This window comes from Pogona vitticeps, chromosome 5 (genome assembly GCF_051106095.1).
Source record: "Pogona vitticeps strain Pit_001003342236 chromosome 5, PviZW2.1, whole genome shotgun sequence".
Lineage (NCBI taxonomy): Eukaryota > Metazoa > Chordata > Lepidosauria > Squamata > Agamidae > Pogona > Pogona vitticeps.
The window spans coordinates 122,455,133-122,527,221 of NC_135787.1; the positions used below are offsets into that span (position 1 = coordinate 122,455,133).

Genomic DNA, 72,089 nt, shown 5'->3' on the forward strand with positions numbered 1-72,089 from the left:
GGTCCAATTATTTAATTAAAAAGTCATATCTTATGCACAGAAAAATACGGTAGGTCCAAAGCAAGCTTGGATTGGTCTGAATCAACTTGCATCAATTCTGTGATTTGGACACTAAAAGAAAGCCAGATAGTGCATTTCCAAAATGTTAAACCATGGTTAGTACCACAGTACAGAAAAGCAGGACAAATATTAGCACATTTAAACTTATTCGTGCCAAGAACAATCAATATGTGAGGGAGTAGAAAATCCCTAAATTTCATCTACTTATGTGAAAAACTAATAGCTAAAGTCATTTTAAAGGATAACTTTAGAAGTCTCTAGCATAAAAACCTTTGGGCTTATTTGTTTGGAATTCAGCAGGAATAACCCTGTGTGCTTCCACATTATTTCCAAATGTCATACACCTCCATGAAAAACAAAAACAAAAGAAAAAAAAGTAATGTCTGTTTTAATTTCCTTGCACAAATCAATGGGAGGTATGAGGATTCAGATTTCCCAGTTTTGACAGTGCCACAAATGGAGCGCTCATGCTGGAACTTATGGGGTTTCCTGCTGCGCTCTCTGTGTTCACCAAACTCACAACATAGGAGGCAGGATCGAATCACCTGACCTTCCAGCTTGCAGGGATCATTTGACTGACCTGGCTTCTGCACTAAAAAGCCCACTGTTGAACCTCTCTCACAACAAAAACCAGGCTGGTATCATGAGCTGGAGCCACAAGTGTGGCTGCTGCTCATCTCACCTCATGGTGGGGTGAATGGCCACTCTCATCCTGAAGGCATCATCATAAAGAAGCCAAATATACCCTGGGAAATCTACATAAGCCTTGTGGATCAAGTCCATATATTGGATCAGTGAAAGTCATGCATTCTGGGTCCCAGGTTCCATCTCAGACCCTTCTTGGTGTGACTAAGTCTCCATTGCCACCTTGTACATCTGGGTCTCTGCCACAACATGGCATTTCTGGGTCCCCACCATTGTCTTCATTTGGACTTTCATTACTAACATCTGTGACTGTACCTCTGCTGTTGCTACCCTGGAAGTCCCTGGATGCTCACCTTTTCTAATGTATTAGATCATCCTCCAGCTGCCCTGAATGCCTTAGAAGCCCTCTCTGACCATTGCAGTTGGGGCAGGGGAGCCAGAACTGCTCCTGTACCATTGCAATCCCTCTCCATAGCACTCAGCTGGCTAATCATAGTGTTAAAATCAGGCCAGAAGGGTAAATCCAGACTCAGAATTATCAACCCAAAAAGCTCTCCCATCACCTGTATGAATGGACAATTGGGGTGGTTTAGGTGCAAAACGTATTGGCACCCACTTCCCAAGGGGTAAGGAGGGGAAATGGTCAAGTGAGTCACAACACTGACTCCCAGCTAGATACCTAACGCTCTGTGGAAGCAACGCGCAGGACAAATCCTGTGTGCCAAGGATACTTTCCTGATTCCCACCAGGCCAACTTATCCCCACCCTACCAGGGAGCCCCAGTTTGACTCCAGAAACTGTTGTCAGAGAAGCCACAGGATGCTGCTGTACCTGAAACCAACACTGCCACACACATGGCCAGCTGGTCAGATACGTATTGGAAGCCACCCTCCTCCTGTGTGACTCATGGACAGAGAGGCCAGGATGAGGGTGAGGCTACCTTATCTATGGCATGATATCCCCACCCATAGCCCTGCCCCATGGACAAAACACCAGTGTTCCCCATCACTGGGGATGGGTGAGGAGGACGAGTCCCTGCTCATGCAGTTCTGCAAGTTTGCTCAGCAAGACATTTTTTTTAAATGGCTTGACGGTCTAGTGCTAGGCCAGCTAGCCAACAAAGAGTGGGGGAGATGGCAGGAGGCACGAGGACAAAGCAATTAATATATACGTCTAGGGAGGCTGGACTTTTTTTTAAAGCCAAAATCTATACATAATAGCCAAGCGTGTGAGCACATAATTGAAATGTCTTTCTATCTCCCTTCGAGGTACAAGAAGCCATTCATTTTCCTAGTTATGCTTTATCTAACACCTAAAGCCTCAAGAGACACTTTTCATAAGCAAAATCTAGACAGCAACACTGTTTTGATGGTGATCTTCCACACCTCCCTCACTTTGTAAATGTCTTTTATTTCCCATTAAACTAGTCATCACACGTGAGGAAAGATTCATCACTCTCCTGTCCCCTGACTAGCTGTTGTCCTCCTTTGCCATCCCAAGGTTTTTTCTCCTCATGCTTCATGAGCTGCTGCTCCTCAGTGACATGCACAAATATGGAAGAGACGAATCGCTTGCCGGCGAATGTTCATCACGTCAGTGATTCATGACTTCTCTGTTTCAGGCACTCCCTTTGACTGAGCACTAAATAGATGACTTCCTCTATAATGGAGTTCTACTGTTTTAGAATTCTTTCCCTGGACTCCAAGTTGTAGCTTTGAAGGGCATCTAGTGTGCATCCAGGATATATAGTTCTGTTACTTCATAAATTATGCTATCTGTAATGTCTGTAGGGGTCTACACCACAGATGAGTGATTTATTTTAAAAAAACACCAAAAACATATAAACCAACATTCACTTCCTCCAGAGGAACTCAAGGCAGTCGACAATTTTCGAACAAAATAATTACACAATGGCTGAAATGCAGTAGAAAGTCACAACTGGAGTAAGCCCATTGAATCAATAGGATTTGGTAAGTCAAGTCTTCTATAAATTCAGTTGATCCAGTGAGCTCACTTTAGTTGTCAATTACTACTGGGTGACAGCCAAGGTTTGAAAACATGTATCACACATACTCAACCTTACTTTCTTTTTCCAGAATGCAAGTCATATGGACATGTGTGGCTTCCTTGCAAAGCTAATAATGTACCAAGAAGCCTCCCAGAAGTGCTAACACCCTTGTAAACAAGGTACACAGGACATCCATCAACCCTGTGCTTTGCTTCTGGTATATTTTCTGGGAGAGCTGATCGCCTTGAACATAGTGGCACATGTTGCACTAGCTTGTATTTTTGGTGAAGGAAAGCTAGGAAATAGAGTTGGTTTTCACTGCCGTTGCTCCTGAAGTCTCAGTGATCAGTGAGATCCTCTGGTGACAGCAGAACAGATGATAAAATGAAATTACAAATGCTTTGTCCCAAAACAGTGCTAACATATTTACTGTACATAGCAATTTCATTTACTATTTGTGAGGTAGGGACAACAAGAAACAGAAACACACAGTATGGAAAATTTGGAGAGCAATGAACAAGATGCTTCTATTTCAGACATGTTTCTAAGCTCTTCATGCTGTTTGAGATCCACATCAAAGTAGGTTGCAGCAGCTAGCCCCAAGGATTGCTTGCGTTTATATGAATCTTATGTATACAGTCTCTTCCTGGAGTGCTGCAAAATAAATAACACCTGTCATTAAGTAACCAGGATGCATTGCTAATCAAGTGTTTTTTGTATCATAAACAACATTATCCTTCCACAAGACAAGTTAATTATTTTTCCGAGAGAGTACATCTTTCTATACAAGCAATATTAAGATGGAATTATATGAGAAAGAAAAGGATAAATTACAAAATAGGATAATCAAACAAGATCAATATTGATAAATTGCAGCTCAATTGCACACTCGAGGCAGCACATTTTTAGAGAAGGCGGCAAAATTACATCTATAATAAATTACATTATTTTAATCACTTGGTAAATAATTGCAAAGTTTGTGTGGGATTTATAGTGTTTTCAGAGGTGCATTTCTAGAAAAATTGCTCATTAAAACTGCAGTGTGGCACTATTGGAAAGATGTGAAATTCACTGTCTGTTTCAGAAAGTATCTTTTAAAAAAATTAATAGCTCATTATTTTCTTTATAGACCTATCTTTGCAATTACTTTCGTGATTTTAAGAGATCACTTACTGCTTACTCTTTTGTTCTTTAAGAGTGATATGAAAAAGGAATCATGAAATTGTATGAATCACATCTACACCCACTCTGTGCCTTAGGCAAAGTTTTCCAGCTTCAAATACTAATATGCTTGATAGATGTCTAATCTAGCTCTATGGTATTGTATAGAAATGCTTGTCAGAGTGTGAATTTTTGGCTAAAACCTCTCTCTAGCTATGCATCTGATAGTGCAGGGACTTTCAGAACAGAATTAGTTTTAAGTCCCGTCACAGTAGACTACTCCCTTATAGTTTTCATCAGCTGGCACTTAAAGTCTCAATAACTCACTTTGAGACATTGGTAAGAGAAAGAATAAAAGGTTCCATTTACTCACAGATCTAAACAGATCAAAAACAGCATATTGTAGAAAATAATTGACTGGTTACAGGAACAAGCTTTAACTAATTCAGTCTGCTTACTGACTATACATACTATATACTACACAATTAACTCTAACACTAACTGAATACTGACAGAATACAAACTATACAGTTAACTGTAAAAAAGCAGGAAAAAGACTCTTAAGCAGAGAGGTGTGGTTCTCTTCAAAATTTGGTGCAGAGAGGGAACAATTGGTTACTGCTGGATTGACTGACAGTAAACTCAGCCTATAAAAGTCCCTCACAGCAAAACCTCTTAAAGGTACCACAGGGAGGTTGCTAATACTCCAACAGAAACATCACCAAAGTGGACCAAGGTTGACATAATCTATGTGGTGGCACTGTGGGCTAAACTGCAGAAGCCTGTGCTGCAGGGTCAGAAGACCAGCACTCAAGATTGAATCCACGAGACGAAGTGAGCTCCCCTCACTTTGTCCCAGCTCTTCGCCAACCTAGCAGTTCAAAAGCATGTGAAAATGTGAGCAGATAAATAGGTACCATCTCGGTGGGAAGGTAAAATGATGTTCCCTAGTAACGCTGGCCAATGACAACAGAAACTGTCTTCAGACAAGCGCTGGCTCTATGACTTGAAAAATGGGATGAGCACCGCCCCCTAGAGTCGGACACGACTGGACTAAAAATGTCAAGGGGAAACTTTACTATTCTGTATAGAGAAATTTGTCTATGTTTACCAATAGAAAACAAAATGAATAACCTGCTTACATATTAAAGTATGTCCTTTAATTGAATTCAGCTCTTGATCATCCCAAAAAATCACACTGACTGTATTTGCAGTATGTCTTTCCCCTCTCCAATGAAAACTGGTACGAATTCAAGAGAAATCCAATCTTCATAATATATGTCAGGGATGGGCAGCTTTGGTGGCGTCATAGGCCAATTCTCTGCTCCTAGAATCCACTGGGAGCCACACAGATAACAAAAACTGGAAGAAGAATACCCTTGGAACAGAAGGAACCCAAAAGTTGACTTCCAATTCTGAAAAATGGGTATTTCGGGTGTTAAATCATGGGCAGTGTATACATATGACCAAATGGCTACTCCTGGATGTCTCCAGGTGCAGCAATTTGCTTTTCTTTACTGAATATATACTTTACTTTTCTTTACCCAAATATATAATGCATAATTGGCTCCATAGTTGAAGTCTCCATGTTGAGAATTCATGCATATGGGTTTCCACACTAGCTGTAACTCTACGCTGAAAGGGCTCCTAAGCCCATGGAAACCTTCTTAAATGTTCTAATTATTCCAAATGAGTTCTTCTGAATTCTAAAAGAAATGCCAGATCTTCAAGCTGAAATCAGAAGATTCAGACTTTGGAGGGCAGCTATGAAGAAACTTAAAAATATTTTTAAGAGTAAGGATGTCAATGAAGACAAACACCAAGGTTATCTATACAGTCATGCCCCGCTTTAGGATTACCCCATTTAACGATGAATCCGCTTGACGACAATGTTTTTGCGATCGCAAAACGATTGTTTGAATTGGTTTTTTTCCGCTTTGTGATGATCGGTTTCCTGCTTCAGGAATCGATTTTCGCTTTACGACAATCAAAAACAGCTGGTCATTGGTTTTCAAAATGGCCACCGGGTGTACAAAATGGCTCCCCGCTGTGTTTAGGAGCCATTTTTCGCTTTACAGGCACCTGAAAATGGCCACCCCTATGGATGATCTTCACTGGACGGTGAGTTTTCAGCCCATTGGAATGCATTGAACGGTTTTCAATGGGCTTTTTTATTTCGCTTTACGACGTTTTCGCTCTACAGTGATTTTGCTGGAACGAATTAACATCGTTAAGCGAGGCACCACTGTACTTCAGGATTCCTAGTTGCTATGTATGGGTGTGGATGCTGGAAAATTAAGGGGGGGAAAGAGAGGGAAAAAGTCAGTTCATTTGGAATGTGGTGTTGAAGGACATCTTAACAGATACCAAGGACAATATGTGGGTTCTAGATCAACTCATACCAGAATTCTCTAGAAGCAAACGTGATTAAGCTGAGGCAATAAAACTCTGAGCACATCATGAGAATACAGGACTCCTTGGAAAAGACAATACTGCTGGTAGAAGTTGAAGACAGCAGGAAAAAGCAAGGTTGAATATGAGAGGGATTAATAAATAAAGGAAGCTGCTGCCTTGAGTTTGCAAAACTTGTTCAGGTCTGTTAATGATAGGGTCTTTTGAAGATCACTAATTGATAGGATCACCATAAGTTGGAAGCAGCTTGACAACACATAACAACAACTGTCTTTTACTTTCTCTGGATTGCAGTCAGTAAAACAGCAACTCAAAGTGTAAAATTGTTCACTTTCCTGTCTGCACATTTACACGCAACTGCAACGTCTCCATCCATGTTGGTGTTTAGACTTACCACCAGCAACACTGCGGTAGCTGTATTTGGCTTTGCTGTGCTGATCGTACTCCTCCTACGTCTTTTGCTCCACTGTACAAAGACACCGACATTCTCATGGTGAAGCTGGTGGGATGAGGTTTATTTCTTCTCCAAAATGAAGAGCTTTTCTGAATCTTTTTAGCTGGAACTTGTGAAAATTCATGGAGGATAGGTTGGAGAAAGAGTTGTGGTGTCCATATGACTTATGACTCATAAGGCATACATCATTCCCAAGCCCTGTTTCCTTTCCTCAAGCATCCTATAATACGTGGAGTCAAGAGAGATCCCTGTGTTTTCCTGCATTCTGCCCCTGCTTTAGGCTGAGAAATTCAATCCATGAATTGATCTATTGGACTGAAGTGTCAGATGCAGCGCAGAACCAGAAGTTACAGCTTCTCTGCTGCTTCTGACCCCAGGGGATGCTGCTGAAAATGGCCACGCTATATTTTTCTCTCTTCTCTCCTGTATCTTTTGTATATAGCAATATTTAATATTGGAGCTGAATTTTTCTTTGCTCTTCGAGTTTCCCTGCCCAGCTCCATGCCTTTAGATGCTACCTGAAGGGTCAGAGAAACTCTCTGTAAGGACATAATGCCAAAGTTGGAGCATCCTTTGACATTAAGAGAGAGAAAGGCTGCATCTTTTAGCATCGGAACCAATTCTTTAAATCCAATATCTCACATATATGAACCTGCATGATATTGGGCATTGTGGCCAAGTGGCCAGCTGATGTAATTCCTTTTAGTTATGCAGACATGTGGGCATAGGGGGAAAGTTAAAACAAGGAAGCCAAGTTTAAAACTACATTCTAGTTAGCTGTCTTTAGGCTAGTTTTCAGTTTTATGGTGCAGTAGTGAATGCTCACGGAAATCTAATTAAGCTTTCTTGCTTGGGGATATATCAACAAGTTGCAGCCCTTGGGTTTCAGCCTTCTAATGTCAGCGAAGAAGGCCATCAGCAATCATTTATTACTGCAGTTGCCTGGAAAAGCCTGCACAAAATGCCCCCAGACATTTTCCCTTCGGCCTGCAAAGAACACTTGAGAGTCCCTGAGAATAATTGGACCCAATGACAGAGGAAGAGATTATTTCAGTTGGCAGAGCGACCTGAGATACTGGGTTGGTGCCATGCAATAATTTAGTTTCCTCGAGAGAAGGGTGGCAGTTGGCTCCTCTGTCTAGAGCAGAGCCTGCAGCAAGTCGCATCCTCAGTTGTGAAATATGTGCTAATGGTTCGTCTTGAATAAACAGCCCACTCTCACTGATCTGAAATGAAGAGTGCTTGTAGCAAGGGTCAAGGTCTATGTATAATTCAAGGACCCACAGATGCACCTGAACCACTGATAACTCCCATTCATACTTTACACCACCTACAAGCTTCGTGTCTGCATGAGATTTATTCAGCACACTTGAAGCACTCTGAGCAGCCCCAGCATGACAGAGCTAAGTGCTTTCAAATGTCAGTAAGCAAACCCAGCTCATTCACAAATGACAAGCACCGGGCACAGTGGTCTGCTCTGTTAAACTCCAGATAGGCTGTTTTGGCAACGTCAGTTGAAAACTCGTCAATAACAAGTCTCTAGTCACAGATTCTAAGAATCCTCTTTGAAGCGGAGCCCCGTGTGGCTTCCCAGCACACATTTATATTCTTTCCAGATAATATTGACTCTATTTGTTTTGCTGCTAATCTCCACTGACATTTCTATGTAGTGTTAAAGGTGGATAAAGTCTGTCTGCAGTTCTGAATTGCTTGCAGTGAAGATCCCAGCAAAAGAGGATATAAGCAGTAGCCTAACCTGCTTTCCCCCTCCTCCTATTGAGAGGAGCTTCAATGGATTGAAAATACACAAAAGTACTCATTATGGTGAGAACAATACAGCTCTTAGTCATGCTTTTTAAGGCAGTTTCAAGAAGTCGCACACACTTACTGTCCTATTGTTCTAGAATGTATACAATCTTTTTTCTAAGAAGTCATGCATGGTTAATGTGTGATCTTATTTGAGTCTGAGAAACAAAAGCAAGAAAGGTTGATTTGCACAGCCACTTGCAGTTGAAACTCCTCTGGAATATTTGCATAAGCAGTGTTGTTCTGTTATTCTTTTATATTTTTAATTATTAGGTTTGTTCTATGTTGTGTCTTACTGCAGCAATTTTCCTCCAGATGTAATTCCTTCCCTTGAGATATTGTTGTTCTTTTCCTTTGGCTGACTTAAAAAAAAACTTCAAAAAAGCAGGTGTCCATTGTTGATCTGCCTTACATTTCAGGAGTGGCATGTATGTATATATGTGCAAATGTCTGTATGTGCACAAGTGAAAAGAACAGGGGAAAAGAAGCAGAGGGAAACCAAAGAATTTCATGCCACCCTAAAGACTAAGACAACAAATAAATTGCATTACCTCAAGGATTAATGAGTTTTATTTAACATAAATAAACCCATTATCATAGTAGCATAAATTGTGGACTTTAACCCAATTCATTAGATATATGAATATCTAATGAATAACTGTAGCTTCAGCTGACAGTTATACATAGATACAAGTGTGAAGGAGAAGAATGTAGAGGAATAGAACAGGAAAAAAGTACTAGCAAGTACTTTATGGTAGTCTTTCACCAGTTACCTAAAAGTGACAAGATTTCAGTTGAATATCAGGAAAAATTTCCTAACTGTTAGAGCAGTACGACAATGGAACTAATTACTTTGAGGGGTGATGAGTGGTCCAACATTGGAGGTATTCAAGACAAATTTGAACAACTACCTGGTAGATATCCTTTGATTATATTCCTGCATTGAGCAGAGGGTTGGATTTGATGGTCTTATAAGCCCCCTCCAACTTCATTATTCTATGATTTTATGATTTTTATGACAGACTTGTGGACTGGGATGGTTTATGGGCTGGGATTAAGGGGTATGTCTCACACCAACATTTAAAAGGAAGCTGTCCCCCAATCACCAGCTGTTCTCAATTATAGTCGTGGAAAGAAGTGGCAAGAAGTGGTAATACAGAGATGCCGTTAATGGTAATACAAACAAGCCTGCATAGATGAGCTAATTCACATATGTAGTGAGATAAGAAGACTTTGTTCTTACTCAAGCTGTGGACCAAGGAGTTTATCTTCTTGATTAATTCTGTTCAAGTATTTCCCATTGCAGCCTGTCTTTGGAATCGTTCTGTTAAAGGATGGCAGTCACAAGGTCCGAAAGGGATTGTCTTTCAAGACTGGAATATTCCCCCTGTGGACTTTGATCTTGTCATTTCTGATGGCACAGCTGTGTCCATCTATTCTTTGTCCCATGTGTATCTGTGAACAAGGGCAGACACCTCAATGTCCTCTGTACAATCCAGCAAAGTAATCTAATTTTTCTCCCTCCCATTACTTGTAAGTCTTAAGAAGTGGGAGAAGCTGTACTTAATTAGGGTCAGACCACCATTTTCAGAACAATTCTTTCTGGAGCTTTCTTCAGAAAGGTGTTAAAATTTCACCCAGTGTACAATTCCAGAATTATTCCGCATATTATTTATGTGAGTCATTGTTTGCACTTCATTGGGTCCAATGTTTAGAAAGAAAACATTGCATTTAAGATAATAAATTAATTTTTAATATTTGGTCAAAAGCAATGTTTATTGGTAATGAGTTTTTGTCGGTGGTATGATTCTAATTTCTAATGAGAAAAATATTGCATAAACTGGTTAGATTAAAAATTTAAATGCCACCTGCAAATTAGCTATTAGGAATACAGAATTATTTAAGAATATATATATATATATATATATATATATATATATATATATATATATATATATATATATATATATATATATATATATATATATATATATATATATATATATATATATACTCAAGTACAGCAGCTCAGTAAGTTAGGTACCTGACTGCAGAGCTACAGATCAGGAGTTTTTGATTCTGTATTGTGCCTCCAGAAAAAAAGGAATGATAAACTACTTCTGAGTACTTTATATCTAGAAAGCTCAAGAAAGAGTTGCTATCAAATGAATTGACTTGATGGCAGAGAGAAAGGCTTGCTTTGGATTGGTTCCAGTGATCACATGCACTGGAACCAGTTCAAACTAGAGCATTCCTACTTGTAGAATTAAAGTAGAACCCTTGATAGGAAAAACACAGAAAAACATGGGTAGGAATGCTCTGGGGGTGGGATAGTGCACTCTAGCAATGATGTCATTTGATCACCATCTTTAAGAGCTCACCGGTCTCCGCAGTGCCTCAAACAGCCAACTAAACAGACCGTATAGTCAGCCTCTTTGTCAAACTTCAATGCCCTTTGTGCTTTGAAAAGCCAGTAGAAGCCATGGATGAATGATAACACTTTTGACTGAAGGTGCTCTAGGCTTAATTCTCATAGTGCAAAAGTTATCTATTTTCTATCTGTTTGTCATGGAAAGTTTGAGAGAGATGTGCATAACTTTCCTCATGCTGGAGTTCATTGTGATAAAAGGGTCCTATTATTTAAAGGCCAAAACTTTCTTTTGAAAAAAGTTTTCATTTCGGACTGCTAAGCAGCAATGAAAGAAGACTGTTAGAGGGGCATATAAGATAAATGATGCAATACCCCTTAATGGTGGCAGTGTAAAAGGAAGAAATATGCTCACCTCTGCTCCATATAACGGTAATAAATCACTTAGTTTTTACAGCCAAATCTCCCACCATTTTATACATAGGTATATAAGAATTATTATTTTTGAAGGAGATTCTTTGAGTTGCCTTCTCCTCATATTCCCAGGCTTCCTGATCCAATAGTCCTGCACACTAAAATAGATGCTTCTGTTAGGAAGAATAATGGGGCATGCGCTGGATCCTTTGTAATAATCCGTGCTTCAGAAACAGCACCTGACCTTGTCAGCTTATAATGTGCCTCTTTTCAGATATACCAGACTGAGACAGCTTATTACTAGAACCTGCCATTGACAGACATTCAGTCTCAAATACTGTCAGATCAGAGGACATCAATGACCTATGTTTTACACAGTCACTCACTCACGCATATACCCAAGGTTGATGATTTATATATTTAAGATAGTATGTTTTTTGTCATTGAGATATCTTCTTATTGTTCTTTAACTGTAGCATTCCTTCAAGTCATTTTAATTACCACTGTGAGTCAACAAGGGGGTGATTATGCTGGCTGTTTTCCTTGCGATTTATGTTGGATTGGGCACTAATGAATTTGAATTAAAACTCGGTGACTACATTATCTAAAGCTCAATGTGGGAAAGCCCATAGTGGGATTGCTTTTTTGTGTGTGGAGGGGGGCAAGGGATGATTTAAATTTGTTGTGATTTGTTTGGCATCACATTTTCTTGCTTTCTACCAGTGGAATAGCCTGCTCAGAAGCAAAGGTGCACTTACATGGGTGTTCCTTCCCCTTAACTGAGTGCTCCTTTTCTCCAAATCATGTCTTATTAAAAAAAAAGCTTCTATTTAACACTTGAACAGTTTTACTAGAACACTTAAGAGAACAATTTTTTAAAATAAAATAAGAGAGAGAGAGAGAGAGAGAGAGAGAGAGAGAGAGAAATTGCCAATCAGCACTTCTTAGTGCCTTAAGGCAGTTTCTGCTGTTGTAGCTGAGTTTGCCCTCTGCCCACGCTGACTCCCACAAATCTGGATGGTTGCAGTGATTTTAACGGAGGAAACCCGGATTTCCACAAATGTGAATCACATCAGATCAACCTCTGTTTTTCTTACATTGTGGCCTCAGGGACAGATTTTTTTCCATAGATTTTTTTAATTGGATGTATATTTTGGTGGATGTGTTATTATTTCTTTTATCACTGTTAGCCACCCAGAGTAGTGCTCTGTCACTAGATGGGCAGGGTAAAAATGCAATAAATAAAAAAAATAAGTAAATAAAATGAGAATGAAAATGAGTCAGCATGGAGGAATCTTAAATAAGCAGGCAAATACAACATAGACTGGTATGCTAAAGGTCTGTAGCCATAGAATAGTACAGTTAGTTGAAAATTGACTCCTCCTGCACTCCCGCTCCCAGTAATTCTTTCAATATTGCTAGATTACAACACTGTAGTGACTGCAGAAAGTGGAAAGTCAAGCTAGTCAAAATGGCAGCGTTCTTGTACCAAGTTCTAGAGTTGTTGCTGTTGTTATGTGCTGTCAAGTTGGGTTTTCAAGGTAAGTGAGACATTTAAAGACCAGTTTCACATCCCAAGTGCATTTCTTCAGCTGAGCAAACCTCCTGAGTCCTAGTTCATCATTCTGTCTGCTACACCACACTGGGTGTCCCATAGGTTTAGAGTACTTATGCCTTTTTAAATCCTCTCTAGCATTCACATATCATAATGTGTAGCCTCTTGTAACTGTACATGCTGTGATTAGAGATGGGGGCTTTGTATTTGTATATGAGTATAAAGCCCCCCCCGGCACAGGTGGCCAGCCTGATCACCTCTCATGCCCAGGCCCCATTGAACCACTTACCACACAGCATGTGTGGCCGGCACAATCTTCTGTGCCACAATTGTGGTAGTAGCTTGGCTGCCACAGCCCCATGCACTGTGCAGCGTGTGGTAAGTGGTCTCATGGGGCCTGGAGGTGGGAAGTAATCAGGCTGTCCACCTGTGCCGGGGGGGCTTTATACTCGTATACAAATACAAAGCCCCCATCCTTAGCTATAAGCATTTTTCAGTGCCCAATATCTGATAGCTCCAGTTTTATCTAATTTCTTGAGGTCCAATTCCTGTCTTCTCTACCCATTTCTTCAAGACACCTTCTCTTCTTTCATCCTTCCATTTCAATCTGTTCTACTATATAAGCCTTAGTAAAGAAAGACTCTTTTTTCAGTCTATCTTTCTCAGCTGAGAATCTCAGTTAATTACTCTACTAAAAAACACTCAGTAGAAACTGACCTCTTTTTTTTCATTTAGCTACCTTCCCATTCTTTCAGCCTTATTTTCTTGTATCTCTCTGTTCCCTTCTTTCCCTGAATCTCACCATCTCTTCCAAGCCATCAGCTTCTCTTCTGTGAAATTTTCTTCCCAGCCAAACTGACAACTTTACTTTCTCTCACAGAATGCAGGCTTGGTAGTGTTTCACTCTCTGAGCAGTGGAATCTTATATACCAGCAAAGTGGTTCAGTCAGTGTGAGGAAGTATATAGTAACAAGCACAACAGGACAATGTTGGTGAAGGTATTTAGCACAAATTTGATAAATGAAAAATAATGACAGAACGGAACATTAGTAGAGGCTGTATGCAGTGGTGGGTTTAATAAATAATAATTAGTTGGTGTAGTTTCAGAAATAATTTCATTTTAGAATTCTCAGATTTTCATGAAAAGTTCTATCTTTTTGTAGCTGCCCATTTCTCTTTCTTAGGTAAGGATGCAAATCCTTGCTTGTCTTGTTCTCTAATACAACAAGAAACCACAAAAACGTTTGCCTTATTGTGATCTTATCAATAATATCATTTTTCCCAGACCTTGTAAGAATTTTTGCACGTGCAAGAATGATTTTTGAGAAAACTATGCATATGACACAAATTGTGTAACTGAACAGTGTTAACTTCTGCCTTGTGGAGTTTTAAAAATCAGAAACACTGAATGCTTGTATCTTTTTGACCTATCAGCCAGTCCTTCTGTGTTTGCTCTATACTATGTGCTTTGCCTCACAAAGGGAAAAAGATCACTAGCTTTTTGTAGAGACACTTTACACCAATCACAGAAACCTTTCTGGGAAATGAGTCTTGTTCTTTTGTTCTTCCACCTAAGGAAAGAAGTTATGTGAGGGTAAACAAACCCCTGACAGGCTGTCTCAATGTATGAAGGCAGTCTGATTCACTGAAAACAAATACAGTGGTGCCTCACATAACGATGTTAATTGGTTCCAAACAAAACATCGTTATGTGAAAACATCGTTATGTGAAGCACCATTTCCCATAGGAATGCATTGGAAACCGGTTAATCCGTTCCAATAGGAATGGATTATCCGGTTTTTTCCCTCCCCCCGTGGCTTGGATCTGACCCACGGCGGCTAACTCAGCCATGGCTTGACTCCCTAGAGTCCGGCCATGGCTGGGGTAGCCGCCGTGGCTCGGATCCAAGCCGCGGGGGGAAGGGTGGTGGGATTGCAATGCCTTTCAGGCATCCCGGGCTTGGATCCCACCCGCCGCCGGTTAGGGTAACCGGCGGCGGGTGGGATCCAAACCCAGGATGCCTGAAAGGCATCCCAATCCCACCACCCTCTCAGCCTGCCCCCACAGCTTGGATCCAAGCCGTGGGGGGTCGCTGGGAGCGGACACCCCCCCACCCTGCAGCCGCCGCTTGAAGCCTCCCCGCGCTGCTTTCCCCAGCCATTCTCGGACGTCCAGGCGTCCGAGAACAGCTCGGGTAGGCGGCCCGGGCAGGCTTCAAGCGGCGGCTGCAGGGTGGGGGGGTGTCCGGAAGGTTTCCAGGCTTTCACCTGGAAACCTTCCCGGTACCCCCCCCCTCTGTCCCCGCTGCTGGTAGCCTGCCCGGGCCGCCTACCCCAGCCGTTCTCGGACGTCCAGGCGTCCGAGAACAGCTCGGGTAGGCGGCCCGGGCAGGCTTCAAGCGGCGGCTGCAGGGTGGGGGGGTGTCCGGAAGGTTTCCAGGCTTTCACCTGGAAACCTTCCCGGTACCCCCCCCCTCTGTCCCCGCTGCTGGTAGCCTGCCCGGGCCGCCTACCCCAGCCGTTCTCGGACGTCCAGGCGTCCGAGAACAGCTCGGGTAGGCGGCCCGGGCAGGCTTCAAGCGGCGGCTGCAGGGTGGGGGGGTGTCCGGAAGGTTTCCAGGCTTTCACCTGGAAACCTTCCGGGTACCCCCCCCCCTCTGTCCCCGCTGCTGGTAGCCTGCCCGGGCCGCCTACCCCAGCCGTTCTCGGACGTCCAGGCGTCCGAGAACAGCTCGGGTAGGCGGCCTGGGCAGGCTTCAAGCGGCGGCTGCAGGGTGGGGGGGTGTCCGGAAGGTTTCCAGGCTTTCACCTGGAAACCTTCCCGGTACCCCCCCCTCTGTCCCCGCTGCTGGTAGCCTGCCCGGGCCGCCTACCCCAGCCGTTCTCGGACGTCCAGGCGTCCGAGAACAGCTCGGGTAGGCGGCCCGGGCAGGCTTCAAGCGGCGGCTGCAGGGTGGGGGGGTGTCCGGAAGGTTTCCAGGCTTTCACCTGGAAACCTTCCGGGTACCCCCCCTTCTGTCCCCGCTGCTGGTAGCCTGCCCGGGCCGCCTACCCCAGCCGTTCTCGGACGTCCAGGCATCCGAGAACAGCTCGGGTAGGCAGCCTGGGCAGGCTTCAAGCGGCGGCTGCAGGGTGGGGGGGTGTCCGGAAGGTTTCCAGGCTTTCACCTGGAAACCTTCCCGGTACCCCCCCCCCCCCTCTGTCCCCGCTGCTGGTAGCCTGCCCGGGCCGCCTACCCCAGCCGTTCTCGGACGTCCAGGCGTCCGAGAACGGCTCGGGTAGGCGGCCCGGGCAGGCTACCAGCTGGGGCTGGCTGACGCTTCGGAGGAGCCGCGGGGAGAGGCCTCCCCGCGGCCCCTCCGAAGCGCCGGCCAGCCGGCCGGCATTCTCGGGGCAGGCGCTTCGGAGCAGCCGCGGGAGAGGTCTCCCCGCAGCCGCTCCGAATCGCCCGCCCGGAGAATGCCTGCAGGCTGGCCGGCGATTCAGAGCGGCTGCGGGGAGACCTCTCCCGCGGCTGCTCCGAAGCGCCGGCCAGCCGGCCGGCATTCTCGGGGCAGGGGCTTTGGAGCAGCCGTGGGAGAGGTCTCCCCGCAGCCGCTCCGAATCGCCCGCCCGGAGAATGCCTGCAGGCTGGCCGGCGATTCAGAGCGGCTGCGGGGAGACCTCTCCCGCGGCTGCTCCGAAGCGCCGGCCAGCCGGCCGGCATTCTCGGGGCAGGGGCTTTGGAGCAGCCGTGGGAGAGGTCTCCCCGCAGCCGCTCCGAATCGCCCGCCCGGAGAATGCCTGCAGGCTGGCCGGCGATTCAGAGCGGCTGCGGGGAGACCTCTCCCACGGCTGCTCCAAAGCGCCGGCCAGCCGGCCGGCATTCTCGGGGCAGGCGCTTCGGAGCAGCCGCGGGAGAGGTCTCCCCGCGGCCGCTCCAAAGCGCCCGCCCGGAGAATGCCTGCAGGCTGGCCGGCGATTCAGAGTGGCTGCGGGGAGACCTCTCCCGCGGCTGCTCCGAAGCGCCGGCCAGCCAGCCGGCATTCTCGGGGCAGGCGCTTTGGAGCAGCCGTGGGAGAGGTCTCCCCGCAGCCGCTCCAAAGCGCCCGCCCGGAGAATGCCTGCAGGCTGGCCGGCGATTCAGAGCGGCTGCGGGGAGACCTCTCCCGCGGCTGCTCCGAAGCGCCGGCCAGCCAGCCGGCATTCTCGGGGCAGGCGCTTTGGAGCAGCCGTGGGAGAGGTCTCCCCGCAGCCGCTCCAAAGCGCCCGCCCGGAGAATGCCTGCAGGCTGGCCGGCGATTCAGAGCGGCTGCGGGGAGACCTCTCCCGCGGCTGCTCCGAAGCGCCGGCCAGCCGGCCGGCATTCTCGGTGCAGGCGCTTCGGAGCAGCCGCGGGAGAGGTCTCCCCGCGGCCGCTCCAAAGCGCCCGCCCGGAGAATGCCTGCAGGCTGGCCGGCGATTCAGAGCGGCTGCGGGGAGACCTCTCCCGCGGCTGCTCCAAAGCGCCGGCCAGCCGGCCGGCATTCTCAGGGCAGGCGCTTTGGAGCGGCCGCGGGAGAGGTCTCCCCGCGGCCGCTCCAAAGCGCCCGCCGGGGGCCTATGGGGGAAACATCGCTATGCGAGTTTCCTCCATAGACTGCCTCGCTATACGAGGCAGTAGTTTCCCCCAGAAACCCCCTCGCTATGCGAATTCATCGTTAAACGAAGCATTCGCTAAGCGAGGCACCACTGTAATTCAGGAGGATTTCTTCTGCTCCCTAGTTCATGGTTCCTTCCATGGGCCAATGTCTTTTCCTCCATTTTCTTTGTTGGTAGATGTTGTATTGTCATCACTGAAGTTGTAGCAGGCTGAGCAATTAGTGCAATAGGCAGAGAATCCCAACTAGATTATGGCTGCTATGATTTCCATGATACCTGCAGTTTTCCTCACTGTCTGCCTAGGGCTTGCTTGCAATAGCTGAGGGGAACAAATCGCCACATATGGACAATATTGGCCATGCTGACTTGGACATTCTGGGAGTTATACTTTAAAAAACAAACATTGCCCATACCTTTGTAGATCCTTATTTGTCTATTATTATCCAGTGAACACTAGGTAATAACAGACAATTATATGAAAGATATATGTGGTTTGATGAAGGTCTTGACACATGGCATTGTACAACCTATGAGAGGCTGTGGCTAGCCAATTTTCCAGATGTTAGGGGAAAAGCTACATAGCAGCATAATTCATATGCTTTGTGTCTGCATCTTCAGCATAGTGTGTCTGCACGTGTTTAAAGAATAAATTCAATTTAAAAAACAAAACAAAACAAAAAAACCAAACCACATCTATCCAGTTTATGAATGTGGAATATTGTGCTTCTGTACTCATGATTCAAAAATCCAGGAAATGGCCAAATATTGCTGCACAAGATCATGCCCATGTTGCCACCAGGGAAAAGATGGCCAGGCTTTACATAGCAAAAGGCACCCTGAATGCTGACAACACCAATGGCAGCAGTCAAGATTGTCTAGAGCCGTGGTCCCCAACCTTGGGCCTCCAGATGTTCTTGGACTACAACTCCCAGAAGCCTCCATCAACACCTCTGCCGGCCAGGATTTGTGGGAGTTGAAGTCCAAGAACATCTGGAGGCCCAAGGTTGGGGACCACTGGTCTAGAGGATACCCCTCTTCTGCTCACTACCATTCATCAAACACACACACACACACACACACACACACACACACACACAAGGGAAAATCCCAGAAGCTGACTCATTTTTTCATCAGTGTACTACTTCTCACCCAAACTCAAAGCAATTGTCAGGGCTGCTTTTCAACAAGAATGCATAAGACAAAAGGACAAAAAAGCAACTCATTTGAAATATGATGTTATAGGAGAGCCATACAGATAGGAAAGATAGCCAGAAAAGAGAGTGTTCAATCAAGTCAAACCTGAACTCTTAGAGCAATAGTGAGTCAACTGAGCTTATCCTACTATGCACATATAATGGAAATATAGAAATGACCAGAATAGATTATATTGCTGGGAAAAGTGGAGTGGAGCAGTAGAAAAAGAGGAAGACCTAACATGCAATGGGTTGACTCAACAGAGGAAGCCACAACTGTTAGTTTGCAAGATTTGAGCAGAACTTATTTGCAAAGACAATACTGCTGGCAGGGGCAATAGGAAGAGAGAACAACCTAAAATGAGATGTTGGTTTGAAAGATCTGAGCACAGCTGTTAATGACAGGACATTTTGGAAGTCAGTAAATCATCAGAAGTGAATTGATGGCATATAGCATTTTTGGAGGGTTTTTTTCTTAATTACCAAACAGTGGTATAGTAATAAGATCAGTGCAGCAGGAACCAGACTCTGCTAACATTGTATAAGACCATCGCCACCAAGAAAGCAAAACCCAGTAATTTTGAGCTTTTGAATTGTTGTTGTAGGTTTTTTTGGGGGGGGGCAGTCTGGCCACATTCTCGAGGTTTTTCTTCCTAACATTTTGCCAGTCTCTGTGGCTGGCATCTTCAGAGGACAGGAGTCAGAACTCTGTCTGTGCCTTTGAGAATACATTGAGCTTCTGAATGTTTTATTCTCAATTTTAAAAAAAAATTATTTTAAAATATTTTACATCAGAAATAGAAACTCTTTTTAAAAAATGGCCATTTTGGTCAAGAAGGAGTTAAAAAGTTATTTCCCTGAGAGACATTTAATTTGGTCCCGACCTGGCAGGATCAAAAGTTCAGATCTCCCTTTGCAGCTCTTAAGCTGAAACAATGTTTATGTTTAGAATGTCTGAGCTGATAACCAGTTTATAAGAAAGACAGAATGACAGAGTATTTTTCTCCTTTGAAATGGATTTTTTCAAAATTAGTATTACAGGCTCTGATGCCTGGATTCATTTCATTTTTTTTAAAAAAACAGCTGGGACTTACCATTTTTCTTTTCTTTTTTCTTTTTCTTTTTTGCAAGATAAGGAAGTTTGGTCTGTTCAATGTATTTGATCTGCACTCTTGTGCAGCATTAATATACTTCAGCTTCTGGAAAAGCAACCCCCCCCCCCGCTCTCTCCATGGACACCTGTCTCTGTGTGTTAAGAGAGGAAAGTGTGCAAGGCAGAGGTAAAAGAAGCCCATATAGAAAATGACTTCAAAGATGGAATAAGGTGGCCAGATACCAAAGAGGACAATGCTTCTGCACCTCTAGTAATAGTGTGGGACAGAGAATTTTAGTGAGCGTACCTTTCTATGAGAAGAAACAACCTTTGACTTTGTCCATTCTGCATACCTGTTAAATATACAGTCTGGTTTTGCATCTGGTCACTCTGTTATCCATGCAGAAGAGAATGTCATCAGTTGTTTGCCTAGCTATTATGCGGTTTCAAGGTCACAGCAGATTGTCTTGGATGGAAAGATGGGCAATTCCACACAAAGGAACTGAACTGTTTCAGATGGTGCTAGTAGAGATGCGTGTCCTTCTCATGCTCTGTATGGGACAAGGTGATTCCTTCCTAGGGATTTCATTGTTTTGGATTATTTCAGGGCATGCCTCATTTGTTTTCAGGTCTTTTGGGTACTGGCCCTTTTGCTAAACAGGGAAAGGACTGGATCTTTCAGGTTCTTTTGTCTTGGATTTCCCCATTTGGATTCAATTGGCACTCATGCAAAAGCCCTAAAGTACCCTTAACAACTACTTCAATAAAGCAAGGGAGAGGTGGGCAATCCACATTAAATTTTAAAAAACTGACACTATATAGAAAACAATTCTATCTAACAAGAAAACAACATGCTCTCCCCTGGAAAAAAAAGAAAAATTAAACACACACACACACACACACACACACACAAACAGAACCCTCTCTCCCAAAAACCAGGAAAAGCAAGGGAGTGCATAAAGGCTAAAAATATAGGCAACTTTCTCCTAAACCAAAACCAACTAGAATATGGAGATATTTCTTTCACTACCTTGATCTCTTCTTTTCTCTTCTTTGAGTCCACCACCAGCACACAGCAGCAGGTAGCAAAACTAATTCAGGAATAGAAAAGGGGGAAATAAGGTGGAATCCCCAAAGAATCCAGGAAAAAAGGATCCAGAGGCACAGACAGAGAGCAGAAACAAGATGGAGGACACCACAGAGCTCAGCAACAGTCAGACTCTACCCACAAGGAAGGATTGAATTAAAATAATGTTGTCTACTAGATTCCACAACCAAGCCAGGTCCTTTTACAACTCAAAACTCCCTCTCTCTCCTTCCTAGACATTCTGATTGGCTGTTGACAGCAGCCCTTGCAATACTATGTGATTAAACATTTCCCAGTGTTGTGACAGACAAGAGGTGGAGGAAAGGGCAAATGAAAGAGGGAAGCACAAAAGAATCCAAAAGTGTTGTCTCCCTCCCTTTCATTAAAATGAACCACTGAGGTTTAAAATACTATCTTGTAGAATTAAGTGAAAGTGAGAACCTCTTTTATGTATTTGACTCATAGGTCCCATTCCTATTCATTCCCATCAACTGCACCTTGTAGAAACCTATAAAAGGAGACACTCAGAAAAAGAAAAATAATAATTAATTTCCAGTGTAATGCATTACTTCTGGGACATTTCTTCCCTCTCTCTTGGATAACTTCTTTGGTTCCTGCTTGTAGATAGAATATTTGGTTACAGAGAAAGAAGGTACATTGAAATGAGAGGTGATATTGTATTTTTCTGTTTTCAAAAGCTTCTTTTCTAACAAAATTTCAAGTGAAGTAGCTGCAAAGAGTTTTTTCCCCTAGTGTGAGCAGGAAGCCTGGGTATGTCTCTGGTTTTGTGACATCATCTGCCAATCAATGACCTGCGGTTGCATGGTGACATTCTAAACATAATGAAGGTAATTCTGCTGTTTCTCACTCTGACACCATGACATAATATCAATAGTGTTATTCCTGACTGGAAAAGAAAGCAAATACAAATAGTTGACTGGAAAGAAAGCAAATACAGCCCTGAGCCTAGCAGATTTACAGAGTCATTCACCTTAGATGATAATGTGCATCGCCTCACCGAACCAGTGCATCGTAACAAAGCTTCAGTTGTATTTAGAAGCCCTCCTGCCCATTTTTTTTCTCAGTGGCCTGGTGGCACCACTGCACCAACTGATTAAGTAGTCAATTAAAACAAAACAGGGGCATTAAAAAAAAAGATTGAAAAGGCGAACAGAATGCCAGCAAAACCTGCTGACTAGAAACAGCAGAAGCGACAAATAGGTATTAACCAGAGGTAAGGACTTAGAATTGTTTGATCCCCAAGAATCAAATGCTGCAGGGCTTCTTCTTCTTCTTTTTAAGCATGCAGCTGGATACAAAATTGTGCACTTGGACACTAATAGGTGTGCAGTTGGGGAAAAAGAGAAATTACTGTCGGTTAATACATATTTGCTTATTTATGAAGATCTTAATGCACAGTGTCATGTAACACAAGTGCTTGGTTTCCATACCTAAAACCGCTCAGTCCATATGAAAACAATGTATTCTTTTTAGCCAGAGCTTCCTCTTTCTCACCTTCATCAGTACCAAGAGTCTGCAGGCCTTATTGAATGTAATGTAGGAGACACTCAAGCAACCACTAGGTCTGAAGATTGGTCTTTGTTTTTGGGGGGGGGGAGGGGTCTAACAGGGTGTTTGTGCAGTTGGAAAATAAGCTGAGAAAAAAAACTGGAAAAAAGACAGAAAGATTACTCCATCAAGCCCAATATAATTGATTAGCAGCTGCTCTCTGCAGCTTTTAGGCAGATGTTTTCTAAACTTTTATAGAGATGATGGAAATTGAACCTAGAATCTTTTGTGTTTAAAGTGTGCCTTCTACCACAAAGACTAACTCTTTTGTCTGAAATGTTGAAACACAAGTGTTCGATCTTCATTACATTGTATTCTCACACAATATAAATACATTTCATATATATTGTACAATGCCTAAGTATTTATTGATATGTAAGGGAGCCGTGAGGTCAGTACAAAATGCAAATGCAATAGTAGGTGATACTGTTATAGATCACTAAAAATATAATCACACAATATGTGAGCTTTTGTGGATCAAGACCTCTATGTCAGTCTTGCACAAGTGTGAAGAACTAAGTCCAAACATTCATGGCAAGATAGATTTCACCAGGCACATTTTTCAGAGATGTAAGTCAGGAAAAAGCATTAGAGTTGTTGTTTTAAAGTCACAGCTAAGGCAAACAAAGAGGCACAAGCCATGTGTACACACACCTTCCATCTGGCCTTTCTTTGAAATGGACATCAATAACATTTACATTCACTATAAACGGCTTGGCTTTGTTCTGAGTCTTCATTAATTTTTGGTGAATTCCCCCCCCATTGGAATGCATTGAACTGTAGGTTTGACAGCTGTCAATGCATTCCAATGGGGGAAAAAATTCACCAAAAATTAATGAAGACTCAGAACAAAGCCAAATTAAATTTGCAAAAGTTTTACAGGATGCACTAACAATTCCAAGCATTTTAAACAGTTTTTGAACATTTTAAGACACTTTTAAAATAGCAAAAACAGACATGCTAAGCGAAACAGGGGGACCCAAACTGTCATCGCTATGCGAGGCATGGTCCCGAACATCGCTATGCAAAATTCCCCCATTGGAAACATTGCTAAACGAGTGCAAGATCGCTCCTAAAACCTCATCGCTAAGCGAATACATTGTTAAACTAGGCAATCGCTAAGCGAGGCACCACTGTATTTACTTTCCATTGAAGATGGAGGTCCCCAAATCTAGATTACGTCCCCAACCTGTCCTCAAGGCATGCTTCATGGCCCAGTGAATATAGCTGTGGCCATACACCACCACTCGCAGCTGAGAAAAAACTGCCATGGGTCCTGTAAGAGAAAAAACAGCATCACATATAGACTGGGAGGGAATGTACATAAGCTTTGAACCTGTGTGAGGATCATCTCCCCAACTTCTTAATTTGGTCCTCATCATAACCCAAGGTGGCAGCCATAGATGCTATGCCTATATGAAATGAATGTTCTGAATTTCCACCCCACAATGCCTGCTTCACAAAGGCCTTGTGAAGTAATTGCCCAAAATTGATACCTCGTAAGGGGAGAACCATCACTATGTCAAAATAACCCCTGCCAGACTCCCCTCTCAACTGAACAAACTCAGTGAGGGTTTTAACTGGGCAGAGCTCTCTTACAGAACAAGGCTCCCGCTTGATAATTTGACCCCTTCCAAACTGGTCACTTTTTGATCAGCGGAGATGCAACAATACCCCATCTTTGGAGACCAGCAGGTCCTCCATCTGCAATGCTGAGCAGAAATTATCCATTTCGATGCTCTCACCAACTCGCTACTCTGAAAGCACCCCCCCAAATGTGCATAATGTAGCTGCCTTAAATAATCTTGCCTCAAACTGGGAAGAGCACACCTCCTTCCAAGTTTGGCCTAACCGGATAAGCATCCTGAGGGACATGGTAGTGTGTGCGTCTTCACTCTTACTCCTTTCCTTAGACCAGCCTTCAATAATCTTTTTAATCCTGAAGTCACCAGCTAGATCAGGATACCCATGAGCCTTAGTGTAAAAGGCCAGGGCAGACATCTTTCCCTGAATGGTGCAGGGAGCCAAACCTTTAAAATGTAGGTGAACGGCAGATTTTTCCAGGTGGTCTACTGTTATAGACCATGGTATGCCCATGAATTCATTTGTGCAAAGCACAAGGAATTCTTCGCATGCCGCTGCATAGCTGTGCCTGGTACATGGAGCGATGGCTAAACTTATTGCCCTGTTGGCTTCAATCCTCCAATGCTCCATACCTCTTGGGGCAATATCTCTGGATGAAGTTGGGCCTCCGGGGCCAACGCCCTGAACCAGATGATCTGTTGATGGGACAGGGCATCAGCCAACTCATTTTCAACACCTGGTACATGACAAGCCTGAAACACAATACAGTGGTGCCTCTCTTAGCGACGTTAATCCGTTTCAGAAAAAAGTTGCTAGGCGATTTAATTGCTAAGCGATTTTAAAAAGCCCATAGAATCGCATTAAAACGTGTTTAATGCGTTCCTATGGGCTTAAAAACTGACCTTATGCGAAGATCCTCCATAGGGGCGGCCATTTTTGGTGCCTCTAAAGCGAGGCAAAACAGCGGGCGGCCATTTTGGAACTGCCGATCAGCTGTGCAAAAAGGGTTGCTTTGCCATGATCGCTTCCCCGTGATCATCGCAAAGTGATTTTTCCCCATAGGGGCCATTGCTAAGCGATCGCTCTGGCGATGGCCAAAACCCCATCGCTAAGCAATTCCATTGCTCAATGGAGCAATCGCTAAGCGAGGCACCACTGTATTGTACTCGAGGCAATGTAGGGTGAAGGCTCGCACGAGTCTTATGACCCTCATGGGCTTGGACAAGAATGTAATCACTACATGAACTACTGCCATATTGTCACACCAGAAAGTGACTGAGGAGTTGGCCCAAACATCATCTGAAAGCCATAGAGGCCCCCCAAATGGGAAACAACTCCAGAAATGTGAGATCACGGATGACTTCGGAGTCATTCCATGTCTCAGGCCATTAACTGGCACACCAACGGCCTCTAAAGTAAACGCCATAACCTGAAGCATCAGAGTGAACTTGAAAGTCAGCTCGCAAGCAAAGTTCATCCCTCCAAAATGAAATCCCATTGAATCGCTCGAAGAAACACTACCATGTGTGTAGGTCATCCTTCATGTCTGCTGACAATTTCCTCTTATGATGTGGCCTCTTTAAGCCACTCATGGCTTCACTGAGCTTTCTCAGAAAAGCCCTACCAGTGGTGATAACCTTACAGGCAAAGTTAAGGTGGCTGACCACCTCTTGGGCGTGCTCAGGCGAAAACGAAACTGCTCGTTTTTGCCAAAAGCAAACTGGACTCCTTGAGGGAAAGGCAGCAAAAGGGGCTGCTGTAGAGGGATCCAGCCTTTTTGAAGGCTCCGTCCCTCCTCCCTCCTAAGCTTGCGTGATACTTGTCTCCGGATGGGCGGGCAAAGCCTCCCAAAAATAGCGACCCGGCACCACTTTAGAGCCATCATTGTATGTGCTGTTGAAACAAAGAGACACACACATCTTTGGCTGAATTGTTAATTTGTCAGTGCCCAGCATTAATTCAGACACTTAGCTGATTCATATACTGCAATTGCTTGCACTTCATTTATTTTCTACATTGTATAAAATGTTTTAATGGCAACTTCTAGTTTTCCTAACTTAAACTGAATCTTTAGCCAAGGCATTTAATTGGGTCTTTCCAAAGGTTGTCAAAAAGCTGAGCTGTTTTTCTTTAATAGTCAACTGAAAGTGCATTAATTTACGTCTAATAAAAACCCATGACTGAGAATAGATAGGGGTGATTATATGGTACAGAGGGCATTTGTAAATTTACTATCTGAGGAGCTCATCATTTGCAGGTTTTGCCGACATGATAAAAACAGGATGTCATTATGTCCTCTGATGCCAGTGTAATTGTGTTAGGCAGGTGAAGCTGTGTTTATGTGTGTTAATTGCTAGTCCTTCAGCCACATCTCCTCACACTGGTGTCATGCCAAACTAGTTGATGATGATCCACTGCCATGCTATGTAGCATATTGGGCAGAAGGATTCTCCAGCTCATTTGGTCTTGTGCGAGTGTTTCGGTGTCCGTGTAATATGTAGTGCCTTCAGATCTTGTGTCAGTGTTCTCTGCCATGTTATTCAAGGGTGTCCTTGTTGCCATTTGGTGGCAGGGGACCCAACTCATTGCTGCTTTGGAGATCTGATTGTTCTCCATACAAAAAATTTGGCAAGCCAGTCCGAGTCTTCTATATGCAACAATGTTATGAAGTTTACATGAACCACTCCTTTGGAGCAGCTCCTTTTGGTAATGTGATTGAAATATTGGATCTTTAAGATTTGGTGGCGACACCTCTGCTGGAAAATGTCAAGCCTCTTGCTGATACTTGCTGATGCCTTCCAAGACTCACTGGCATAAACAGCTGTCAGGATCACAACAGAGGCAAACAGACGGAACTTAATATTCAACAATATGGATGATGATGGCAAGAATGCTGTTGAGCACAGTGAAATCCATGCCATCCCCAACCACAAGCCCAAGTGTTTTCTGAGGTATGTTAATAAGTGCAATAATGAGCATTACATACCAATAGTGTTAGCTTTAATTTACCTAGTTAAACAACTTTAGTCCTTAGCTACAGTTCTCACATGATCACTGCAGTCCTATATATATATATGGAGTGCATCAGTGAGTAAGCATGCATAAGATTGCACTGGAAGATACTGAGATGAAGGCACAAGTAAAAAGCATAATTTTAAAGTTACAGGTGTTTTTTTTTAACTTGGCTATGCCAAAGTTTCCCCAAATGAAGACAGTGTGAAGTCTATTAATCAGATGACCATTCTGCATCTGTAAGTCAAGCTGTGCTGTATTTTTATTTAAGTCTCAATTATTCTTTACTTATTTATGTTTCTTTGAGGGGAAAAATGCTTTTCTTCATGGTTGCGAGTACGGTAAAAATGGATGAGCAAACTTGGTATGTAATCAAACCAAATACAATAAAAAGCAATTTAACAGCCTTCTATCATGTTGTGCCATGCATTTCTGTTCACAAAAGAAAATAAATTAAAGAAATGCTTTCAGCAGGATAATTTTTGATGGTGATAAGAGCAAGCCAGACAGCCTTTTGTGGAAAACATCTTTTCCCTCAACTCCTTGCTTTCCTCTGTCCATGGCTGAGGCCATGAATATATAGAATTTACCATTAACGTATTTTAAGATTGGTCTTGCAGAGCTTATGTGAATTATGCCTATGACTTCATTCCCATGACTCACATTCACTAGAATCAGTCTATTCAAGTATATTTATAATGTGTCCATGGTGAGTAAATCTTAATAAAAACAATTTCCTCCTCTAACTTTGGATACTAAATTTGGATTCATGCTGGACATGAGTGGGTGTTTGATATAAAGGGGGAAGAAATTCATGCTAAGAACTCAGTGGGTGGGCCAGAATGAATAAGGAGCTGAGGACCTGGGACGAAAGGCTCATTAAAAAAATGCCAAATCATGATATTGACCTTCATGAAAATTTTTTTTTTCAAACTGTCTTCCTTGAAAATTGCTCACGTCTGTGATTTTACATGTATTTGGTTGAGGTAGCACTGCTACTATCACTTTAATATACCCAGAAATTTGTATGTAGTCATAGGAACAAATTTGAGAAGCATGTGCCACAGAGACTTAGATAGAGAGAGAGAGAGAGAGAGAGAGAGAGAGAGAGAGAGAGAGAGAGAGAGAGATTATCCTCCCACTGTTTGGAAATATTGAAATTACTGCTGTTCAAAATTATATCTCTTTGAATTTCACCTTCTAAATAAGGTCCCTATTCTAAGCTTCTTCCTTTCTACTCCATTCTGTTTACAAAAACTTACATTCCATCAAGAGAAGATGGGAATTGCTATCAAAAGGTTTGATCATATGATGAATTTTACAGAGTCATAGAATATTGGGGACGTGGTGGCACTGTGGGCTAAACTGCAGAAGCCCGTGCTGCAGGGTCAGAAGACCAAGCAGTCGTAAGATCGAATCCACGTGACGGAGTGAGCACCCGTCACTTGTCCCAGCTCCCGCCAACCTAGCAGTTTGAAAGCATGCAAATGCGAGTAGATTAATAGGGACCACCTCGGTGGGAAGGTAACAGCATTCCGTGTCTAAGTCAAGGGGAACCTTTACCTTTACCTAGAATATTGGAGTTGCAAGCGGCCTATAAAGCCATCGAGCCCAACCTGCTGCTCAAGGCAGGAATCCAAAAGAAAGTATATCTGACAAATAGTTGTCTAATTTTCTCTTGAACTCCTGCATTGGAGCACTCACCACCTCCTGAAGTAATTGGTTCCATTGCCATCCTACTCAAAGAGTTAGCCGCCCCCCCCCCCCCGATATTCAACCAAAACCTGGTGTCCTGTAACTTTAACTATTATTATGTGTGTTGTACTCCAGGCTGATCAAGAAAAGATCTTGTCCCTCCTCTGTATGCCACTCTTTCAAGTATTTGAACAGTGTGATAAAATATCCACCTAGTCTTCTTTTTTCAAAGCTAAACATGCCCAATTATTTCAGTCTTTCCTCATAGGGCTTGGTTTCCAGCCCCCTGGTAATCCTTGTTGCCTTCCTCTGAACTTGTTCCAGTTTGTCTGCATCCTTCTTAAAGTGTAGTGTCCAGAACTCAACAGAGTAGTCAAGATGTAGCCTGACCAATGCTGAATAGAGGGGAAGTAATACCTCACAGGATTGGAGACTATACTTTTGTTAATGCATCCTAAAATCACTTTCTCTCTCTCTCTCTCTCTCTTTCTTTCTTTCTTTTTCTTTCTTTCTTTCTTTCTTTCTTTCTTTCTTTCTTTCTTTCTTTCTTTCTTTCTTTCTTTCTTTCTTTCTTTCTTTCTTTCTTTCTTTTTGCAACCACATAACACTGTTGTCTCATACTCAGCTTGTGATCTACAGTGATTCCAAGATACTTCTCACATGTAGTATTATTTATTTTATTTATTTATTTAACGTATATGCCGCCCACACTACCCAAAGGTCTCTGGGCAGCTTACAACAATTAAAATACAGCAAAAGAGATAAAACAATTAAAATACAATTAAAATATATACTCTAAAAATTGCCATCAGGACCCACAGTTGATATTATTTCAATTAAAAGCCTTCTGGAACAGGAAGGTTTTGACCTAGTGCCGAAATGTCATCATTGGCGCCAGGGATGGCGTTCCATAGTGTGGGGGCAGCTGCCAAAAAGGCCCTTTGTTTACAAGCCATCCCTCTTACCTCATTGAGGGATGGCTCTTTCAAAAGGGCCCACTGGCTAGATCTTAACTGCTGGGTAGGCTCATATGGAAGGAGGCGGTCCTTCAGGTATCCAGGGCCCAAGCCATTTAGGGCTTTATATATCAAAACAAGGACTTTGAATTGGCTCAGGCAGCAACTGGTAAACAATGTAATTTAAACAGAATTGGCTTGATGTGTCCCCTAGCAGTCTCACCACTCACCAGCCACGCAGCTTGATTCTGGACAAGTTGCAGTCGCTGGACCATCTTCAAAGGCAGCCCCAAACAGAGCACATTGCAGTAATCTATACGAAATATTACTAGTGCATGTGTAACTGTCATGAGTCTCCGCTTGTCCAGGTAGGGCCGTAGCTGGTATAATTTCCACATCCGAAGAAAGGTGCCCCTGGCTACCAAGTCCACCTGGGCTTCCAGAGTTAGACTGGGGTCCAGGAGCACCCCCAGGCTGTGGACCCTGTCCCTTAGGGGGAGTGTAACCCCATTCAGGGCAGGGAAGTGGCCCTCCAGTCTGTCTGGCAAAGCACCCACTAACAGCACTTCCATCGTGTCTGGATCAAGTTTCAATTTATTAACCCTCATCCAGTCCATTGTCAGGTCCAGACATGAGTTCAGCATAGAAACAGCCTCTTCTGGATTGGTGAAAAATGAGAGGTAGAGCTCAGTGTCATCAACATACTGCTGTCCTCTCCCAGCGGTTCCATATAGATGTTAAACAGCACGGGGGGACAATATCGAGCCCTGAGGAACTCCATGACAGGAACACCATGGGACAGAACAACTGTCCCCCAGCACCACCTTCTGGACACAGACAGGCAGGAAGGAGCAGAACCACCATAAAGCGGTGCCCCCAACTCCCAACCCAGCCAGCCTATCCAGAAGGACACCATGGTTGATGGTGTCAAAAGCTGCTGAGAGGTCCAGGAGTATCAACAGGGTCACACTCCCCCTGTCTCTCTCCCTGCAAAGGTCATCGTACAGGATGACCAAGGCAGTCTCCATACCAAAACCCAGCTTGAAACCCAATTGAAATGGATCCAGAAAATCCGTTTCATCCAGCAGTGCCTGGAGTTGCCCGGCCACAACCTGCTCCAACACTTTGCCCAAATAAAGGAGGTTCACCACTGCGCACAAAACAAACCACAAGGCAAACAACAACAACAAAAAACATAAAAACAAAAAAACACCTGTGAATCAGGCCATTTCGGGGTACTTTGGGAAAGTGTGCCTGCCCAGAATAAAATGAAATGGCAAACTATTATTTGTGTTGATGATTTGTATGCTTTGTAGTTTGTGCAGTCTTTTTTGGGGCAAAGATTGAGCTAAAATAGAAATTGAGTATTTCTGCCTTTTGGAGGGGGGCATCTGTTATCATTTTCCCATTCTCACTGAGTAGGTGAACCACTATTTCTTTTCTCTGTCCTTTACTACACACATACAGGAATAATGCTTTTTGGTTGCCTTTAGTGTCTCTTGCTAGTCTCAGCTGATTCTCAGCTTTTTTCCTAACACCAACTCTGCAATTCCTTGCTACCTGTCTGTACTCTTTCATTGTGGCATTACCTTCCTTCCACTTTCTATATGTGTTCTTTTTATTTTCAAGCCCTCTCTGGCCTTTTTGTGAACCAAAACTGGTCATTTTTGCTGTTTTCCACCTTTTTTCTTTCTTTTTGAATTGTTTGTACAGTAGTTATGCCTTTAGGATTTCCTTTTTAAGAAGCTCCCACGCATTTTGGACTCCTTTCCCTGTTAGGATTTCCTGCCTTGGGACTTTACTTATTATTGTTCAGAATTTAGTAAAATTTGCTTTCCTAAAAATTAAGCATAGATGAATTCCTAAAGTTTAATCTGCATTTCCTTCTTGATAGGGTGGTTGTAACGGATACCAATTATATTAATCCAGATGCTCTCAATAGGACAACTAAGCTCATACTCCAGTATTTCTGCACAGGAATGTGTAATTATTTCATAAACTGTGACCACCTGCCTTTGTATTCTTTCAGTTCTTTTTAAACAATTTACATCCTTCAGTTGCTGTAATCCAGTAATGAAAGTCATCCCACCAGGTTTCAGTTATCCCTATCAGGACATATTTACCCTCCTGAGTTAAGATTTCAATTTCTTCTTGCTTGTTTCCAATATTCCTGGCATTTGTATATAGCCGTATTTCCCAACCTGGTGGATTGTGACCCCTGAAGGGATTGTAAAGTATTTTCTAAGGGGTCAGGGGAAACCTTATATATCTTATAGTCCTTGTTAAATAATGTCTTCCTCAACCTTTCAGAGTGGGATATTAAAGTTATGTATGAGAAACAGGTCCTTTGGGGGAGAAAGAAATCCCTAGTTTCTGAGAAGGGATAATTTTACCCCCTTAAAAATGCCTTTTTTTCCAAATGTGGCAGGTAGGGTTGCAGGTCACTTGGTTATTATAAAATGGGTTCATCACTCAAAAAAGATTGGGAAGCACTGGTATATATACTCCAGAGACTGTGTGGTTTGTGGCCTGCTTTCCTTTCTACATTTTAAAGAAGATTATTATTGGGCCACATTAGAACTGCTTTTTCTGTTCCTCTTATTGTGCATAAGCCTTCATCTGTATTTACCTCTGAGTTTGCATCTTCCTCCTGCTTCCAATTCAGTTTAAAGTCCTCCTGATGAAGTTCTTCATGCTATGGATAAACACATTCTTCCTTGTGCAGTGCAACCCATCACTTGCCAGCAATCCATCTTTCAAGAAGTGTAGCCTGTGGTGACAACATCCAAATCCTTCACATCATCACCATCTTCATAGCTAGTCCTTCACCCAGTGTACTTTTCTTTCTGTTCCTCTTATGTGTACTGATAGGTTACATATAGTTTTCTGATCCAGCAGACTATCAATCTGAACCCCCAAGTTGAACAGGCGGTTGGACTTGATGGTCTTATAAACCCCTTCCAACTTAATTTTTCTATAAATCCTTGAGTTTTCTTCTCAGAGCTTCAAAGACTGATGTGATTTCTTTGTAGTTCCTTGTAGCTGTGTCATTGTTCCACATGGATGAGAAGAAAGAGATATGGTTTTTATGAACAATAGCAATCCTTCTGTCACATCCCTAATCAATCTTCTAGGGAGACAGCATACCTGTCCATGCATTGTCCTGGCATATTTCCGTTCCAATCCTATTTGAGAGTATCCTACTACAACTATTCTTGCCTTCTCATTTGATCAAATCCTTTTGAGTCAGATGTAAGAAGGACTCCCATTCAGACCTTGTCACTGAAAATAATAAGGTCTGGGACAATGCATATTGAATTAAAAGAGGTTGTGGTTGCCACACAACACTCTCCACATCAACCCATGTGCTCTAATTATGGCAACTTTTAAGTTGTTCTTGGATACATGTTAATCTTCTGTGACCAATAATGACAGTGCTTTAAAACAGAGGTCCCCAACCCCTGGTCCGCAGCCCGGTGCTGGTCCGTGGCCTGAGCTGGACCGGGCCGCGGAGACAGACCTCCCACCCCGCCCACACTCACTCCAGCACACCTGATTCATACATGCACACGTGCTCCAGCGGTCCCATGCGAATGCTGCGCTGCCATTTACGCATGTGCACAAGTGCAAGGGCACCCAGGCAAATGCTGCACTGCCATTTGCACATGTGCGTGAGCACACACACGCCTGCACAAGCACCACACTGTCATTTGTGCATGCACACACGCGTGTGCTCATTTGTGCAAGAGAGTGTGTGTGCTTGTTCATGCATGTGTACAAGCATGGGGGGTGTCCCGCCTTCCCCAGCCGGGGGTGAAAAAGGTTGGGGACCCCTGCTTTAAAAGACTGCTTACCCGAATATGTTGGAGACGAACCCATGTAAATGAAATTGTGGAAATTCAACATTTATTTACTTTTCTGATTTTAAAAAAATAAACATCAACTACCTGAGTGTTCTCTGATCAAGGTAAACTGAGATTTAACCATGAAAATCTAGTCAGGCGGACACACTCCAGGACTCTTTATAGCCTCTTCCAACTGTTGGCCTATGTAGGAAGATACCACACAATATAAGAGAGTGAAGCCATGCCACTGACTGGACCCCTTACTAATGGCTGGCCTGGTTCCATTCCCTGGCTGCTGTTCCTTGTGGCAGGACTGAAAGGTGAATTGGTTGTGCTCATGGACATTTCTGCAGACTGCTTTGAATAGGACTTTCAGTCTCATGGAGCACCTTCCGTACAAGCAGCTGTCCTCTCCTTCAGAATGTCTTGCAATATTTGGAGAGTGGGGATGTATTTGGCATAACAGCAGATAAAGGGCCATAGTATCCTTTAATTGTGTGGGGAAAGTTAGCCTCCACATCATTCTTACAATCTTGAAGCCCAAATTAAAAGAAAGGATTTCAAGGCCCTAAGCTCAACATGTCAGTTTCTCAGATTTCTTTCAGTTTCATATAAAATACCAAAATATGCTTTTTGGGTTTGCAGTACTAAATGTGAACCTGGCTTTTTCCATTCATTTGGGCGTTCTTAAAAGCCAATCTAGCTGGAAGCTTTAATGTATGTGAAAGAGACAGGCCAGTAACATGTGTCTAGCAAGCAACAATGGACAATTTCACTAGGAATGATGGGGAGAAGCTTCCATGTATGTAAACAAAAATGTTTGTTGCATTATTGGTTTTTCTCCTTAATCTGCTAGATGGACAGATCAAGACATATGGGATGTTATTTTATGGAACAGGAAAAATACACCGAAAAGAGAATTCATGGAGCAGAGTTTACACGCTTCCGCCTCCACTGCCTTTCCATGCCTGCTGAACATTGTACATTGCTTGTACAGATGAACTCTGCCTGAAAATGCCTTTGCTCCCTTGGATCAGGGCCAGGATTATGACTTCACTCTACCAATGTGTCTGTATATGCATTATATGCATCCATGCACAAGCAAATTTGTTGCCAGACTTATCATTATCCCAAATATGCTTTTATTCCTAGGATATTTTAGGGCTCAAATCAAATGTTTTTGCTTGCATATCATTTGAAGAAGAAAACACATTAATATTTCAGCTGTACAATCTTCTCCCAGCATCATGTCTTAGCAATCGGAATGCAAACTAAGCTGCCATTTAAACTCTTGATGACAAAACTTCCAAACTGTTGCAGCAGTACAACAATGGAACCGATTATCTCAGGAGATGGTAAGTGCTCCAACGCTACAGGCATTGAAGAGAAAATTCGACAACCATTTGTCAGATACTGTATACTCTGATTTGGATTCCTGCTTTGAGCAAGGGAGCTGGACTCAATGGCCTTAAAGGCCCTTTCCAACTCCATTATTCTATGATCCTATAGTAAGATAAAGCATTTTTACAAGCTACAGGAGATCTGACAAACTCACAGGATTATCTTACAGTGCTTCCTAAATAAGCTCTCTGCGTTGTCTTGTTTGAGCCTAGGTTCGTGCTTTTCGGAGCATTCCTGCCTTTGAAATGAGAGGGGCTGGACTTGATGATCCATATAGTCCCTTCCAGCTCTGCAATTCTAAGTTGATGATGATTTTAATTCCAATATGTTACACATGTCTGTACACATTCATGGGGATCACAGCACAGAAATCACTGACAAACTAATACTGATTATAGAAGTCTTGTACTTCTCTGAATGGAAGGCTACACCTCTTTAAGAATGGAGCATCTGACAAGCTGCTGCCACCTGCAAGCAAAGAGGGCTTAATTATCATCCAGCTAATCCCACAAGGAGACATCATTTGATTTCATTAGTGGCGTATGATTTGGTGCACTTCAGAGCAGTCACTCAGCTGTGCCCCATAATCTGCTGACGCTGCAAACTGCTACGTGCAACATAAAACCTCTTTCTCTGGCAACAAATAGGTAAAAGAGAGTGAAAAATAGGTTGAAGCAAAGTCTTAAGCAGGAATCTGCCCTCAAATTCTTTCCGATACTCTCCTTCAAAGAATGCTAGTGTTTCAAACCAGCACTCTCCTGTATGCAGTGCTCTTTTCAGCATAGCTTTGGAAAAAAAATTGACAGCAGCTGAGTCATGTAAAGTAGCATGTCCAGGGAACAGCACAAAGTGTAAAAATCAAAGAAAGTGCATGCATGTATGTGTGTGTGTATGTGTAAATCATCTACTTACAACACTAGTTAGTTATAGTCAACAGGATGACTAATTGTACTTAATACTGTGTGGGTCTCTGGTGCTGGTCATGGCAAACATAACTTAATACCTTCTTTAGAAACTCAGTGCAAGGGTGCTTTGAATAGAACCTTCCTGATACCATATATGTGGTGCCCATGGTACCCATCCATCTTTGCATCCATATAGCAACTGTTGGCACGGGAAGAAAAAGGGATGAAATCAACCTGTGTTGAAGTGCAATGAGAGGAAATCCATGCCATCTCAATGATGGGATGGTCACTTCCCCATTTTCATTGCTGGCTTGCTTGATGGGGCTGGACCTTAGTTGTGGGAGACAAATGTGACTGTGGCGGTCGCCCCACTTCACTCCTGTCAATCTCATTCAGGGTCTCATTTACATGAGCCTATGAGAGGAGTGGAGGGGTGGAGTCACTAGAGAGAAGGGGCAGGGCAAGAAAGAGAAGGGAGAGAGTAGTTGATGGTTGTTGAGAGTGGTGGAGAGAAATAGCAGAGAGAGAGAGAGAGAGAGAGTCAGAAAGATAGTGATAAGAGAGAATTAATAGTAATAAGCTGGTTAAGATCAATAAATATAGCAGGTGGTGATTGTTTATGTGGAAATTATCTGACATATGAATGATTTGATTATAAGAATTAAATAAAGAACATCTGTGATCCTGAGCAACTTTAATACACCTTAGTAAATAAACAAACAAACAATAAATAACTTTTGTTGACAGTAATCAGACAAATGTTTGTCTACAGTTATTGGTAATGTGGAGAAAAGAAAATCCACTGGTGGCAGCGATAAAAAGAGGAACCGTTGCAAGTGGTCAGAAGGTGTAGCATGAGCTCCTTGTGCTGTGAAACAGGCAGAGGCCATGAAGAAAAGGTCACAGTGACAGACAGCAGTTTACAGGCAAGTGGTTGAAGAAAAGTCTGGTACAGTTGGTAGATTTTCCTAGCACCTGCAGCCTGGTTGGTACTGCACAGATTAGGAGATGTAGGAACATCTTTTCAGTGTTCCAAATTTCGGATTGCCCAAGGGGACAGTTAAATTTACTTTTTTTAAAAAATGGAGGTGGTCTGAGCTTTCCTTCCACTGCACTCCACATTGTTCTGGGGGACAGTAGCAGCATTCCCAACTTGAGGAGGATATGGCAGTGGTGTTCACTTGCCTACTGAGAATGAAGTTGAGGGTGAGGTGGCACGGGTGATGTTCATATCCCCATCTGCCATCAGAAAAGAAGGATGTCTCTGAACTGGTGCCAGTCTTCACCACACAAAAAAAAGGGATGGTGGAGATACAGCAGCAACCCCCAACTCCCCTCTCACCTGCTCCCCCCCAAGGGGAGGATATGGTAGTGTCAAGGATATGCTCATCAACAAGGTGAAGGAATAGCAGAGGTGCCCCCCACCCACTCACCCACCCACCTGCTCAGTAAAAGGGGGGAGGGCTTGGTGCGGCAGGTGATGGAGGATGTGATGATGGCACCCTTTCCCAAAGAAAAAAGGATCTGGCAGAAGTTGTGGAAGCAACCATATCCCCTGCCACTACCAGGGACTGATTTCTCAAAAACTATGTAGAGCAGTGGCAGCCCTCCAAAGTGGTAGATGCCCTTGCCAGGGGAAGGACCATGGAGAGTAATGGTTTGGCCACTACCAGCACCCTGCTGCTTGAGGTAACACACTCAACCCATGGCTAAAGATCCTTGTTGACACTGAATAAAAGTTTGACCTTCACAGTTCTCCATCATGTGTTCATTCTAGACTGTGGAAGGCAAACGGTTATCTAAAGACAATATTCTTTGAACTGGCATAAAAGAGAAGGTTCCTCTATCATTCTCAGTTCATTCCAGTTTACTAGTGCTTGTGTGTATGCATCTTGGAAGCATTAAAAATACATCCAGCAACGTTTCATTCATGCATGTGCAGATCTTCTGTTTAATACAGCTGTTCCCCATTATGATGGTGATCCAAAAGAAAGAGAATTTCTACATCATCTGCCTGGACTACAGTTCCATTAGCTGAACAAGTGAAACATGAAAGAAAATTCCCCCAACAACACTAGACTCTTCGCTTAGCAATAATATGTTAAGGAAAACACAGACGTAGGACAATTCCTTTTGATTATACATGACAGTGTGCCAGAAAATGACTTCCTAAGGGGAATAAATAGGTACATGTTTATTTTCAATGCTGTCATAACGACAAAAAATCCTTTTACTTAACAGCGGGGCATATAATCCCAAAGGCTTTCCCTATGGCTAAAATTACTACTTGATTGCTTTTTGATAGCACAGCGCATATGAAACTGATTACATATGTGGGATCTCTTTTGGTACATGGCGAACAATAAACAACATTTGGATAAGGGGGAAGGGAGAATTAATCCCAGGTGTCACAGTAGATCCTCCTTCGAAAGTCCATCACTCCATACTAAATACTTTCCATTTCCTTTCCCCCTGATTATATTCATAGACCTACAGATGCGCACGAGTTACAAATAGTTTTCCTGTATCTTCTCCTGCTGCGAAAGGCAGGTGGTTAGCATCCATTGTGCCTTCCCGCTAATTCTGTGAATGTTTGCATACGAAAAAGCTGCAATTGACGTTAGTTTCTCACAGCAGAAGGTCTATATGTAGACAATTGTCCCACTTCATGATAGAGCAAGTAATGTTGTGAATATGTATTTCCTTTCTGTGCATGTGTGGAGACCGGGCACAACAGGAATCCTTGTGGCAAAGCAGTGCAGAGGGCCACATGGTGCCAGGTAATGGGCTTTATAAGTATCTTCGTTTTTTCTTTTCTTTCCATTTTGTATAATTCAACGATTGCATAACAATGTCACCTCAGTGCCTGGGCTGAGCAGTCAAGAATTCTACAGTCCCTCTGGAGGCAATAAATAAATAAATAAATAAAATCCTGATGAAGCGTCCAGAAGTAGGTTGGTAAATTATTTGAATCCACCAGAGGCCTCTTTGTTTCAAATGGCTCTAAAAGATGAATGATGGAGTCCTAGACCTGGACATTCCCTTTTTGTTCCCTGTGGAGATGGCTGTCCTATAAAGGTAAATGGCTTCGGCAAAGTACAAAAGTGGGGGGGGGGGGGGAGAGAAGAAATTGTCAAGAGAGCTCTTGTAAAAATTTTGTTTATAAGACTGTGTTCGGATTTCAGCCATCACTCTGGAGTAAAAAGGACCTGCTGAGGCGATTATCATTTAAAGTATCTGAGGGGCCTGTCTGTTGGTGTCCTGATGCCAGCGATATTTTTCATTTACCAAGGACATACTGAGGACTCAATTTACAAGAAGGATAGTGGGGGAAAACATTTATGGGATAGGATACTCTCTTGCTGTTACTAAATTGCTGTCCCATTAATATCTCTTTGCTGGTATTCAGCTCAGAGGTTGTTTGGCCTGTGATGTATTACAGGGTGTTTTAAAACTGAAATTACCAGCAGAAAGTCGAATGCTATTGATATTTGATGCATATTTCATTTTCCACACAACATTTCATTTCAAATGTGAATAAGAATTCACACATACTTCTCTGTCTTGTGGCTTTGTTTGTTAGAAAATGCGGACAGCTACAGGATCAGCTTCAAGGAAATTTCTGCTTATCAGAATTTTAAGGACTTGCTTCACCTTTTTGGTGGGAGAATTACCAAAAAGAAATAAATATAGTAAAGGTCTTTGGATATTGAGGCTGCTGTCCTATATCTGGGATGAAGCCCCATTAAATGCCACAGAACTTACTTTTGTATTGAAATGCATTAAGACTGTAAGAATTATATGTAGCAATTTAAATTTAAAAATAATTGTAGTAGTAGCAGCAACAACAACAACAACAATGATAGTGTGCCATCAAGTCAGTTCTAAGTTATGGTGACCCTTTTCAAGGTTTTCCAGTAGAAAATACTCAGAAGTAGTTTACCATTCTCTACTTCTGCAGGCACCCTGGGATTCTGCAGCTTGCCCAAGGGTACACAGGTTATCTCTACTCATAGCACAGTGGGGGATTGAACTCCCAGCCTCCAGCTCCACAGTCAGACACCTAAACCACTGAGCTATTCAGCCAGCCTAAAATTAATAATATGGGCACTGAATGTTTAAAAGACAAATGCAGTGTTAGAAAGGTATTTATTGCATGACTGTAATAACAAGCAATCATTTATTTTAGTATATTGTCTACTTCAATGTAACACTAAGAAATGATTACCATATTTTTCTGTGTATAAAATGACTCTTTTCCCTAAAATAAAAAGATTGACGGTCCTTTTATACATGGTAGTAAGGAAGGGAGGGATCAAAGTGCTTTGATCTCTGCCTTCCTGCTCCACTTTCTTGCAAAGAAAGAAATTTTGGGTTAGAAAAGTGGGAGGCATCTTATCTATGGAAAAATACGGCATATCTCCTCCAGGAGAGCAAGGTTGTGGGATGACAGGGTTTTCCTCTCTGTGGACCAAGTTGTGAATAAGAAGGCATAATGAGGAAAAGGGATGGAGACATTTAATTTGTACATAGTTGTTCAAACCTCTGAAGAAATTCCACTGTTTTTAGTATACACATGTTTTTAGTATACACATGAATTGTGTGTGTCAGTGTATGCTGTGTCATTTTCTGTGCCCATTCTTGCAATACTGCTTATGTGTGTTATATTATATGTTGTCAAGAAGCATTTGACTTACAGCAAGCTTAATAGAGGTTTTGAGGTGGCGGAGATATTTAAGCAGTGGTTTTACCAGTGCCACCCCCACCTTCATGAGCTAACATGGCTGAATGGGTATTCAAACCCAGCCCTTCTGAATTGTAGTTGGCCACTCTATCAACTATACCGCACTGGGTACTTTGCAAATCTTAGGGAATTTCCAGTTCTGTTTCTCAGATTCTACTACAGAAATATATCTAACATATTAAAGATTTTAATTGGTGAGTTTCTTTATCCTTTTATGTACTATAGTGATAAATGCCCACAATCTGACAACATCTAGAAGGGAGGACCCTAACCCTACCCCACTCTGTCATCATGTTCTATTCGAAATATACAGGTAATTCATCTTTGCCTCCCAGATATCTCTCTCTCTCTCTCTCTCTCACACACACACACACATATGTGTGAGTACCACCTGACTATTTGGACATTTGTATCCAAATATTTGTCATACAGACTGGGGCTGACCCTCTCAAAGTTGTTTTGGAGATATTCTGAATTAGCCTCTTCTCAACTTCATGCAGGTAGTTGTACTTTTCTAATCAGTGTTCTGCAGGAGTATGCTCTTTCATGTTTTTTTTGGACAGCAATTCCCAGAATTCGACAAGAAACTCAAATCTACATATCTCTAGGTTTTCACTTTTTAGAAAAGAGCTTTTGAGTTATTTCACTGTACCATTGACTTCTCCTACCTTGCTTCTTCTTTTTCCTCCCTTGACAGTGATTGGAGGTGTCTTGCTCCACACTGTCATCAGCCAATAGAGGTATAAGTAACACTAATTTGCAATTTTGCAATTTTTTTCCTGTGAAAACAGTACACATCCCATATATAAGTATATGTATAAGACATATACTGTATATGTATGTTATTTGTGTCTGTATATCCCCATACTGTATTTATATCCCCCTTCCCTCCCTCTCCCTCTCTATCATGCCTACATTATCCTAACAGTTGTTGTTGTTGTTTAGTCATTTAGTCGTGTCTGACTCTTCGTGACCCCATGGATCAGAGCACGCCAGGCCCTCCTGTCTTCCACTTCCTCCCAGAGTTGGGCTAAATTCATGTTGGTAGTTTCGATGACACTGTCCAACCATCACATCCTCTGTCATCCCCTTCTCCTCCTGCTGTCAGACTTTCCCAACATCAGCTTCTTTTCCAGGGAGTCTTCTCGTCTCATGAGATGGACAAAGTATTGGAGCCTCAGCTTCAGGATCTGTCCAGGGAACTCTCAAGAGCCTCCTCCAGCACCACAATTCAAAAGCATCAATTCTTCGGCAGTCAGCTTTCTTTATGGTCCAGCTCTCACTTCCGTACATCACTACAGGGAAAACCATAGCTTTGACTATTCGGACTTTTGTTGGCAAGGTGATGTCTCTGCTTTTCAAGATGCTATTGAGGTTTGTCATCGCTTTCCTCCCAAGAAGCAGGTGTCTTTTAATTTCGGGGCTGCTGTCACCCTCTGCAGTGATCATGGAGCACAAGAAAGTGAAATCTGTCACTACCTCCATATCTTCCCCTTCTATTTGCCAGGAGGTGATGGCACCAGTGGCCATGATCTTAGTTTTTTTGATGTTGATCTTCAGACCATTTTTGGCACTCTCCTAACCGTACAAAGATACTATTAACTCCCATGGCTGACTCACTAGTCACGCCAGGCCCTCCTATCTTCCACTGCCTCCCTGAGTTGGGTCAGATTCATGTTGGTTGCTTCGGTGACACTGTCCAACCATCTCGTCCTCTGTTGTCACCTTCTCCTATTGCCTTAACAGTTTCCCAATATCAGGGTCTTTTCTAGGGAGTCTTCTCTTTTCATCAGATGGTCAAAGTATTGGAGCCTCAGCTTCAGGATTCGTCCTTCCAGTGAGCACTCAGGGTTGATTTCTTTCAAAATGGGTAGGTTTGTTCTCCTTGCAGTCCAGGGGACTCTCAAGAGTCTCCTCCAGCACCACAGTTCAAAAGCATCAATTCTTCTGTAGTCAGCTTTCTTTATGGTCCAGCTCTCACTTCCATACATTGCTACTGGAAAAACCATAGCTTTCACTATGCGGACCTTTGTCGGCAAGGTGATGTCTCTGCTTTTTAAGATGCTGCCTAGGTTTGTCATCACATTCCTCCCAAGAAGCAGTTGTCTTTTAATTTCCTGGCTGCTGTCACCATCTGCAGTGATCATGGAGCCCAAGAAAGTAAAATCTTTCACTGCCTCCATATCTTCCCCTTATATTTGCCAGGAGGTGATGGGACCAGTGGCCATGATCTTGGTTTTTTTTTTTTTTTTTTTTTTTTTTTTTTATGTGTAGCTTCAGACCATTTTTGGCACTCTCCTCTTTCACCCTCATTATGAGGTTCTTTAATTTCTCCTCACTTTTTGTCATCAGAGTGGTATCATCTGCATATCGGAGGTTACTGATATTTCTTCCAGCAATCTTAATTCTGGCTTGGGATTCCTCCAGTCCAGCCTTTTGCATGATATATTCTGCATATAAGTTAAATAAGCAGGGAGACAATATACAACCTTGCCATATTCCTTTCCCAATTTTGAACCAATCAGTTGTTCTATATCCAGTTCTAACTGTTGCTTCCTGTCCCACATATAGATTTCTCAGGAGATATATAACGTGATCAGGCACTCCCATTTCTTTAAGAACTTGCCATAGTTTGCTGTGGTCCACACAGTCAAAGGCTTTTGCATAGTCAATGAAGCAGAAGTAGATATTTTTCTGGAACTCTCTGGCTTTCTCCATAATCCAGCGCATGTTAGCAATTTGGTCTCTAGTTCCTCTGCCCCTTTGAAATCCAGCTTGTATTTCTAGGAGTTCTCGGTCCACATACTGGTGAAGCCTGCCTTGGAGGATTTTCTGCTTACCCTTGCTAGCGTTTGAAATGAGTGCAATTGTATGGTAGTTGGAGCATTCTTTGGCACTGCCCTTCTTTGGGATTGGGATGTAGACTGATATCTTCCAGTCCTCTGGCTACTGCTGAGTTTTCCATAATTGCTGCCATATTGAGTGTAGTACCTCAATACGGTATTTCTACAAAGTTGCAAATATACAAAGCAAGGCACTTATAATCTTATTATGCTTTCTCACTATCCATTGTTGGCCTATATTGTATGGCAGTCATTATAATGTGTATGTTTGTATTCATATACATCTCATGCACGTGATGTAATTCTCTTTTAGACGTCTGTACTTCTGGCACATATGGAAAATGTAGATAATACATAGGTTCCAATGTGCATCCCTGCTGTTTCTGTGTATTAATTTACAATAACTAACTTTCCTTCCCACGGCTGAAATGTACTTGTGTTTTTAATACACTGTTATAAATTATGTAGTCAGTGTGATTTTGTTGTGGCTATCAGAAATGTATTGAGCAATATCTCTGGCATTTTACCCAACCTACCACTGATGAATGGCCAGAACAAACAATTAATATGATTTTGCAAACTGTCCCATTTTCACTAAAGAGATCAAGTTCCTATTAAGAATTGTTTCATTTTATCAATTTTAAATGTGTTGCCTTTGGCTAATTGCCAGGCACATTCTCTTTTAACTTTCCAAATTATCATTATATCTCTCTTCACCCCTGCTGCTATAATTTGTTTCCTTTTCCTCTAGCTCCTTGTGAACTCAATTTTCTATAGCTGGAGATTATTTTCATTAAAAGTTCAATTTCAAAAAGCTCTCATAAGAGAAAGGGCAGATTGGACAATGGCTGGTAAAAGAGTGAGAGAGAAGGTATGAAAGATGGCAGGAAAGAGGAGAGATGGAGAGAGATGGAGGTGGGCTGTTGTGTCTCTATTCTTCAGACCAATGAGATACAGACTGATAACTAGTATGCTACCACTAAATTACATTGAAGTGTGACATAAGGATGAAGCAGAATTTTATTTCAGTTTGTTATAGAGAAATACAGTGGTGCCTCGCTTAACGATTTTAATTGGTTTTAAAAAAATTGCTATGTGAAAACATCGCTAAGCGAAATACCATTTCCCATAGAGATGCATTGAAAACCAGATAATCCGTTCCATTTGGAACGGATTACCATCCTTAAGTGAAAATCCCCATAGGAAAAAGAATTAAGAGAAACCCATTGAAATGCATTGAAGCCTATTTCAATGGGGGGAAAAATTCACAAAAAATTCAAAAAGACTCAGAACAAAGCCAAATTAAGTTAACGAAGGTTTTATTAGGTGCACTAACGATTCCAAGCATTTAAAACATTTTAAACATTTTAGAATATTTTTAAAATAGCAAAAACGGGGCTGTAAAAAAAAAAGTTAAGTGAAACAAGGGGACCTAAAACTGTCATCGTTAAGTGAAGCATGGTCCCGAAATCGTTAAGCGAAAATCGCCCATAGGGAAAATTGTTAAGTGAAGTGCAAGATCGCTCCGAAAAAGCCATCATTAAGTGAATTTTTCGTTGTACAAAGCAATCGTTAAGTGAGGCACCACTGTATTCCAAAATTTACTGTACGTCTCTGTATTCGGAATGGAAAGATAATATAATCCATTTCCCCCCCTAATAACCCAAAGTGGACAGATTTGTTAGTCTTGTCCTAGAACCTTTGACATGTTATTCTTGAAAGTCTGGTTTGAATCCCTGGGTATTCATCAATAATTAGTGGTGAATTAGGGTTGCTAGGGTCTTTGCCATTAACACATGTTTGTTAGGCAGGTGCAACACATTCCCTGCCATGTATAGCTGGGAAATGATTTAATTTTCTTCTGGTGCAAAAAGATGAGAATTTATTCCTTCAATTTTTTAAAATAATTAAACAAAACTCTCAAATCACATCTTTGCGATGGAAAGTACCTGATTTTTTTAACACAGTCAGATGGAGGAAATAGCAAAATTACCAGATTTTTATGTCTCATTTTGTGCCTCTCTTCTTCCTCATAATGACAATTTACCTCAGGGGTATGACCCTCCTTTTTCTCTCTCCCAACACTGAACTGCCATTGGAAGACATAGTCATTATCAGAAGGTGTCAGACTGCCTTGCGTACAGCTCTTACCTCTAAAGTGGAGAAACATTGCTGTTGTTTCAGAATTTTTCTGTCAAGATTCATCTTGATGGAGTATGTACAGTTTTATTTTATTGGGCGTGATAACAATAGATAGATAGGCAGATAGATAGCATTTATCCAAATAGCAGACATTATGGCATGAATTTGAAAAACTGCATTGGCTTATCTTTGCATTCCCTGCCCCCCCGAATGCAGAGTATACATATTTAATGCTAATGTATCCTCTGCAGAAATATCTGGAGTATATAAAGACTGCAAAGTGGTATGAGTGTGTTAAAGATGGGTCTCCTGGGTACGCTTGAGTGAAGTCCAAGGGGAAAAAATGTTTTTATCTCTTCAGCCTTTTCTTGCTTTAATTATTCTAATGCACAGTACCATATACAGAAAGCCTTATACATCTTTTAAATGATCCGTGCATAAATTCAGTTGTAATAAATGTGATTTGTATCTTGTTGAAAACAACAGCAGCTGCAACAAATAACTGCACAGGAAGTGCAATGGTAAATCTTACAGGAACAACTTCACACCTTCTGGAAGGAACAGGCTAAAGAAAGTTAATGATATCTGATTTTCTGTTAATACCAGTGCATGGTGATGGAAGGGACTATGTTTGGATCTTCTGTCTACTTCCTCTTCATGCACACGCAGAATGAACAAGCCATGTCAGCTTTAGGTATTGGGTGGGGCTTGAGCATTATGTATTTATAGGGTTGTGTCCTGAGGGAAATTCATTCCTTGCCACTTTTGGCACCAACCATTCACTTGCCCTCTTCCTCTGAGCTCAAGACCTCTCTGTGTCCTGGGAGAAAAGACAAAGGAAGATGGAGGTCTCTGTTTTTCCCCTTGTTCTCATCACTGCTCATATAATTATAGAGGACAGCAATTGTGAGGTGAAGAATCACATTTAGATTTGCTCCTGGGGTGGTTCATGAACCAAATGAGGGATACCCTGCCCCCAAAATTTCAGGGAGCAATATTTCCAAACTGTGGTCCTCAGTCACCTGTGTTTGCACCACTTTCTATAAGTGGATGAACTGAATGGGTATAGTACAAACCAGTATAGCTGTATTGAGTGCTGCGTTCAGCACAAACTCTGATAGCTGTAGCTAAGGCCTCAGTTTGTACATACACATGCACACACTTATGCAGCATGTTTGACCTACTATGGTGGCGAATCTTTAATATGCATTTTACTTACCCAATCTGTAGTTGAGCAATTTGCTTGCACCCTCGCACATGTATTTCAGTGTATGTAGAGATTATGTGTGGGTGTGTTGGTTGCTAGCTAGTTCTTCTCCCCACATGCCATGCTGACTAAACCCATTTAATAGCCATGTTTTCAGCAGCCATGCATGTGAACCTCCTTCATTTGAGGTGGAATGCTGCACCAGTCCAAATTTCCCCTTGCCTGTAGGGAGCCTCACCATTCTTTCCAGCTGCATCTTGAAAGAACATATGGTGGCCCCAGAGAAAAGTACGTTTGGCACTGGACTGTTCAAGATGGTTTACAACAGAACAATTTAAGCAAGACTCCTGTGTGCCTTGATTATCATGGCATCTATTTGTGTTATTATATTTTGTCATCGTTTCCACAGGGAAAAAAACAGCACTTAAGATGGCTGACAGGGATAATTAAAAATAAATCAACCACAAATGTATTAAAAACAAATTCATTGATAAGATCATTTTAGTTACATAGTTAGGCATCCTTCGGTCTCGAAAGACTATGGTAATGTCTCAGTATGGAGAACTTGGAACAGCGTCTGGTGTGGTTGGGGAGGACAATTAAAGAGTGACAGTCCCTTCCACACTGAAGAGAAATACAATCTGTCCCCTGTCCAGCTCCCTGATTTTGCTGCTTTTGTGACTTCCTCTTTGCCTCGGCCTGCTGGACAAGAGTCTCTTCAAAATGGGAGAGGCCGTGATGCAACGCCTGCCTCCAGGCTGAACGCTCAGATGTCAGGGTTTCCCATCTGTTCAGGTCCACTCCTAAGGCCTTAAGATCCTGCTTGCAGATATCCTTGTATCACAGCTGTGGTCTCCCTCTGGGGCAATTTCCCTGCACTATTTCTCTATATAGGAGTTCCTTTGGGATCCAACCATCAGCCGTTCTCACGACATGCCCAAGCCAACATAGACATCACTGTTTCAGTAATGTATATAGGCTAAAAATTCCAGCTCATTCTAGGACTACTCTATTTGGAACTTTGTCCTGCCAGGTGATACCAAAAGTCTGTCGGAGACAACTCATATGGAAGGTGTTCCACTTCCTCTCCTGTTGTGCACAAAGGGTCCAGGACTCGCTGCAGTACAGGAGTGCGCTCCAGACACAGGCTCTATAGACCTGGATTTTGGTGTATGCCATCAGCTTCTTATTGAGCCATACTCTCTTTGTGAGTCTTGAGAACATGGTAGCTGTTTTGCCAATGCGTTTATCCAGCTCGACATATAGAGAGTGTGTGTCAGAGATCGTTGAGCCAATGTACACAAAGTCATGAACAAGCTCCAATTCTTGCGTGGAGATGGTAATAGAGGGAGGTGAGTCCACGTCCTGGCCCATGACTTGTGTTTTCTTCAGGCTGATTGTTAGTTCAAAGTCTTGTCAGGCCTTGCTAAAACGATTCATGAGTTGTTGGAGGTCTTCAGCAGAGTGGGCAACAATGGCTGCATCATCTGTGAAGAAGTCCCATATGCATTTCAGTTGGACTTTGCTCCTCGCTCTCAATCTAGAGAGATTAAAGAGCTTTCTGTCTGATCTAGTCCGGAGATAGACACCTTCTGTTGTAGTTCCAAAGGCATGATTTAGCATAACAGCAAAAAAGATCCCAAAAAGGGTTGGTGCGAGGACATAGCCCTGTTTCACTCCACTTCGGATGTCAAAGGGATCTGATGTTGAGCCATCAAAAACTACAGTGCCTTTCATTCCCTCATGATGATGATGTTAAGGAGCTGTGGTGGACATCCAATCATGGGAAGTATTTTAAAAATGCCATCCCTGCTAACGAAATCAAAGGCCTTTGTGAGATCTATGAAGGCCACAAAAAGTGGCTGTTGTTGTTCCCTGCATTTCTCCAGCAACTGTCGGAGGGAGAATACCATGTCAGTGGTGGATCTATTAGCTCGAAAGCCACACTGTGAGTCTGCAAGCAACTGGAGCCTCTTCAGCACAACATGGGCAAGCAGCTTCCCTACAACACTAAGGAGAGAGATGCCACGGTAGTTATTGCAGTCACCCCTGTCTCCTTTGTTCTTGTACAATGTGACGATGTTTGCATCCTTCATGTCCTGTGGTACTCCACCTTTCCTCCAGCAAAGGTGAAAGACTTCATACAGTTTGGTGGTGATGATCTCTTTACAACACTTCAGCACTTCAACAGGGATGTTATCCTTTCCAGGTGCCTCGCCGGAGGCGAGGGAATCCAAGGCCGCTTTTATTTCTGCTAAGGTTGGTTAGCTGTCCAACTCTTCCAAGACAGGCAGGCACTCAATGTTATTTAATGCTTCTTCGGTTACTACATTCTCTCTGGAATATAGCTCAGAGTAGTGCTGCATCCAGCGTTCCATCTGCTGTGCTCGGTCCTCGATGATCACACCTGTAGCAGACTTCAAGGGAGCAGATTTCTTTTGTATTGGATGTAAGGCCTACTTGATACCATCATACATTCCTTTGATGTTAGCTGTGTCCACTGCTATCTGTATCTGAGAGTAGAGCTGAAGCCAATAATCATTGGAACATCTCTGGGCCACCTGTTGGAATTGGCTACAAGCAGCTCGAAGAGCTTGCAAGTTGTACATGCTAGGACAGGCTTTGTATGCTGCTAGAGCTCTCCTCTTATCCTCGATGGCTGGCATCAACTCCTCCGAATGGGCTTTGAACCAGTCAGCCATCTTTTTGGTCTTCTTGCCAAATGTGGACAAGGTGGTGTTATACACAGCGTTCTTGAAATGTTCCCATCGTTCAGGTGCATTTGCATTCACTTTTCCTTGATTGTGAGTCTTGCTGATGTCAATACGTGGTCTTCCTTCCTTTTTCCTGTGATACAATCTCTTTGTTCATGGTTTCACTCTACTACACACCAGGGAGTGATCAGTATCGCAATCAGCACTCTGGTAACTGCGTGTGATTGTAATACTAGGAAGGCTAGAATGTCTAGTGAGGATCAAATCGAGCTGATGCCAATGCTTGGATCCTTGGATCTCCATCTCTGGATTTTGCCTCAAGGTTAAACTCCTGAAGCCTTTTCCATAAATGGATATAGCTACAAGGCAGTGGAGGTTTGAAATCGGAGTTTTCCTTCTCCTAGATGGGCTGCCTTCCAGGGCTGATGAGCCCCACCTACCCGGCCTGCTGTCTAACAGTGCAGAAGTATGATGGATTGATGGATTGATGGATTGATGGATTGATGGATTGATTGATTGATTGATTGATTGATTGATTGATTGATTGATTGATTGATTGATATCCCACCCATCTGGTCTGGTCGACCACTCTGGGCGGCTTCCAATAAGGTGTATACGAAAACATAAGAATGATCTGACCCTTAAAAGTTTCCTACCCCCAGGTGTATGCAATGCTAGTTGGCTTTCCTATTTACCAAATTAGGATCAAAAATAGGATTAGAGAATTTCACTCCTGCTCATCCTCCTTTAAAGCTGAAACCCTGCCCTCCCTCAGGCCATTCCTATTTACCATATTAGGGTCAGAGATAGAATCAGAGAATTCTCATGTGAAGCAGAAAGCCCACCCCCTTTGGGCCATGCGGCGAGGGAGAACAAAAGAAAGCTCATCAAAACAAACTCCTCAGCAAAATGTCCATGCAAACATACCTGGCCTTCAGCCTCAGCCCAGCCTCCTAGGGAAAGGGGCCCAGGGTCCTGGCACACCCTCATGTAATGCAGAAAATCCACCCCCTTTGGGCCATGCAGTGAGGGAGAACAAAAGAAAGCCCATGAAAGGTAAGATCATTAGACCAAAGCTATAATAAAAATTACTAAAACAATCACAAGAAGCATCATAACAGTCTGAAAAACAAGTTTGAAGAGGTGTTTCATCTCATCCTTGCTAAAAACAGTGGGAATGGCAATCTATTGCAACTCTGAGGCTAGTGCATTCCACAGTCTAAGAGAAACATGAGAAAGCCTTCTTGTGTGTAGCTGTCAAGCAGGCCTCCATGGTTACTCTCAGGAGAGCTTATTCTGAAGACCTTAATATCTGGGTAGGTTCGTAAGGAGGCATACATGTTATATGTCACATATTATAGGAGTTCAAAGTCAGCTTTCAGATTTGACTTTCTCTGTCACAGAGTCTTTGAATTTAATTTATACAAAGTGACAGGAACACAATAGCTAAAATCCTTTTATTCAGCATGGGAAGTTGCAACTAGACTAGGCCGACTGAATCAGTGGGGATTTGGTGAGCAAGTCCTCTGTAAATGCCATTGATTCAATGGGCCTACTCTAGTTTTTACTTACTATGTTAAACAACAGGATTTTCAGTCACTATGTTAGAATGGTGAGACTTTCAAAGTATATCCATAGTAATGAATTTGTTGGAGAAAATCAGAGGTCGAAGAAGAAGCCATCTCAGGCATTTGCACCCGATTATGAAGGAGAGAGACAGCAGAAGACTGTTCCAAGAAAATAGCATGTTTCCTATTTACATAGGACATTTGAAATGGAACACCAAGAATTTGATAAATTACCATAAATTAAACATCACATCAGGTATTCATGAGTATTAGGAAATTAAATAAGTGATTCCCATTTCACCCTATCTTGACTCAGAAATAACAAAGATGAATATTTTTTTGGCACATAATCAGTAGCTTAGAAAATTTGATGATGGTTGAGGGTTCAACTTGAACACATTGCAAAATCACAAACTGAGACATGGCCATGCTTCTGGCTCCTCCGTGCAGTGTGTGGATAGTCATTGCCTTCCATATATTATTAAACTGTAACATCCACAATGCCTAGCCAAGATATCAATTGGTGAGTAACTACGGGAACTGGAGCCCATAAAAATGTAAAGAGACACAGATACTCCCCAATGCTTAGTATTTATAGCATTATGTTCAACTATAGCCATACTTTCTTCCTCTTTAAATGGAGATTGAAGGTCAGTTACTAAGAATGGATGGTTGATACTTTATTAACAGGAAGGAGAAATAACTCTTTCTGGGGACCCTGCCTCCTACTAGGATGATGTGTGTGTGATATGAGAACAAAAGAAGCAGATTTTGAGGTAGATGAAGAGGAGTGTGGAGGATAAAAATGAAATTTGGAGATTCAGGAGTTATAGTCTAAAAGCACCATGGGGTGAGCAGTGCTTTACTTGTGAATGTTTAAATTAACCCACACTTTAGCTGCAACAACCACCCTGCCATTTACAGGAAGTGCTTACTATATAGGAGAAGTGATAACTAAAGAGTGGACTAAATGATTTTGTTTGTATTCTAGAGTGAAACAGCCAGATTTACACTTCTCGGTGTAATCCAATTGTCCATAGCTGATCTGCACTTTGTTGACTAAAGACATCGCTTTCTTTAAATTTTCAAACTTTTCTGCACCTTGCAGTCCTGTTGATGACTCACAAATATAGCAAAATATGCAAAAGCGCACTTGGTAATATGTATTTTGCAAAGAAAATATGGCTCAAAACAATGCAATTTAAAATGGAAACAGCAACATCAAGATCATTATCAACAGTAAGAATAAAATCAGAACTATGTGGAAATGAAAAGATAAAGATAAAGTATAAACATGTTTGAAACTAATTATTTTTAAAAATACATGTATGTGTCTATAGTATTCAACATACAAGTGGCTGTTGGCAGAAAGTGATAGCAATGCATTGAATTTTTAAGTACATTTCACTTGGTTGTTTCAATTTCACTGTGTACCTCTCCAAAATCTTTGATGGAGACCAGATTATGAATTTTTTAAATTAACTATATACGAATATCTCTTTCAGAATGCAAGCAGCCATCTCAGTTTCTGTGTTAATTTTTGCCCTCCTTTTCTCTGTTTCCTCAGAATGGTTTGAAAACATTGCTTGGGCTGCTTATTATCTTCCGAGGGTGAGCATTAAGACATTTGCGAGAAACAAAATTAGGATGGGATGAAAGAAGTGATAAGACTTCAGCCATGAAAATGAAAAACAAAACAAAAGAGCAAACCACATTCAATACTAGAAGGGCTCTAATAACTGTCACAGAGAAATAAGATACTCCATATTAATAAAAGTCCCTTTCTTTTCCATTTGAAATACCATCTTCTCAGCATTCATTACAGTAATAATGGGACTTTCCCCTGCTTTACAGTATACCAAATACTATTACAAGAGCAATCCTATAGCTTTATGAGGGTTTCCTGCTGCTGCAATATTAAACTCAGTGGACCTGTTTTGAAGATAGATGGGGTTTAGCTCAACATATGAGGAAGGGGCTTGATGTATGGGTGTGTTTTCAGAAATATAGTCTACTAAAGGAAAGACTGTGTCTTAAATTAATATTTTTTCTTGTTAGTTTCTTCCTCCCAGACTTTTACGCAAGTAGTATAGACATGGTAACAGAAAGCCTTACTATAGAAATAGGAATTGCAAAGTGTCTTGTGGCACCTTTAAAAAAACACCGCAAACAAATATATGTTATTTGGCATAACTTCAGTGGCCTGTAGCCTGCTTCTTCAGTTATATTTCTGAAGTGAATGAATGAATAGTTTATTTACAGTCCTTAGGCCAGTTACATATGTATAAAACCTCATAAAACCTTATAATTGCTAACTTTCAATATTCCATTAGAACATGTTAGCATGCATACAGCTGGGAGCTACCACCTAGTTGGAATTTGACTTCCGCAATCGAAGTATTGCTGCACAGAATTTCGCTAATAGTCTGCTATTGATTTCTGGTTTGGATTTTTGGGAGCTTTTTTAATCTTGCCACAGGGTGGGTTTTTTCCCCCCTAGTGATGACCATGGTTGTACTCCACAGATTTAGCTTATTTAGCATTCCCTTCTACTTCTGCAGGTATAAATGTCCACTCAGAGGGAGGAGAATATAGGTCTTGCACAGTTATAGTAAATAGCAGCTGTACAGAAAACTTCTTTGCCCCGGTAAGCTCTTTAAACATAAACTATTAAAGGGCAGGTTATTCCACCCTGTTCCTTGGAGGACTTTTACTCACTGTAAACCAACTGTAATTTGATGAGGTCGACAGATCAAGGCCCCTGCTGAATGCCAGACAGCCCCCCCCCCCCCAAGGCAGGTGGCTTCTCTTAGACAAAATAGATGTTTTTCTTGCAGACTTGATTCAAGTAGATGCTTGCTATCCACTGCGGGAAAGGGTTGAGGTTTCTTTTAGGCTCCCATTTTTCTTACATAAGATGAGAGAGTAGCTTATTGGTGACTCCTAGAGATTAGTGCTTATGCTGGATTTCCTCTCTGAGTTCAAGAAGGAATAATGGTGTTATTTTTCTTCTGTTTTCTTTCCAAGGCTTCAATTATATAACACAGAGGCAACAGGTATTTCTAATGTCTCTCAGCAGCTCCAGTGGTCATTATCTCTGTGTTTGCTTTTGCCAAGGTTAAAATCATGCCTCCAGCCAGGAAGTAAAATAGCAGCTTCAAATAATAAAAACAATAAAACCACATAAAATTACATAAAATAAAGATAAAATCACTGCTGCTTAGCCATAAGCATGCTGCCTGGCTGAGCCAGAACTTTTTTTTTGAGGTGGCCAACAGTGCAAAAAAAATTCTCTGTCTTCCAAGGACCATAGGTCCGTTTGTTGCTTTGGCTAGATGCACATTCCTTCCCCCTGCTGGTACCCCTTCTCACCAGCTGGCACATGTCACTTATTCCGTCACCGTTGCACGATCTTCCAGCCCCGGCAGAAGCATGGACTTCTCTACTCCACCTCCTCCAGCAGCTGGCCTGCACTGCCTCCTCATCTGACTGGACAGCTGCTGGAGGAGGCAAAGAAGAGTAATCTGTACTCTTGCCGGGACTGGGAAATCATGTGGCAGGGAGGGAACAAGCAATGTGTGCTGGCTGGTGAGTGGGGGTGCTGGCAGGTGAGGTAGGGAACATGTGGCACCTGTGGTGTCTCCGCGACAACTTAGGACAAACCAATACAAATTTGGTTGGTTCTCCTATGAGAAAAAACTGGCACATGTGGACAAACATATACACGCAGTGCCATCAAATTGCATCTGATTTACGGTGATCCTGCGAATGAATGCTCTGCAAAATGTCCTGTCCTCAACAGCCTGCTCAGCTATTGTAAATTCAAGTCTGTGGTTCCTTTAGGGAGTTGATCTATCTCATATTTGGTCTTTCTCTTTTCCTGCTGCCTTCAACCTTTCCCAGCATTATTGTCTTTTCCACAGAATCCTGCCTTCTCATGATTTGCTCAAAATAGGACAGCCCCAGTTTCATAATTTTTGCCTCCAGAGATAGTACAGGGTTGATTTGATCTAGGAGCCACTTGACTGTGTTTCTAGCAGTCCAGGATATCCACAGAGGTCTCCTCCAGCACCACATTGCAAACAAAACCATTTTTTTCCCTGTTGGGTTTCTTATCTGTCCAGCTTTCACACCCACACATGGTGATTGGAAATACAAGAGTGTGAATGACTTCGGCCTTGGTCTCCAGTCCTTACACTTGATCTTTTCTAATTCCTTCATTGCTCTCCCACCAAGTATCAGTCTTCTGATTTCCTAGCTGCAGTCTTCCTTTGGATTAATGGTTGAGCCAAGTTTTACAAAATGTTTCATGATTTCAATTTCTAAATTGTTGACCGTAAAGTTGTGTAGTTCTTCTGTAATTATATATTTCTTTTCCTTCAGGTTCATTCCTGCTTTGACATTTTCTGTTTTCACTTTCCCTAACAGTCATGTCAAGTCATTGCTGCTTTCTGCCAGTAAGATGGTAAGATCTGCATATCTTAAATCATAGATGCTTCTTCCACCCATTTTCCCTTCTCCATCTGAATTTAGTCTGGTTTTCTATATAATGTGTTCTGTGTACAGATTGAACACAAAAAGGGATAAAATGCACCCTTGCCTGACACCTTTGCCTATACCATTCTGTCTCTCCGTATTCTGCCCTAATGGTAGCTTCCATATTTGTTGGCATATTCTTGTTAGGATTTTGACAGATTTATTGTCTGTGGATTGAAATAGTTCTATTAGTATCCCATCTACCCCGGTGATTCATTTTTTATTATTGCTTTCAGAGCAGCTTTTGCTTCACTTTCTAGAATGGCACATTTTTCATCATAGGGTTCATCTTCAAAGGATTCTGTCATCCTTTTATCTCTTCTGAATAGGTCTTTTGTATACTGCTTGCACCTTCTCTTTATTTTCTCTTGGTCAGATAATGCACTTCCCTGTTGGTCATTCAGTATTCCTAATCTATGTTTAAATTTCCCTTTGATTTTTTGGATCTTTTTTTTTCTCTTTTTGTTGTTCTGTATTTCTTTGCACTGGTTATTTTAAATAGTTCTCTTTAGCTGACAATATTTGTCCAGCGCATTACTTTTTCTTCTGAAGGAGAAAGAGGTAGTAGCCATGCATCAGTGACAGTGGCATGCTGCTGTTCTATAATCAGATAGTAAGTATTTGAATTATTTCATGACTTTATAGTTTATGTGCATTGATTGAGTAGCTCGGTTTATTACTCAGGTGAACTAGGCTGGTAAATACTACCTATTAAATTCGGAAGTAGAACTCATGATTGATCAAACAAATAGAACAGACAACAAACCATTTTGAATTATTCTTGGTGTGCTGTAGTTTCTCATGGCTAAGGAAGCCTGTTAATATTTCACTGAGGAAGACCGCAAAATAATACTGTAAAACTAACACTGTGCACACATCAGACGCTTGGTTTCAATGTAACAAAAAATCATCAAAGTGTTTGTGCAAGACTAAATTAGGCTGTGGTCACATTAGAGAAATGCCCTCCTTTTTTCTTACATCTTCTGGTTCCTGTGTGGTTGTGCATTGTGGTCACATGGCATATATCCTGTGATAATGGTTCATACCTTTTTAACTGTTTTGCCTTTTTTTAAGGGTAGATTAGATGCAGTACATTCTCTACCCCCCCCTTGCCCCTAGGGAAAAAAGCACACAACTTATGTAGGTACATCTCTGTGTCAGCAGAAGGCCCTTGCTGGCCCTTTGTGGTGCCCTGTAGCTCCCTGAGGTGCAGCCAAACCACCCAGTAGCAACACTGAAGCTTTTCCTTTTTTTTTTTCATCGAGCCAGTGGTGGCATTGCTGCAGCTGTTGCTCTTCTGGCTTTGGCTTCAGCTCTTACTCCTTTATGCTTCTTTGCTTCCTGTTCTGCCCCACACCTTTCCACAATGCCCCTGCTCCACCACCACTGCCGCCACTACACAGGGGAGCCGTGAGTGGGGAAAAAAATTGGGAACCATTGCAGTAGGGGGACTGATGGTCCACCTAATTCCTTTCAACCATTCCTGGAGGACCTTGGGGGAATTTCCTACTATTCTACCTGTCCCCTCTACTTCTCAGATAGCCTTCAACTTCCTCTTCAACTTCCCCTATTAAGCCCTTTCTCTCTTTCCCTTTACAATCCTCAAGTACATCAAGCCCTGTCTGACAGAGGCATACCAACGTGCCTGACATTCCACTTTGATTTTTTTTTAAAAGAAGTTGGGAGACATGGGCCCACACTCCAGATGTATAGGAAATAAATCAATTTAAGAGTGCACACTCCATGGAATGCAGGTAGTAATGCATAATGAAATGTGGAACAAAAATAATAGTAACCTCCCAGCAGGCTGGATTTGATGAGGAGATAGCACCAAAGGGGAACAAAAGAATCGGTAATGGCCTTGGTTGTCTGAAACCCCCCACAAAAAAAGAGTTAAAAATTCACGAGGAGTAACTCAGAAACATTTTGCAAGTCTGTCCACTGCCTTAGTTGTTCTCATGTTTCCACCATCATGCGAGATACTTCACTAGTAAGTTTATAGACAAAGACTTTGCCCAAAGAAGCATGCCATTCACTTTTTGAGTGTGCAGATATTACTAACTAGATAATATCACAGTAATGATATGCTTGATTTTATTTATTTATTTATTTATTTATTTATTTATTTATTTATTTATTTATTTATTTATTTATTTATTTATTTATTTATTTATTTTCACCCTGCCTTTCTCCTTGAAAAAGAACCCAGCTTACAAACAATGAAAGGCAATATTTAAAGTTGAAAACACGAGTATACAAATGGTGGTTAACATCATTAAAAGACAATGTTCAAACGTACTAACAATGAATAAGGAGGCACCTTACAACATTAACGGGCAATATTAAGGCAAAGATCTATAAGTATACAAAAAAGTCACTATGAGAAAGGGAAGACACAAAAATGGAAAACACAAGTAGTACTAAAAATCCAGTCAAAGCAACAATGTATAACTCTCTATCTAAAAATCACACAAAGGTAGCTGGTTTACTGAGAGAAGGCTTGCCTGAAGGAAAAAAAGGCCTTTTCCTGCTTGTGGAAAGGATAGCAAAGATGGGGCCAGCCTGGCCTTCAGTGGGAGCAAGTTCTGAAGTCTAGGAGCAGCAATGAAGGCTCTCTTCTGTGTCCCTATGAGAAATGCCTATGAAGGTGGCGGGACTGGGAAAAAGACCTCTCCTGATGATCTTAACACCTGAGACAGCTTATAATGGGAGATCTGTTCTTTGAGATAGCTTGGACGCAGGCCATTTAGGGCTTTATAGGTTAAAACCAGCACTTTAAATTGTGCCCAGTAACAGATCAGCAGCCAGTGGAGCTGCTGTAATGGGGGGGGGGGAGGTTACGTGATCCCTGTAACCAACCCCAGTCAGCAATTCGGCTGCAATTTGGACCCATTGAAGTTTCCTGACACTTTCCATTGGCAGCCCCATATAGAGTGCATTACAGTAATCCATCCAGGAAGTAACTAGGGCATTTATCACAGTGGCTAGATCAGATCTCTCAATTAGGGGATGTCACTTCCTCTCGGGGAGAATGACCAGTTAGGAGCAGAACCTCCGTATTGCCCAGCAAGGTAAATAGCTATTAAAATGTATATCTTCTTTTAGGAGACTGGTTCTTTTCACATAAATTCTCGAAGAGAAAGATAAGGAAAGTGTACAGCTAATTAAATTATCTAAGGACTATGTTGTTTTAAAACCAGGAATTACTTTCACTTTTGGGTCCGATAAGCTTCTGGATTTTTCCAATTGCCCTGCTCCTAATGAAAGCCTGTAACAACAATAATTATTCTCAATTAAACCTCTCTATGTCAAAGAGGAGGGATAAATCTGTCAAAGCCCTTTCAGATCGCAGTTTGGAAAGACTGACAACTGTACCAACTGAAGAAGATAAGATGGAAGAGATTACGAAGCTTACAGAAGATTTATCTTGTAAAATGTCAGAAGGCTTTGACAAAAAAGAGCAAAGATTGAAGTCCATCGAAATGAGTATTAATAAACTACAAGACCAAATTTTAATGCATTCCTATGGACTAAATACTCTCCTTAAAGCGAAGATCCTCCATACGGCGGCTATTTTCGCTGCCTGGTAAGCAAGGAATCCGTCCCTAAACACAGCGGGCGGCCATTTTTTTACCCAGCAGCCATTTTGGAACCGCCGATCAGCTGTTAAAAATAATCGCTATGCGATAATTGGTAAGGAAAACAGCGAACCAATCATCGCAAAGCGATAAAACCCCATAGGAAACATTGCAATGCAATTGCTTTTGCGATCGCAAAAACTTCATCAGTATGTGGTTTCATCGCTAAATGGAGCACCCGTTAAGCGAGGCACCACTGTATTTGTAGTCCTGTTTTTTAAAAAAATAATAATAAAGAAATATTTTTTAAAAAGAAATACACGAGTATGGGCAATCTTGGTCTTGATCACCAATGATACATCCTTACACTTGATGGTGTTTATTTATTTATTCAATGCCTTTAGAGATTAGACTACTGCAATGCGCTCTACATGGGGCTACCTTTGAGGTTGATGTGGAAACTCCAAGTGGTGCAGAATGCGGCGGCCAGATTCCTTAGCTGAGCGAGAAAATGCGACCATATTTCTCCTATTTTAGCCGTATTGCATTGGCTCCCCATTCAGTACCACGTCGACTTTAAAGTCCTGATGCGTATGTATAAAGCCCTAAATGCTTTAGGGCCTCGATACTTGGCGGAACACTTACTCCTACCTAGTTCTACCTGTGTCACTCATGCGAGCCAGGAGGTGAGGCTGAGGAGCCTGATGCCGAGGGAGGCCTGGAAGGAAAAAACAAGGAACCGGGCCTTCTCGGCAGTGGCTCCTCGCCTCTGGAACAATCTGTCTCCGGAGATTTGCGCTGCACCCTTGCTGGGCACTTTTAAAAATCAATTAAAAATGTGGATGTATAGGCAGGCCTTCCCCCTAGTCAATTCCTGACCCTCTTCCCTTCTTTTTCTATTTGATTTATTGTTGCATTTTTCCCATCTTGCAGAATAACTTAATTGTTATATTTTTTTCTTTATCTCTCTCTCTCTCTCTATCCATCTATCCATCTATCCAGAATGGAGTAGAAAGGAAGAAGCTTAGAATAGGGACCTTATTTAGAATGTGAAATTCAAAGAGATATCATTTTGAACAGCAGTAATTCCAATATTTCCAAACGGTGGGAGGATAATCTCTCTCTCTCTCTCTCTCTCTCTCTCTCTCTCTCTCTCTCTCTCTATCTCTCTATCTATCATGTTTTTATGTTGTAAGCCACCAAGAGTGGTCAAAATGACCAGATAGGTGGGATATATATATATATATATATATATATATATATATATATATATATATATATATATATATATATATATATATATATATATATATATATATATATATATATATATATATATATATATATATATATATATATATATATATATATATATATATATATATATAAATAAATAAATAAATAAATAAATAAATAAATAAATATGTCACCACTAGCATCTCTTCTTTTCAAAGTGTCAAAGAAAGGTATCAGAATTTTTGCTGCTCCCAGATTTTACCTCTTATTGAATTTTGTTTCTTTTTTGTTTTGACCTAAAATAATAATGACTGTCTCTCTTTACATCTGAGGATCTTTAAAGTCAGCATTAATTTTTGTCAAGACAAAATTCAATAAAAATGAAAATCTGTGCTCAGGAAAAATTTGATACCTTTCTTTGATACTTTGAAAAGAAAACGTGTTAGTAGTCACATTTTTTACTAATGACACCAAATAAATAAATAAAGCATTGGAGTGTCAATAAGTGAAAATACAAGAAAACGGGGAGGAGACATGTTGGCCCTAAGTGATTTTGAAAACTTTTGTGGTTTTGTTAAAGGTAAACTGAGAACAAGACATTTTAAAGAACAAGCTTGAAAGGTTTTGTCATTTTCCCCCTATTGATTTTTCTCCACTGCAGACCACAGATACTTCCTGAGTCTTCCATTTCAGTGCTTTTGACAGACAGCAGATCATATAGATAACATTCCAACCTAGAGTAGGTCATGGAGATAAAATAAATACCTGCCAGAGAAAACCCAGTAATCTTTGCATTTGTCCTGTTTGCTGTTTACTGTAAACATGTCATCCTTTGGACCTCAGCATGTCAAGAGGTTGGCTTTGCTTCTTCTTTGTGTTCCAAGGTACTGTATATAGTCAATGTAAGTAAAGTCCAGCTGAATTTAGCCAAATAAAACTGAATGAGATAGTTTTTAATATTCATATAATTATGCTTCCTTCATATCATTTTCAACCAGATGATTTTCATAAACTATCCGCAATGTATTGGTGCACAGCCTGATGAAGGCTGCTGTATATCAAAAGCTAACTATTTTTAAAAAAATGTTTAGTGGTCTTCTGTCTCCCTTGCTTTTGTACTGCGTAAGGTACGCATGGCTTTATTTGTTTTCTCTGGATTATGAATGATTACCTTGAATAGCCACCCAGAGCACCATCTAGAGCATGTATCAGCCAAGCAGGACTGAAAACTGAAGAAAATGTCTGCTTCCAACCACTAGGTAATACTATCAATTTGGCTTCAATTGGATTAACCTAGTGGGCAGACTAATTTCCCCCCAATTTTTTGATGGGAGTTTGCCACATTTCTGTGTAACCTTCTTCCCCTTACCAAATTGGGAACATCTTGAGTTTCAAAAGAAGGCAATGGGGGAGGAGGAAATGTTGGCCTTTTGTTTGATGAAGAGAGAATCCAACAACAACAACAACAACAACAACAACAGTGTTCTGTCAAGTCAATTCTCACTTATGGTAACCTTTTCTAGGGTTTTCCAGTAGACAATACTCAAAAGTGTTTTACTATTCCGTTCTTCTGGGGGGAGGGGTAAACAGGGGCTGTACAGCTGGCTGAAGGCGATACAGGCTGGCTCTACTGACAGGAAGCACAGTAGTGAATCAAACACCCAAACTCTGGCTCTGTAGCCAGATACCTAAACCGCTCACCTAGCCAGCCAGCCAGTTTCTTTAATAATAGGCATTATGTTCTACTGAGACTCTGCAGGCTTTACTGAAATCTTGATGTTTCCCAACACTGGACATATTTATATTATTATTAAAGGTTTCAGGGCCAAGATGCCCCCCAAAAGTATTTTTCCATGAAAATAAATTCTTTTATGCAACTAATACTTTAATTTTCAGTCATAAGCATGTATGTAGGCAAAAACAGTAAACCTTTGCAGAAATAAAAATATCTTTACTCACCTCAAAAATTGAAGAAAAGATGGACATAAGTGTATCTCCTTAAGGAGAAAACTCAGAAAACATAGTGTAATCAATTAGAAAATCCAGCTATTCAGAACAATGATCAGTTATTCTACCTTCAGAAAAATTGTACATGAATCCAGAGAAAATCTCAGTATGTGTGGAATTTCATTTCCACAAGAAAGTAGAAGAAATTACTTAGATCCACAAACAGAGGATATTTCTAAACTGAGGGCTTGGTGACACATGATTATACTCCTGGTTTTGTGTCAGATCTAGCATGCTAGAAATTGATTTCAAAATTTCGGTCTTCACAATGCACAGCTAACGGCACTAATTTTGGTCAGAAAGTGGGTTATTTTATACATCCATGAGGGGATTGTTTATTTTAACTCAATTGTGGACAAAATTTATTTTGAATCATTTTGGCATGTGTGTTCACCTGTGTTAAAATATACCTGAGGGTTTGTAAAGTATTATGTGCCAGAATCACAGGTTTTGGGCCGCCAGGTAACCTTTGAATCCAATCTGTTATATTTTTTTTCTTATCTGTAACACTAATGTAGTGCTATTCCACTATGGAAAAGAAATAAAACAAGTGAAACAAATATTAAAACATAACCATAGCCAGAAAAATTACTTTAACCCTTCTGGCCTGCCTGCTCTTTTTCTCTTCCTCCAGGGAAGTTGGGGTAGCTGGCTTCCAGCTGAGGAAGTTCGGAGAAGAAGGTGTTGCTGCACCTGGATTGAGGCAAAATCTATATTCCCAATGTAAGAAAGGAAGGAGGTGGCGGCAGCACTCTCAGTAATGCTTCTGCTGCTTTTACACTCTTCCCCACTTCACCTTCCCCACAGGCAGCCAAACTATTTAAAGACAAAGGCCATGGAAAAATCAGAAGCCGGATCCCCGTGGTGCTAATTTGCTTATAATTGCAACTATTTAAAAAGCCCATGTAACTCCCTCAACCGAGATACAGTGGATCCTTGACTTACGAAGGTCCCTACTTACGGAAATTTTGGGGTACGAAAAGCTCCAGCCACAAAATTTTAGTTCAACTTGCAGCCAGAGCTTCGACCTACGAAAGGCAGTGGGAAAGGGTGGGAAATTCAAAGCAGCCCCCGTTTTCTCTTGTCTCCTGTCCCCAGTCCCCTCTGCCTCCTGTGGACAGGAGCATAGCCATTACAACTCTTGTCTCTGGATACAGGAGACAAGAGGGCAGTGGGTGCAGCTTTCTAAGCCCTGAAAGCTGAAAGTGGGTGCGGATTGGCTTTTGGGCGGATCGGCTTTTGGGGCTTAGAAAGCTGCACCCACTGCCCTCTTGTCTCCTGTCCCCGGTGCCTGAGGCAGAGGGCACCAGGGACAGGAGACAAGTGGGTGCAGCTTTCTAAGCCCCGAAAGCCGGCAGCGGGCACGGAGTTGCTTTTGGCTTGCACCTTGGGAAGCCGGGAAGCCGAAAGCCGCTCTTCGCCCGCTGTCAGATTTTGGCTTTTGGGGCTTAGAAAGCTGCACCCACTGCCCTCTTGTCTCCCGTCTCCAGTGCCCTCTGCCTGAGGCAGAGGGCATCGGGGACAGGAGAGAAAAGGGCAGTGGGTGCAGCTTTCTAAGCCCTGAAAGCCAAAAGCTGATCACCCACTGGCAGTGGGCGCAGAGCGGCTTTGGGCTTCCCGGGCTTCCAAAGCTGCACCCACTGCCCTCTCTCATGTCCCCGGTGCCCTCTGCCTCCCGTCCTCACGGGGATGGGAGGCAGAGGACAGTGGGGATAGAAGGCAGAGGGCAGCAGGTACAGCTTTGGAAGCCTGGGATTTTTTTTTCCTTTGGCTGGAACTGATTAAATAATGTTCAATGCGTTCCTGTGGGCAATGGACCCGCGACCTACGGAATTTTCGACTTGCGGCCACAGTTCCAATACGGATTAATTCCGTAAATTGAGGGTCCACAGTACAATGTAGTTTGCTACCAGATTAAAAGTTTTCTCAAGGGGATGCAGAGAGTGACTCCCAAACTACATGACTTTAAATTGACTTCATAAACCTTGATCCAGCTCCCAATTCATATCAATAGTGTTACTGAGCCCTTACTTGCATTCTTGATGTGGACGTTATTTACTTTTACCCAGCAACATCCTACTTAAAATTGTAATGGCTATGCTCTATTACAGGCTGTAGCATCTCCTGAGATAAATTAGTCAATCTGAATTTTCAGACAAGGATACATCCTTTTCATTTTTGTTGCTTCTTTTTTTTTCAGTTGATAGCAAACATGAATAACTTAAATACATGCTTAATCCATTCCTTGCATTTATACTAGAAAATGTCTTGTTTCATTTTTAAAATTTATCCCAGATTTTTATTTGAGCTGCTCGAGCATTAGGAGATAAATCCATTCTAATAAAAAAGCACATGTTTTAACTTCATTGCACCATGCTGCTTGCTGCTTTGGGATAATTTGTGTAACATTAATGATCTATTTCCCTGCACGTCTTATGCTTCCCTTGTGTAACATCTGTGGATAATCTTGCCATCTCAGGCTATGTTAAAAATGCAATAGAGGAAATATCAGTAGTATTTCATAAAACTTATGTACAGAAACTTTGCACCATTGGCAAAAGACATTTATTAATGGAAACAGAAGGAATAAATAACCATATATATGAGCAAGAGTTTCAGTTTTTCCACAGTGTTTTTCTCTTTCTGTTTAAGAGTCACCTCATGTGCACTATTTGTAGCTCATACTAAGGGAGCAGCAATCTTATGTTACCTGAGAGTAAGACCCATTGAAAAGTTATTTATATATGTATAATTTATGTAAAAATACGAATAAATGAGTTGCACTTTAGAGGTACAAGCCACATATTAGCACAACTATTAGAGTGAAAAGAAATAGATGGCTTTAATCCAGGAGGCAAATTGTGAACTAGATCTGGGATCTCTGATGATGACTTCTTTTCTGAGCTAAACATGATTTCTAGATAGTCACATCTTGCATACTATTATACTGTTTCTATTATCTATTATCCAACATGCTGTATGTAGTTTGAGTGACTGTGAGGGACCTTTCTCGTCTGGGACAATCATCTGTCTCTCCAGAACTGACCAATTGTTCCTTCTAGCTTTTGAATTCAAATACAGCCCCAATTGTCTTCAGAGTGCTCTATCTCTCTGTTTCATCAGTTGGTGGCAATTATTTGTTCCTCTTGATCTGTTTGGTTGGTTCCTAGTATGTATACGGTAAAAAAGCAGTATACACAAGTCTGTAATTTCAAGCAAATATAAGTAAAGAAACACAAGTGTCTTAGAATGAATTATTCAGACTTTAACTGCCATTTATTGAGAAAGGGGGAGATTTTCGGCAACTTGTAACCATTCTCCTCTGTGGATCTCTGTACTTCTATTCTGCAACACAATTATCACCCCTCAGGCCCAAACACAGTCAAGATTTCAATTTTTATAATCCCCCCCCCCTCAAAAGGTTCCCCTTGGTTCACCCCTTTCTCTCATTAACTGGCACTTACAGTCTGAATAAGTCTTGAGAAATCAGAGGGAGAAAGAATGAAAGGTTTCGTTACTTACAGTTGAACATATAAAAGGGTAAACTGAGAACAAACATGATTACTTGTAGCAACAAATCTCAGTGGGCTGACTGCTTGTAACAGACAGCAGAGAAGGAAAAAAGTTCAGAGCAGAGAGGTGGCGCTCTCTTTGAATTCAGAGGCAGGAAAGGAACAATTGCTTAATGCTGGGTACATTGACAGTCACCTACTAGAGGCAACATGTGAGGTTACAAAAAAGAAATAAAGAAAGAACCCTCCAACAGCTAATGCTACTTCTTAGTTAGAACTATTTGACAAATCAGTAGGGGAAAAAAATCCTGCCAAAGAGATTTTCTTGAACTGTGTTAGATGGAATTACTTCTAGCCACAGTTAAAATACATTTGCTTAATACAGTGGTACCTCGACTTGCGAACTTAATCTGTATTGGAATTAAGTTTGTACTTCAAAAAGTTCGCAACTCGAGTCAAACTTTCCCATTGGAATGCATTGAAAACCATTTAATCCGTATCTGCTGTTTTCCGTTCGTATGTCGAGGCGCTGTTTGTAGGTAGAGGCATTAGTTCCCATAGGAACTAATGCAAAGCTGGTTAATCCATACTCTACCACTAGGGGGCGATTTTTAAATTTTTCTTCTTCTTTTGACCTAAGGTGAACTTAGGACAAAAAAAGGGCAGGAAAGGTGTTTTTTCTCTTTTTTATTCTTTTTGGTTCGTAAGTTGAGGCTCCGTTCGCAGGTTGAAGCTACTTTTTGCGAATGGAGCCGTTCGTAACTCAAATTGTTCACAAGTAGGGATGTTCTTAAGTCGAGGTACCACTGTACTGGGCAGCCATATTCCTTACTTAAGAAGAAATGTAGGCCACCTGGACTCACAAAAGATATAAGCATGGCTACCTTTATGTGGAATATCTCTCTTTACAATGGCACACAATTTATCTATATCAAATTTTTTGCTAACCATGTTCTTATACCATTCTATGCATGAGCTAAGTCTACTTTATTATTTAAGTCTACAACATTTATTAGCGAATATAGCTTGTTAAAAATTAAGCACTGCCATTTTTTGTTGTCTAAATAGCAATCAAGCGTTCTCTTTGCCTCTGGGTTGGAAAGGTTAACAATGTGTAGAAACAAGATGTTCAGAGCAAGTTAGAGATACAAATTATTATTACTAAAGAACATGTCAAATGTTACAGCTTCAGTGAACCGGGGTCCCTTCAGTTTTAGATGAGATAAAAGTACACAATCAATTGCACTATTAGAGCTCTCATGTTCTCTTTGTCAATCCACTGCACCCATTTTTTGTAGACCTCACTGGGAAATTAAATAATCCTGACTGACAACTGACACATTAATTGCCTTTGAGGGAGCACACCTTTAAAAAGTAGTAATTTAAAGGCTTCTGCTTTTGGTGGAAGAACCAATTTACAGCATCATCAGTCAGGGTTTTGACATGTAACTTTGCTCTTGCCATTTTGTTAATAAAGAATCGCACTCAAATCCTGAGAGAGAGTTTCCCTGAAGAGAAACTTAGATGTCTTTGTGAAATTAAGATGACTTTGATAGGGACATATAATGAATGTTTAAATGAGTTATTAACCTTTCATGCCTTCAGCGAGTGTGACTGTAAGACAATTCATCATTGTATTGTCATAAACTGCAAAAAGGTGAATATCATCATACAATTCATTTTCTCAAAACCTTTTATTTCCTCCTGGTCTTATGGACACAACAAATGTACTGCATGTTGTAAATTAAAACAAGAAATACTTCATATTTATTCTAAGTAGAAAATTGGAAATGGTAAAAGCAGTTAATTTTTAACACAAAGCACATGCACTGCACATTTCTTGAAGTTAACAGTACTGTAACTGGAGTTTGCATGACCATATTATTTGTTTCAGAGTCTAGTTTGGCATTTCAGAAGATGGCTCAGTTGAGAATGAAAACATTCAGAGTTTCTGGAATTTGTTTCAGGTCTAACCATTGGTTGAGATTTGGAAGTTTGAAGATTCTTTCTCCCTCTCTGTTTCTGGGCCTGTTCACACTGTGAAATGTTTTGTGTGATCCAGCTGGTTTTTAAGAAATCCTTATCTTTGGTGCAATCTATTTTAATTCTTGGCACCTGTCCATGAAAGCAGAATAAAGAGCTATTTTGCATCTTAATAAATTATCCTAAAAAGACTTCATGCCCTAGCCTTACACCAATTTGATGTGGGACAGCTTTTAAAGGGGAGGGGTGGATTGTTTTAAGTAGAAACACAAGTGAACAAGGTGTGCGTGCTTTGTTTTTTGTTTTTGGTCAAACAGTGCTATCAGGGAACTATATACCAGAACTACATGCCATTGTGGACTCTCTCTCTCTCTCTCAATCTCTCAACTTCAGAATAGAACAAAATTGGACTTACAATTCTAACAGCCCCTAAGGATGAGATGACATCTTGTTCTGTACTATCTTTGCAGAGTGAATTGTTTTTAAAGATGAGGAAAGGAGACTGAAGATTGTTCTATTTGTAAGTTGTGAAAATGGCAGGAAGACGTATGTGACTTTATCTAGTTAATGGGGTCTGGCTTTTCTGCAAGGCATAGTGGAACTTTCCACATTTCCCCACCAAAGGGTAGATAACAAGCCATAGATGATGTACAAGAAACCAATATTCAATCAAATAAGAATTGGCAAAGAAGAGATAACAGAAATTAGCTTGTAGTCCTCAAACAACTCCTCTAAGAAAAATGTTACTTAAAAAGTCACTCATTGATCATACACTCACAACAGCCACCTTTAGAAAAAATCATTTACAATGTTTGATTTAGGCTGCAACCCAATATTTTCCCCTACAGAAATAAGTTCCATTGAACTCAGTGGGATTTAATTCCAAGTAAATGTGGAGGAGACTGCTGTTAGAACTACATGCAAACAAAGTAGTATGCATGGTGATTTGATGCAGGAGTGGACTCTCATCTGCACCAAGAAGTACATACAGTATATAATCCTTGGAATATAGAACAACTGACTAGCTGGAGATTCCTGCTTTGTTGTGGTGACCACTTATAATTCTCTTGTGCCATGTCCACATAGAAGTCAATGTGAAGATTCTCATAGATCTGTGTGAAAGAGAATGCAAAATGCTCATTCTTGTCTTTCAAATACAACAGGAACGCCCCCCCCCCCGGGTGCTGAATGTGTACAGCTGTTCTCTTGCATGTATGCTGTCTTGTTCTGTTCTATACTTAAGAAAGACAAGTTGAAAGGACTGAGAATAAGGAAAAGAGGAATAGCATATTTATGAAATGAGCATTCACCATGGTTGCTCCAATATGTTTGGCGGTGTAGGTGAACAGGGACTCCTGAAATTATTCAACAACAGCTTATAACAAGTGCAACTTCAGAAGACAGCACAGCAGATGGATCAATCTGTAAAAGTTGTGTTTCTCCATCTGGGTAACACAAGCCTTCTAGAATGCTTGTGGATACCAAGGTCTATGTAAGTGTATTTTGTGTTCATATATAATTCCATCCTGACTACAGCCCTAATCAAATGTTCAGGATAGAATTAACCTGAGTCCTTGTCCTATCCTCTGTGTCACTCTCACTTGGAGAGTGACAGTCTGGAACAGAATGACTATGTTATGTGTGGAGGTTTCCTTGCAATGCAGAATGCTGAACAACCAAGACTTTTTCTTACTCATTTGGATAGGGTGCTGTTCAGATGGTCGCCACGTAAGGGAGTAATGATACAGATGGTCAGGGACAGAAGCAGAGTGCTATGTTCAGGCCAACTCCCAAATAACTGTATTCATCAGCTTAAAAGATGGTGTTCCTGGACATGATGGAACAGATTTGGTAGAGCCTTGTATGATCAGGATTTGAAGCCTTTCCATTCTCCTGAGACACCACAAGAGTACTCACAAGATTCCTCTTCCAGGGTTTTTTAGGTAGATGGTACTCAGAAGGAGTTTACTATTCCATTTGTATAGGGGCATCTTGAGACTGCGCAAGGCCACACAGACTGGCTCTTCTCGGATGCATAGTGGGAAACTGAGCTCCGAATGTCTGGCTTCACAGGCAGATACCTAACTCACTGAGCTATTTAGCCAGCTACTAAAATCTCCATATTTTGCTCTGAGGTTTTTTTTTCTTGAGAAGCAAAGCACATGGCAAGAACAGAAGGACTTGATGATTGTAAGAAATAGGCAACAATGCAATTCAAAATGTTGCAGCGTCAAACGTTCCTCAAATTAAGTTTTCTCAGATCTGCCCAAGTAACTTGCACAAAGTGCAGTGTTTTGTCTCTGTGTGCCGTTTAGAGGTTTTTTGTTTGTTTGTTTCATTGTTTCAATTGTGAGAACAAGTTGAGTGCAGAGGAAAATCTTGTCAGGTCCTAGCAAGTGAGGAGAAGACCATGTCATTCCCTCACCCTTGCCAATGAGGACAAGCTGAACTTGCAAGTCCTGCCCTGTCTCAAGAATTGTGGACAATGTATGTTAACCCTGGAGCTAGTATACATGATTTTGTTCCCATTTCAATGAAGAGAAGGGAAAAGATTAAAATGAATATAAAATAAATCTCAACAGAGATGGATGAGGGTGGCAGGCTTCAAAAAACAGCCACTTGTCTCCCCCTTTGGTTCTGCTGCTACCTCTACCTCTACCCCTATGTATACAGACACACACACACACACACACAACACACACACACGTGAACAATCAATCTCTCTCACACATGTACAACACAGACTTTCAAAGTGATGTAAAATTATTCAACACAGTTGGAAGTGAGGACTGAGCAAAGGTGGTAGGCAATTATCCACAACAGGGCGTGTATGTCCATTTGACACAATCCTGTGACAATTACATGAAAAATGTTGCCCTTTGCTGAAATGTGTTTGCTCTTGTTATTTGTCATTTTCGCCATCATGTCACCATTTTCAAATTTAAAAGTTAAATCACAGCAAATTGTCACAGTGGTAGTTCAGGCAGTGTTAGAACTACATTTATGTGATTGTTTTAGTAAATGGCTCATTGGAAAAATATTTTCTGCTCAGTTGAAGGTTTTGCTGCAGGGACAACAGCATATGAATCTGAAATACAAATTCAAGCTATTCATGTGTAAAGATTGACCTTTCCCTGATATATACTTAACCAAAATAATATTCTCTGAGCTACCTTCACAAAGAAAGTTCCCTACATGAAGGGAGAAATAAGTGTGTTTTCCCTATACCCTTTTAAAAGATCTTGAAATCTCTAAACCAGATTTAAAAAAAAATTCTTAAAAAGAAAATATGCAAATTGGTTAAAATATATGTACAACATTAATTCTAATATCCAATTACCTTTTGAATTTTGGGGATATTACAGTATATGCTTTTGCTAAACACACACATTTCTTCTCAAAACTAATTTTTGCAGATTTCCTCTCAGTTCAAAGTGCTTCTACCTCTTAATAGCCAATATCGTTTTTGGACCTGCAGTAGAGCTCCACACATTCCAGCCTTAGTACAATCTTTTGTGTGATCTTTATCTTCTTGCAGAAAATAGACTTCCACAGATGTAACATTCTTATCTTGTTCTGCCACACTAAATATTTTGTAAATAATCTGTGAATATTTTAGTGTAGGGTTCGATGAATTGTGGGTACCTATGATTTATCAGAGGGTCCAATTAGATGTGTCCTGCCTAAGGTCCAGTGTGCATTAGCAGTAGTCATGGGTGGGGGAAATAGATGGAAGAGAGAACATCAGCTTTTCCACTTGCTGTAATTGCACATACTGCTGCTTTATCTTAACAATAGGCTACAGCACTGGTCCCCAAGCCTCCAGATACTCTTGGACTACAACTCCCAGAAGCCTTCACCACCACCTTTGCTGGCCGGAATTCTGGTATTTGAAGTCCAAGTACATCTGGAGGCCCAAGGTTGGGGACCACTGGGATCTAGTGAGAGATGTTTCTCCTCCCACTGTACCCTTACATGCCCTAGACTTTACCTTTTCTTATGCCCATAGATGGATTTTGTTTTCACAAAATTACTTTTTCCTTTCCTTCCTTTTTTTCTTCTTCTGTGTTCCAGATAGGGTGGGTGGCAAATGTGGCACACGAAACACTTACCGATCATCGCAATGTGATGTTTAGGCTATTAAAACATTGCAATGTGATCTCATTAGCGATCCCAA

The 72,089-nt window shown here is 41.7% G+C and overlaps 1 long non-coding RNA gene across 1 annotated transcript; it reads right to left on the reverse strand.

Annotated features, from left to right (window-relative positions):
* Positions 1-391: 391 nt before the first annotated feature.
* LOC144589540 (uncharacterized) lies at positions 392-10,056 on the reverse strand. Its single transcript, XR_013545707.1, has 2 exons — positions 9,790-10,056; positions 392-3,367 (listed from the first exon to the last, which is right to left on the reverse strand). It is a non-coding gene; the product is annotated as an uncharacterized LOC144589540 (long non-coding RNA).
* Positions 10,057-72,089: the final 62,033 nt, after the last annotated feature.